The sequence below is a fragment of the Tamandua tetradactyla genome, chromosome 21 (assembly GCF_023851605.1).
Source record: "Tamandua tetradactyla isolate mTamTet1 chromosome 21, mTamTet1.pri, whole genome shotgun sequence".
NCBI lineage: Eukaryota > Metazoa > Chordata > Mammalia > Pilosa > Myrmecophagidae > Tamandua > Tamandua tetradactyla.
Genome location: NC_135347.1, coordinates 2374452 through 2446540, shown reverse-complemented (window position 1 = coordinate 2446540; position 72089 = coordinate 2374452). Strand labels below are relative to the sequence as shown.

Here is a 72089-nt window from a genome sequence, read left to right as displayed (position 1 = left end):
AACGGGGAAGCTCAGAATAGAAAGAAAATCTTAATCTTTCTTTCTCCGTTGTGCTTGTTTTTCCTGTCTACCAATCTATACGCTCTATAATCTAAACTCAAGTGGTTAATTTTTCAGAAGCAGTTAACTAGATCAAAGATAGGACAATGTGAATGGAAAAAAACCCCGCGCATTTCAGAAAAGCTATTTCTGTAACATTTCATGGTTGTTTTAAACTGTGGTTTTTACAACATTTGTTTCAGTGTCTGTGTGTGTGTATTTCTTTACTGATAGACACAGTTAAAAAGTTCAAAAGCCCTGCACCGTAAAGTATCAATATTAAATTTTAGAGGAAAAATAAAACTAAAAAGTTCCAGCTTTATAAATATAACTTCCAAAGCTCCCAAATGAATTCGTTTCCATAGAGTTTTTAATGGCACCTGAGATGTTATTGTTGCATGTTGCTTCCTTTCTCTCTCATGGTTTGCATGTACTTTAGCTGCACTTAGCGTGGAGGCAGCCTTCACACAGGGTGAGTAAATCCCCTCAGATCAGGCCATCTGGGCCACTGAGTAAGTGAGATACTTCAAATAAATAAGTGAATGAATTCTGTTCCACACTGTCCCATAAAATTATAATAAAAATAATAATGAAGTGCTCTCTAATAAAAAGAAAGTCGTTACAAATACTATGCTATTGATTTCAAAGGGCAGTAATTTTAGAGGGGTTCTTTCATCTGTGTTATAAATCCAGGCAAGCAGTGGAGAAAATGTCAGGATTTTAAAAGCAAACAAATAGAAAAAAATTGCCTCCCTGCTCATCTTTCATGCTGTTTTGAGTAAAACTAAGGTAGCACAAATATTTAAACAGATGGCTCAACGATATGCTTTTTTTTTCTTTACTAATCATAGTTATTAAAGCGCTCATTTTAGTTTTATTGTGTTTTAAACGGGCAGAGAAAATCTGAGGCTGATAATGACCTTTGTACATCATGCTGCAAATTGATTTTGATGACCTTTCACTCTTCGATAATTAGGCTGGCTTCATGCACATCCATCTCACTCTCTCTACTCTCAAAGTGTGTGGTGCAGGGCTTTTTTTCCTGCCTGCTGCTTCTCAAAATCCTATTCCCCTCCTCCTCGCCCCAGCTTTGTCTCTGCCATTGCTGGACTGTGTTTCTATCTCCTTTCTGAAAGCCACAGATTTTTGAATAAAGAATGAATAGAGGTATTTAGAGGCTAACAAAAAAGAAGAGTTTTTTTAACTGATGTTTTGAATGATCTTGTATCTGAATTGTCATGTAATTATGAGCATTACAATGATGTCATTGCCGTAGTCATTTGGAGATTGTGTACATTATACTGAGGACTTATTGCCACGTTGAATTATAACTTGGCTGTTTAATGAATTTTACAAGGGAGTTTCTTGGTGGCTAATGTGAACAGATGGTTGAAATGGAAAAGAAATAAACTATGCTTCAGTGTCCTTTGAATTTTCTTTGTTATTATGCTCTTAAATTAAGAACAGCACACTAACATACATTGATACCTACATATTTTAAAACCATAATGTTTGAAAATACAATTTATCTGATATTTCCAAACTCCATTTTTTCTGCTTTCTTGACATATTTTTAGGCAATTACATTTTTAGTTCCATTAGAAACTCCTCTCTTCCTTATATGAGATTTAATAAATCATCTTTTTAACATGTATCAACCCTAAACCTGAGATTAATTTTAAATGCATTTTCTTCCAGATGACACAATTCCAGAGAAGTTTATCAAAGAATACTATTATAAGCAGCTTTACAGATGCTAATAATAACTAACATTCATTGAGCTTTTATTCTGAGCAAAGCACTAAGCTAATTACTCTTACATGTTAAGTGGGAAAATTAGATAATAAAAGGTAGTTTAAAACATTCCTTTAAAAAAGTGCAGTGTTTCTATTTTAATCGATTGAAAAGTTTTGGTAATGGATGGTAGTGATGGTAGTGCAACACTGTGGTGTAATTGACAGCACTGAATCATATATTTCAATGTGATTAAAGGGGGGAATTTTACATTATATAACTATTACTAGAATAAAAATTTAAAATAAAAATCCATGGGACTGCATAACACAGACAGTGAACCCTAAGTTAAACTATGAGCTGTACTTAATAGTACAATTTATAAAAACGTGCTTTCATCAGTTGTAACAAATGTACCCACAGCGATGCAAGGTGTTAATAATACAGTGATATATAAGAAGTCTGTATTTAATACATGATTTTTTTCTACCCAGAACTTCTTCAATAAAAACAAATAACCATTCCTTTAGCCAAAATTGATATTATTATTAAATTGACCTTTCCTACAAGTATTTAATGGTTGACTTTTTCATGTGAATGTTCACCAACCCATAACAAAATCATGAGTAAACTGGCCCTATCTTAAGAGTCTGCAGGTCCCAGTGTTTCCCTACTCCTTGAGTATTAGTCAGGCTATAACCAGAAAAACAGATGCCATTCTGTCATTTTAAAACAGAAAAAACTTAATATAGAGTATCGAGCACACAAGTGACATCGCAAGTGAGCCTGCAAGGCAATCCAACCATTAGGCACAAAAGGAAGACACTAGTAGGCTGGAGGACCAAAGTAGGGTTGCAGAATTACAGAGCTCGGGGTGGAAGTAATCTATGGAAGATGGAGTTAAGAAGGGGCAGAGCCACTATTGGAGAGATTCTTCAAGGAAGAGAGAAGAGAACAAATGTCCTGGTTTCTCTCTTCCTTAGATGCTTTAATCTCTCTACAGTTTCTCCCATTGGCCAAACCCAGCCAGTGATCATCTGACAAGGAAGTCTGGAAAACAGCCTGGAAGGATGAGCAAGTCTTGTTCTTCTACTGCAAATAAAGAGCAGAGCAGGGGAAGGGTAAGGAATGAACTAAAGGACAATTGGGTCAAGCAGAAAATACCGAGCCCTGTCTAAAAAGTTAAATGGAAAAAACATGGAAACATCTATGGATGAACTAAAAAATGAAGAGCCGTGCTTTGAGAAAGTTTCCCAATGAAGAGGATAACTCCCACCTCTATAATCCTTGGCAGCTTTTCTCCTCTAATTCATAAATTGGGCCTATCTCTACACTCCAAAATATGTCTCGCATCCGTCTTCTTTCACCAACTCTATTGGTATCACCATTTATTTCCAACCTGGATTTTAGCAATAGCCACCTATTTGATTTTACTCTTTTAATTATTTTTCTCATTTTACAAAAGTGAGGTAAAATTTACATGCAATGAAAGTCACAGATCTTAAGTAAGTTTTGTAACTGACTGCCATTGAGATAGAGAAATTTCACCTCAGAAATTTCCCTCATGTCCAGTCCCGTTAAACCTACCTGTCACAGGCAACCACCATTCCAATTTCTAATACTATGGATTCGTCTGCCTATTATTAAACTTCATATAGATAGACTTATGCAGGATTTTTTCTTTTCTGTCTGGCTTTCTTTTTTTTAATCTTTAGAATGTTTTTTTGAGATTCATCCATGTTGCCTCATGTATCATTAGTTCATTATTTTATTAATTTTTGAGTAGCATTCCATTTTATGTATATGCTGCCATATGCTTATCCATTCTCCTGTTGATAGACATCTGTACAGTTTTCAGGAATTTGCTATTATGAGTGCAGCTGCTATGAATTTTCAAGTACAAGTCGTTTTGTGGACATATGTTTCCATTTCTCTAGAGAGACAAGCAGGCAAAGGTGGGAAAGCACTATATTGGAAAGAAAGATTGATTTGGGGCATGCCCTGATTGGAATCTGTTGCTGTGGGGAATTTAGGGGCAGGCTAACTAGAAGCAGGGCATCCTATGTGATTGGATAGGGGAGCATATTTGGCTTTCTCTGGATGGTCCTAAGTTGGAAATCGGGGTAAAATTAGGGAAGCTGCCAGTTATCAGTCAAGTCCTGGCTGCTCTGGGCTGTTTGTTACATGGATTTGTAATTTGACTTCCTGGAATGTTTGCTATAGATAATGGCCAGCTTCCTAAACTGATAGTAATGGACCAGACTTCCTTGATATAGTCATTGCTGAGAGTGGGTTGGAGTTTCATGGTCACTGGCCATTTGTATATTCAATCTTTCAACAATAATAAAATGCAAAACTGTATTGTGTTTTGCTATTCATTTGATATTGCCATCAGCATTTGAAAATTCGTGTTCCACTATCTTGACAACATTGGTATTGCCAGTATTTACTAAATTTAGCCATTCGTAGTTTATGCCAGTATTTTAAATTTAGTCATATACTATTATGGTTTTAATTTGCATTTCCCTGACAATTAATGATTTTTGTATTTTCATGTGCTTATTGGCCATTCATATGTTACCTTCTGTGATAAGTCTGTTCAAGTCTTTTGTTCATTTTTAAATGTATTCGTCATTCAAAATAGATTTTCAGTAGTCCTACACATATTCTGAGTGCAGGTCCTTAGTCATTTGTACGTATAGCAAATATTTTCTATAAGCCTAAAGTTTGTATTTTTCCACTGATTTTTTTACTGATGTGTAATCATCTAAAGTATATAATCATTGGTTCACAGTATCATCATAAAGCTGTGCATTCATTATTGCAATCAGTTTTAACGTTTTCATTATTCCAAAAACAATAAAAATAAAAGTAGGGTGGGCCATGGTGGCTCAGCAGGTAAGAATGCTTGCCTGCCAAGCCCGAGGACCCGGGTTCGATTCCCGGTGCCTGCCCATGTAAAAAAAAAATAAAAATAAAAATAAAAGTAAAAAAGAACACATAAAATATCCTATAACACCCATACTCCCTATTGTTTATTTGTATTTATTATTTTGTCTTTTTTTCTTACTCATCTGTCCATGCACTGGATAGACGGAGTGTCAGTCGCAAGGTTTTCATAACTACACGATCACATTATAAAAGCTCCATAGTTATACCATCATCTTCAAGAAAATCAAGGCTATTGGGTTACAGTTCAACAGTTTCAGGTATTTCCCTTTGGCTACTCCAATACATGAAAAATTGAAAAGGAGTGCCTTTATACTGCGTAAGAATAACCTCTCGACTGTATTTGAAATCTCTCTGTCACTGAAACTTTATTTTTTCATTTCTCTTCCCCTTTTTAGTTAAGAAGCCTTTCTCATTCCCACAATGTGAGGGCCAGGCTCATCCTGGGAGTCATATCCCATGTTGCCAGGAAGATTTATACCCTTGAAAGTCATGTCCCATGTATAGGGGAGGGCAGTGAATTCCCCTGTGGAGTTGGCTTAGAGAGAGAGGCTACATTGGGCAACAAAAGAGATTCGCTGGGGGTGATTTTTAGGCATAACCATAGTTTGGCTTAGCTTCTCCTTTGCAGGAATAAGTTTCATAAGGGCAATCCCCAAGATTGAGGGGCTGTCTCATCAAATTGGCAGTGTCTAATGCTTGTGAGAATATCAGGTCTTTACCAGGCGGGGAAGTTTAATGTTCTCACCTTTTCCTCAGTCCCTCAAGGAATTTTGCAAATTCTTTTTTTATCTTCTGCCCAGCTTACTCTGGGATGTGTCTGGCATCACACTAACCTGTACAAACCAACAAGATCTCTCTCCTTATTCATGTTTCATCCAATTATGGTGTTTGAATAAGCTGACCATACAAGTTAATTTAGTGTGCTACCAAAAATACAAATTTTACACCAAATAAACATCCCTTCCTTTGGTCTCATGCAGAAGTTGAAGTTTTAAAATACAGTCAGTATCATCCTTTACCCTTTAGTCTGATTTACATTAACTAAGGATTATATTTTTTAGTTTCTTAAATCTCTGTTGTTTGGTTTAAAATTTGGTTAATTTAAATTTCTTTTTTGAGGCTTAGTGCTTTTTATGTCCTCTCCAAGAATCATTGTCTCTTACAAAGCCATAATGATATTTTGCTGTTTTACTCCAGAAATTTTATGTTTTAGCTTTTATATTTAGTTCATCTGATTTAATTTTTGTGCATCACATGAGAAGGTAGTCAGAATTCAGTTTTCTTTTGTATGTATACCCAGTTGTTCCAAATTAGGTCCTGAAAGACTTTTTACCCATTAAATTGCCTTGGCCCTTTGTTGATTTGTTAATGTATATGTATATGGCTATTTTTGGACTCTCTACTCTGTTTCATTGAACTATTTCTCTATTCTTATTTGTCTATCATTTTCTCAATTACTGTAGTTTTGGAGTAATTCCTGAAATCAGACAGTTATATCCTCCATCTTCTTTTTTTAAAGGATAAATTTCTATATAACAGCCTGATTAGTTTTTTATTTTTTGCATGCACAGGCACCGGGAGTCAAACTGCAGTCCTCGACATGGCAGGTGAGAACTCTGCCACAGCACCACCATAACCTGGCCCGGATTAGATTTTGATTGAACTTGTACCATAGATCAATTTGGGAGAACTGATAGTTACATGTTGAGCCTTCTTCCAATCCATTAACATAGCATATCTTTCCATTTATTTAGGAATTCCTTAGTTTCTCTGAGCAATTTTTTGTAGTTTGTGACATAAAGTCTTGCATGCGTTTTGCTAAGTTCATTCCTTTTTTCATGCTTTTTGATGCTATAGTAGATAGCATTTGTGTAGCAAGCTATCCAAAACATTTGCTTCTTGGTATGTGTGCTCTTGTGTATCACCTCCTCTTAGAATAGTACTGGACCTGTAACCAATAGCACACTGTGGAATTGACTGAGTGGCTACCAAAGCTAGGTCATAGAAGGAACTGTCTTTTCTGCCTTGATTTCTTTTGGATCACTCACTAGGGGAGAAGCTACTGCCATGTTGTAAGGGTGTTCAAGAAGTCCTATGGAGAGAGCTCCTGATGAGGAAATGTGGCAAAGGCCAGTACAAATTTGCCAATCATGTGAGTGAACGTTCTCGAAAGTAGAGCCTTCTGCTCTAATCAAGTTTCAGATGACTACAACCCCAGGTGCTGGGCCAGAATCGCTCACCCCAATTCCTAAATCACACTCAAATTCCTGATCCATAGAACTCTGTGAGATAATAAATATTTTATTGTAGTTTTAAACCACTAAGTTTGTGGTGGTTTATTATGCAGCAATATATAACTAATACTATATTTTTTATTTTAATTTTATTTTTCAACTGTTTTATATAGAAATAAAATTGATTTCTATATATTGACAGTTTCCTGTGACCTTGATAAGTTCACTTGTTAGTGCTAGTAGTTCATTTTATGGATTTGATAGCATATTTTTTATGTAAACAATCATGCTATCTGCAAATAAATAGTATTTTTCTTCTTCCTTCCCAATCCTTATGTCTTCCACTTATTTTTCTCCCAATAGCAATGGAGAGGACTTGAGTACAATATTGAATAGAAATGTTTTGGGCAGATATCCTTGTCTTGTTGCTGATTATGGGGGAACATCTTCAGTCTCACCTTTAAGTTGGTTTTAGTTGTAAATTTTAGATGGATACCTTTTACGAGATTGATGAAATTATCATCTGCATTTTGCTGAAATTTTCTTTGATAAATGGGTGATCACATTACAGCCTTTTGAAGAAATTATAATGAAAAAAGATGCATTTTTATGGATATCCATGTAGTTATGATTTCCAGGTTCCTCATTGTTTTTGTTTTTGTTTAGCTTTGTTTCATCTGGATTCTTTCCCTTTATCGCATAGAGCTTTCTTTATGATTTCTCATAGGCAGGTCTTCTGGCAACAGATTCTTTCAACTTTTGTTTATCTAAAATATGTCTGGTTTGTGTCACTTTAAAGAAAGATTTTCTTCAGAGCACTTTACATTAGCAATACTTATTCGATTTACTTACGTTTTCTCACAATAAAATGCAAGCTTTGTGAGGTCAGGAGCCTTATCTTTTTTGCTTTTGGATTCATATCATCTGGATGGTGTCTCGCACATAATGTTGGCCAATGTGTTGAAAATCAGGAAGGAAAAAAACCTGAAAAATGGAAAGATGGAAAGAAGGAAGGAAGGAAGGAAAGGAGCAAAGAAAATGAATTGGCACTACTGTTTCTATCTCTATGAAAATGTTCAGCTTTCACAGTGTTTTTTGAAACATCAGTTGCATTCATTTGGTGTTCGGGTGGCACAAATTTGTTTGCTTACAACTAGCAATAAAAAATAACTGGCAAAGGTGGGCCAAGGTGGCTCAGCAGGCAGGAATGCTTGTCTGTGATGCCAGAGGACCTGGGTTCGATTCCCGGTGCCTCCCCATGTTAAAAAAAAAAAAAAAGCTAGCAAGAAGGAGGTAAAATAAATTGCCAAATTATATATAGGCCTCCAAAAAGTTCTAATACATTTTAAGGTTCAAAATGACAGCTTATTATGATCATGAAACAGAAATAGTATTTTTATATCAACATAGTTTAACATCTCATCTATTTTTCAAGCTACTCTTTAAAAATTATTCTTCTGGGAAAGTTTTCTCGATTCAGTGAGTTATCAGAAACTTTTCCTTGTCAGATTCCCATAGTTCTTTACTTTCCTTACTTTTTCAACACTTACCACACTGTTTTGTATATACACGTTTACCTACATATCACATAATTCCTGTTTGAATGTTACTCTCTGTTTCTTCTTCTTTTTTTTTCTTATGACACTTAGTGTAGGAAACCATTATTATTATTATAAGCACATTTATAAAAGACACTCTTCTGGATGCTTTAATTTATTCATTATAATCCTTAAAGGAACTCTGCAAGGTGAGTAGCAGTATATCCATTTTGGGAGTTATGTAACTTGAGGCTCAGTAAGTTTTAAAACTTTTACACACATCTAGTAGTAGCTAAGCAGTAAGTGGTGGAAATTAATTCCATATCTGCCAGAAATAGTTTCATTGATCCACAAAGATCAAAGAAATTTTTATCAGACACACCCGACTGAATTGATTTGTTGTGGTTCTTTGTGGATCTGTGTTGGGAAGGATTTTGGGGCTTTTTCCTATATAAATAGGAAGAGCTGCATGAGAAAGGTCTTCTTGGAACCAGGAAGATGGGACTGCGGCAGTATGCGTGCCACATATTTATCCTATTTATTCTCCTCTGGACTTTGATGTTTTATACACATACACACATGAGTGCATGATATAGAATATATTATTTGAAAACTTGTAAGTGTAAAAAAGTGCATAATTAGTATCATAAGTATTGAAATAGTTCTAATTTGCACACATTTCTTCTTTTTTTTGACACATTTATTCGTGAAATGAGATTTTGAAGTTACTGGCATTTTTCCAGAAAGCCTAGAGAGTGCCTCTGTATCTAATGCCGAGATAATGTGCACAGGACCAGGGAGGAAAAAATTTGGTGAGAAGAAACAAGGATACAGATGAGTGGCTTCACATAAGAAAGGAGAAAAATACCCGAAGTATAGTCAATTTACACATAAATCTTTGTTGAGAAATATATTGAAAACATTCATAATTCTAACCAACTTGTTTAAGCTAACAATGATTTCTTAGCCTACAAGAGGAAGATAATTTTGAAGTATCGTTAACTATGATGTTTATAAAGTTGATTGTAAATCAACCAAGAATCCGCAGCTAGAAAAGATCAGGTGATTCACTCGATTTGAAAAATGGCAAGATATATTTTCTAGGAAAGAAAAGCTGTGGAATCCAAATTCTGAAGTTACAGGCTCTAATATTCTGTAGAACAATATTCCAGAAGACAGGAAATGCTGAAGTTTGGGTCATTTAAAATGAGCCTCTAAAATAAGCTTTACATATCAATTCTGTGGATGGACATGTCAGCCAGGGGGACTAACAGTTTGTTCATACCTAATTTTGATGTCTAGATCATGTTTTGAGAGGTCTTGATAAGACTTTAAAAGAAAAAGCTCAGTATGGGTCAATGTGTGTTTTGGAGATAGGATTAGGTTTAAGTAGAGACTGACCTTTCACCTTTATTTGCTAAAACAGACGTGGTTTAATCTTGTTAGACACTTTCACAATCAAAAGTCCCAATGTATACAATAAATTATATGGTTACTCTATTAAAATGTCAAATCTCTCACTTGCTGTGAGACCTTAGATAAATAATTTAATTTTTTCAAGCCTCAATTCCTTACTCTTAAAAAGAAAAAATAATGATATCTAATTCTTAGGCATATTGAGAAGTTTAAATTTGAAAATTCAGGAAAGAACCTATTTTTGGTGGCTGTTCTGTTCAGAGCAAATGGTTTTTCCTTATTTTCTGCAACTTCTTCAGTAAGGTGATTAAAGCTCTCGGAGATGGAATTCCAGCACACCTTTCGCTTTCCCCTAGCATTGTCAAGTCAGCCCAAACTCATTTGTTAGCCAGAAACTTTCAATCTTTCCCAACTTGCAGCTTTTTGGCATTGTATTTCCTTATCTTGAAATGCAGTCCCCTTTTTTTACTCTCTCATTATCTTTAAATCATCTTTACCTGTAAAGGCTCATCATTTCTAAATGTTTATATCTAGAAGTAATCTCTCCTACCCATAAGCACCCCTTTTATTTTACCCATACTTCAGAGCTCTTATAATTTTTTAAAGAAATTTAAATATGTGATTAAGTGATATAATATTTTATATTATTTGGATCCAGCCACAAGTTTTTCTTATTGGCTGAGCTATTTAGATATACAATAATTTATTTAACAAATCCCTTATTGCATGGTATTTCTTCCTATTTTTTGTTGATATTAAATTTTTATATAATTATACATCATTATATTTTAAATCAATAGTATAGAAAGCATATATATACATATGTTATTTCTCATTGCTTTAATTTGAAGTTGATTCAAGGCCAGGAAGGTTGAGACTTTTACATGTGCTAATAAGTTATTTTTTCACAGAAGTGCCTCCTCCCTGTTCTTTGGCTATGGCAGGTTTTTTGGCTATTTTTGTTAGATGGAGTTTTATTAGGTTAGTCTCTGCTTTAAAAATCAATTTCTTAGAAAAAAATAATTTTTTCTAAATTAAGGGAATTAGTTTTTCGTCACACGTCCCTTGTTTAAGTGTCTTCTCTTTTCATAATATTTCTGGCCTTGTCAGTATTTGCGTGTGTTTTGTCAAAATTATCAAAATATATGGTTTCTGAGTTTTATATCTTCTCAAAAAGACCTTGCCCACCCCAAAGTTATAAATAAAACTCAGTACTTCTATGGCTTCGTTGTTTACTTTAAATCTTTGATCCATCTGGAGTTTTTTTTCATGTAAGTAGTGATTTGGCTATGTGGTTTAATTTCTTTCAAATGACCATATAGTTATCACAGATTTATTGAAAAATTCATCTTTCCCCCATTGATTTCCTTATGCTAATTCCCATGTATACTTAGGTCTCTTTCTGAAGTCGTTCTCTTCCATTGAAATTTCAGTGTATTCCTGGGGCAATATTAAAGTTATATGAACTAGAACTATGGCGTATGTTTTATCATCTGTTAAGTCTCCTTTCTTACACTTCCTCAGAATAACTCTAGCTAGTTTTATGTGTTATTTTTCAGGCAAAGGTAGTAGTATGGTTTCATTTTGTGGACTTTAGAGGTTTGTTTTTTTGTTTTTTATTTTTAAGGAAGAGTTTATATCTTTATCATATTGAGTCTTTATTTTCAAGAACATAGTAGGTTACTATTAGGAGCTTTATTTTATGTTTCAGTAGATTTTGAAAAGTTTTCATTGTATAATATTGTATATGATCCTTATTAACTTAAGAAAATCTTTCTGAGACTATGAATGAGATCTTAACTTCTATTATATTTTTAACTGGTTATTATTTGTATATGAGACTTTATATATCATTAGTTAACTGTGATGTTACCTTATTTTCTTCCTTTTTAGTGGTGCTCCAGTTCATTCTCTTTTATTCACATTTGCAATCATATTATCTGCAAGTTATGACATTTTACCTTTTATTTTCAGACATTGATAATCTGTTTTAGATTACTGTAATTGTTGATAGTATTGGTTATCAAATTTCCTGGGTTCAAGTTTGAACGCCGTCAAGTTCATTACACGATCTAAATCTCAGTGTCCTCAGGCGTATCATGTAGAGAATGGTATTGCCGACTCCTTGGGGGTAAGGTAAAGATCCAGTTAGACAATGTACATAAAACAATTAGCAGAATGCCTAGAATCTAATAAATGCTCAAGAATGTTAACTATTATTCTATTTTTCCTCATAAGTAATTGCATAGTCAGTCTTTTTACGTTAATAAATAACATTAATAGCAATTTTTATGACATTCATTGTTCACACATAGAAGGACCTAATGATCTACTGTGTAGTGTATATGTTATGATGTAGTCAAAATATAGCCTAGATTTTCCAATATAATGTAATTTTAGTATATGTAATAAAGGTAATCAATTATTGTGAAACTAAATGGCACTTTGTTTTATCTTTTGGTGAGATATAATTCACAGAGTGGTGACAGTGGGAAGCCTTAACTCTAGTGGAATTATCACTTTTTATTTGTATCATAAGTACTTATTAACATGTTCTGGCTTTCCTGATAGAAAAGGTAGGTGCCATACTCAGTTGATTCATCTGTGTGGTCAATTGGGGCAATTGACAGAATTTTCTGTGATGTATTACCTACAGTAGTCATTCCATAAATATCCTTTTATGAAAAGCCCAAATAAACAAACCTCACTATGAAGAAATAAGTGGACTTACATACTGTATATTTTTCCAGGAGCCACAGGGTCCAGATATATGTGATGGAAACATTGCAATTCTTCCATCCTCAGAAAACAGGAGAGTTCCATACTTCATCTCCCTCTAATGCCTGTAACATTCTTCAATAAGAGAAAGATAATTAATCAGGAGCCGGTATATGCAAAACATTGAGTAAAGCTTTAAAACGTTAAATGCTCTTTCATCAAGGAAGCTTTTTCCCCTGAATGCACGTGTTAAATCTTCCTCTAATCAGCTGGATTTTTTTTTTCTTTTTACTCACAGTGAAAATTGCAGATATCTTGTTTTTCACTGTAAAACCTGATTTATATGCTTCAGTTAAATGCAGAGATTTCATTTATGAATGCTATTTAGTGATTTCTTTCATTGTTTTCCTTTTTGGACAAGTCACTGAGAAAATTTTTTCCCAAGCAAAATTGCATTAACCTTTTCTAACTGCAAATCTCCTCCCCTGGCAGCATCAATGCTACTCTGTCATCTATGTCAGTGATTTTATTACGTTTGATAAACAAATAAATACAGCCAAAAACTTAAATGACTAGTTCGGAGATTAGCCCTTTGATAATCATCTACAACAGACTATGCAGCTTCTGTAATATTTCAAAGAATTGGCCTTTTTACCATTGGATGCTGATATTGGGATTTCAGTTAATTGCCGATGCATCTCAAACAACAGAGCAGGTGCTGGTAGAAAGAACATTCTCTGTATTTTCTTTGTTATTTATAGCCAGAGCTCTTCCCCACTAAACCCTTGAGCTGGCTTTTTAGAGCCCACTGTATAACAATTTCATTCACTTTCATGTCAACAAAGTTTGGCTTGATAAATTAAAACAGAAAAATGCTGGCTAAAGCACTGCAACCCTACATGATTCATTTTGCTGCAGGTTTCTGGCAGCTACCCAAGAATGACCTGATATCTTTCTAGTGTTCTTATCATTTTACCATCTGGAAAGGGCTGAACCTTAGTGCACACTGGGGATTAAAGGCCTATGCAGGCTGCATTCAAAGGCTATTAACAATCATAACTTTAAAAATCATCACCCTCTTTCAGGCAAGGTTAACAGTAGTCTGTGAAATAAATAGGAAGGTCAATACTTTACTTTCATTCAAACAGATACAAGGCAAATGGCCTGGTGTCTTTAATTATATAGACTGTGTACTACCCTGAGCCATTTTAATATTGATACTCTGTGATTTTTCTTAAAATCATACAAAAAGAATCATTTCAGCTTAAGCATCTTCTTAACTTAGTTGTATGCATACTAGTAAATAAAGTAATTCATTCATTTATTGTTCCTTAGACACCTGGATTTCTCTTAAGGGGTCCTAGGCAGGATGATTATTTTATTAATTATTTTAGCAATTAACTACCAGGGTGCAGAACTTATTAAGGAAAAGAATTAAACGTATTATTGAAGAGAGACGCTAAACGATAGCAGAATCAGTGACGTGCCAACGCTACTACTTAATGATAACACATTTTTGAACTTTGTAAGCATATTTTCTTAATTAAGACTGTATATTAAAAGTAAATTAAGTTTAAAACCTGATACTGAGTGAGCATTTCTCACCCAGGAAATTATCAGAGCCTGATTTTAACATTGTGAATTCTAAACAATTATGATTTTTAAAAATTGAAAGCTTCCTTATCACTAGATATTTAAACTAAAACTTTAAATGTTTTACAGTTAATATGATACATGTTAGTGACTGTTAGTCCTGTGTCCAAGGGAGAGAGAGAGATACAGAAATGCCCAGAATCCTCGCCCGACGGCCATTGCTAGGGGACTGTGTAAGATCTCGACACAGTTCACGAAACCAGGAGAAACGTCCCCTCTTTAATAAAAGAGAAACAATACGGAAATAAGTCATATTGTTTAGGAAATACCAGCACTTGCAGAGACTGCTGGCTGGCTAAAGAAGCCCAGGTTCTTTGGCCTTGAACCCAGCCTGCAAACTGAAATATTGGCAAACTGAGGAGGGAGGGAAGAAGCGATAATTTCATGATTGCTGGAGTTAAAAACTTCGATTTTGCTTAGGAAGATGCTTATTTTCGGGGGTGGGTGGGGGGAGCTCCCTACAAAACTCTAATGGGGTTTTGTCTGCATAAAAGTAAAGCCAGGATCTTATTCTGGAATGGAAACTGAGAGTTAAACTGATAGAGTAATAATGAAAGAGGTTGTTTTTACTGTGGTTGGGTTTAAGCCACTGGGGATAATATTCAACACAGAGATAATATTACTGGTTTATGAGAATTGCCCATGAGTCTCTCTATGAAGCTTTTTGGGGGGAGGCATTAACTCGAGGTTAGGGAAGTCATAGTGAAAGACCCTCCTTCTGCAAGGCTAATGGCCTAGGTCTGCAACTTCCATTCAGTCCTTCAACTGACGTTCGTTGGACACTTACCCTGTGCCCGACATCATATACTGAGGTAACGGGTCCTTTGAGAATCCCTTGGGATGGAAATGACCCGGGACCTGTAAGAGCAGGAATTCTTAATTAAGTTGCTTCTTTCTTCCCTTCTCTTCTCTTTCCTTCCTTTTATCTCTTTTTTTCTTTTTGCTTTCTAAGTTCCTTCTCTGTCCTGAGGCCATGACTACAGTTTTATTAAACTCATGCTCTCACCTTAGATTGTGACTTGAGCTGCATAAAATACCTGACAATTGAGTGAAGAGAATCATATGTGATAGCAACAGCTGTCCGAGAAGAATGAGACAAGATGCTTAGCTGGCTAGACTAACTAACAATCACAGAAAAAAGTTGTGGGACTTATTAGCCTTTCTCAAAAAGGTCTCAGAAATGTCTCCAGAGGAGTGTCCACTGCTGTCCATAGACCCAGCCAGGACGGTCCCTGTGCTTGGCCATTTTTGCTTCCTAGACCCGACAGGACAGAAGTACTGCGGGTGTGGATGCTTTGAGTCCCAACTAGAACTGCATGGGCCCTAGTCACTGCTTCTTTCTTGCTGGAAGGTTTCCAACTATCCTCACTTCCATCCCAACCTTTAGCAAGGGCAGACAAAATGCTCCACGGAACTTCAGGCCCCTCTCTATGGGGACATCTGAGGCCCTGTTCCAGGAAGGTGGCCTGGAGAGCAGATTGTTCCTTCATGGGATCACACAAAATTTGGCCTTGAGAATGGTGTTGACATGCTGGCATGTCCTTCTTCACATGAGACACAAGGTGATGTCAGGACTCCAGGCCACTGATTGTCCACCCTGACCCGTGAGCTTGAATTGCACGTAAAGGCCCCTGTGTTGGCTCACTGTGTTCCCACCAGAGAGCCACTTCAGGTTGACAGCACCCAAGGGCAATGTGGGGGTTCGTGGGTATAATTCATCCTGTGTGCCCCTGTTGCTAGCACCCAGGACTGCAGCCTCCTGAGCACGTATCAGGCAGTCCTGGAGAAGCCTGCCCGTCTCCTCTCTGGACAGACCAGCATGCACAGAGCCAGTGGGCCCTTTTGATCAATGTCTTGTCTTATTTCTGATGGACGTGATAAAGTTGTGCTCCCCCTGTTCTGTCCTAAGCTATGCCAAACGAGAGAAGGACTTCCCTTGTGAGAACAGGTCTGTTCCTTCCACTCCATCTACAGGCCTTTAGCCTACCATCTCCACTAGTGGTAGCCCATGGAAGACGAGGGGCAGTCACCATTGACAGATCTCATTATGAGAATACGGTGCTTATGGGCTAAAGAGCGTTGTTGGTAGATATTTTGTTCTGTAATTTTACGCTGTGAGATTCTCTATGGTAAATTTAACATGACCCCAAAACAAAGTCTTGCTCACATTTTCCTTCATACCTTGGATAGACTTGCATTGTATCATCCTCAAGGAACGTCAGCAGGGTGGGTCGTAGTGGCTCAGTGGCAGAGTTCTTGCCTGCAATGCCGGAGACCCGGGTTCGATTCCCAGTGCCTACCCATGCAAAAAAAAAAAAAAAAGAAACATCAGCAACAATTCTGGAGAGGATCACTGGAAGCCAGTATTTATAGGCTGGATGATGCAGAATCTTGACAGAACCAACAGTAAATAATAGTATTAGGGAATTACAGAAGCCAGGTGTGCTGGTTTGAAAGGAAGCATGTCCCCTAAGAAAAGCCATGTTTTAATATAAATTCCATTTCATAAAGGTAGAATAATCTCTATTCAATACTGTATGTTTGAAACTGTAATGAGATCATCTCCCTGGTTGATGTGATTTAGTCAAGAATGGTTGTTAAACTGGATTAGGGGATGACATGTCTCCACCCATTTGAGTGGGTCTTGATTAGTTTCTGAAGTCCTATAAAAGAGGAAACATTTTGGAGAATGAGAGATTCGGAGAGACTCAGAGAGGGCAGAGAATGCTGCAGCACCACGAAGCAGAGAGTCCACCAGCCAGTGACCTTTGGAGATGAAAAAGGAAAATGCCTCCTGGGAAGCTTCATGAAACAGGAAACCAGGAGAGAAAGCTAGCAGATGACGCCGTATTTGCCATGTGCCCTTCCAGCTGAGAGAGAAGCCCTGACTGTGTTTACCATGTGCCATCTCACTTGAGAGAGAAACCCTGAACTTCATTGGCCTTCTTGAACCAAGGTATCTTTCCCTGGATGCCTTTGATTGGACATTACTATAGCCTTGTTGTAATTGGGACATTTTCTCGGCCTTAGAACTGTAAACTAGCAACTCATTAAATCACCCCTTTTAAAAGCCATTTTGTTTCTGGTATATTGCATTCCAGCAGGTAGCAAACTAGAACACCAGGTCTGTATTGTTTCAATACCAACAGGTTCTGAAGAGCATGGCATTGTCCGTGATAAGTGTTGCCACTTCTTTTCTCACAGTAGGAGATGTATGTGAAAGCAGATAGGGATGGTGCATTTGATAATAAAGGACACAATTTGTACCTGAATAGGAAGAAATGATGCCTGGACATTATGAAGAATGCTTTTATGTAACCACTGGGCAAAAGGCAAATAATATCTGTTTTCTGTCTGTTATTCTAAATTTTCATTGATAAATCACACAGGTCCATGAATTTGGTGATGCATGTTTAAATCAAATTATTTATATAGGTAAAAGTCTCCCCCTAAATATTTTCCCTGGGTCCCACACACTATACAGGCAGCCTCACTGATAAGCATAAACAATAGGGATTTGGGTTATTACTATTTGGCTGTTAAAAAGAAGTGTTCCTGCCTCTCTCCACTACCATCTGGGTGATACAAAACATTATGTGACCTACCTCATCTTGCTCAGTTGGGCTAGCTGAGAATTCTTTTAGTGTAGCTTGAACAGATCTATAATCTTTGGACTACAGTCAGTCTCATTTGCATTTTCTCCTCACAACCAGTTCTTCAGGATCATGGCTTGTGAGGTTATCCTTGTGCCAGCAGACATAAAAAGAAGGTGAAGGAGAATAGGAAGAAAGGAAAAGAATATCAAGGGAAAGAATGGTTCTTCATTAGGCAGGGTGCTTAAGAAGTGCCTGTAAGGTCTTTAGTGGGTCAGGGAATGAATGCAGCTTGTGGGGACTCTAAAGCGTGCAAGTCCTGTCTATGTGATGTCATCATGCTCAGCTTCAGGCTGTTACTGCCATGAAAGAAGCTGGGTCCGATTTTGCCAGATCTTCCAGTTTTTCAAGAGAAACAAAAAATCAAGGCTTTATGTGAAACCTTATTTTAAATGTTAGAAGTTCTGTGCAAACAGTAGGAAGTGCCTGGCTCCCTTATAGGCAGTTTACCAGATCAGCTCCAAGACCTGGAAGCCAGCACTGATTGGCAAGCTGGTGACCTAAGTGTCCCATAAGGTCCCTAACGAGCAGGAGGTACTCCTCTTACCACACCAACTTTTGAAAGAGGAGAGAGGAAATGATGTAGAAGAGCTAGAGTCCAAAGAACATTGGTAATAAGTGGTCTTTGTTCACTTCCTTTCCTCCCTTCCAAATCTCTGCTTTCCAGCTTTGTAGCCTTGATCCATGGCATCTTTGCTTCTTCTTGGAAGTGAAGTTAGAAGAAGGTGTACAGGGTTTGGCTGCTTCCTGGGATCGTGATGGACTGCTTTGGGCATTCAAGATGTTTCCTTAGAGATAGGGATTGAATCCAATTACAAAGATATCCTTTTTGGAATTACTGGGGGAAAGGCTCCAAGGCAACAGGCCTAATGAAGAGAGAAATTCAAGAATCAGTCCTCTCCAAGCATATGCCCTTGGGAGGCAGGGTCAGCCATGGTTGGGGGTGAATCATGAGATTAATTGCCTGGACTAATTTGGTTGGCCTGACTACACATGCTAATAGTTGTCTCTGTGTACACACACACACACACACACACACACATTTTGTTTTTCTTTTTCTTTCTATGAAAATTAACTATGAAATAGGATTAATGGAGACCCTTATAATTGTAACCAATATTTATAAAGCATTTTTTTTGTGTTCTAAGTAATTTTACATATGCTAACTCAATTCATTCTCACCACAACCCTAAGTGTTAGGTGCTATTTTTATATGCCTTTTTCAGGTGAGGAAACTGAGGAAGAGAGAAATTATTCACTTGCCCACCATCACATAGTCAATAAACAGAGAACCTCAGGGGCCCTGCAGTCCAATTGCAAAACCTGGGACATTAAGTAGATGATTTCTCTGTAGAAGTATATTTATTCTTCCACCTTAGATTTATTTAAATTGTAAAATAAAATTAACTGCTAATCAAGGATGAAAAATCTTGACTGAGCAATGGATAACCAGAAGGAAAATGAGGTCCACAAATTCTCATTCTCTTGGGTTCAGATGCTTTTTAACCAGTTGGGAGAGATACTCTGTAGGAGCTAAGAGTTCAAGGACAGGTATAATTCTTGCTGTGGGAAATAATGCAGTCTTTCCTGTGCTGAGGGAGCCATTCAGAGAAACTCTTAGTCGCCGTGGAGGTGTTAAATTGGCATAGAAAACTAAGCTTTTCCCTTTTTTAAACAGGGAAGAATAAACGAGCAGATTTGAGCTGGGAAAAAGTTGGGGACAATAATGAAGGATGGAGAAAATTAGTATTACATAAGCAGATTTGTATTGGTTTGCTATTACCCTTTTGAATTCTTCTCTCACTTTCATATTATACCATGTTAGAGACTAAACAACCAAAAAAGTTTCTTGGACACCAAACATCTGCCAATCTTTGCACTGTCTTTTCAAGGATATTGCTAATCCTTATATATACTATTATCAATTTTACTGATGAGGGAGCTGAGACTCAAGTGACTTGCTGAAGAACATATTGTTAATAATAAACTGACTCAAAATGTATCGCTCCTTCTTGCTACGAAATTTTCACTGAATTAATATGATGCATTCAACCCTGATCTGTATGAAAAGCTTGAGTGATTATGTGCGCTGTGGTTGTTTTCCAGTTTCTGCATCTTATGCCTAAGCTACTGGGCTCATGTGTTTGCACTGCATGACCCTAAACTTTCTAAGGGACAAGGATTGTCCCCCATCAAAGTAAACAGGTTTATTGATAAGAAATGGGGTCCACAGTGTAATCATCAAAACTTTATAAGACTAAGTATCTTCTATTTAACTAGCATGCATAAGATTTTTCATAGTGGAAAATGATAATAGATTAGAAAATATTCCCTTAAAATTGTGATTTCTCTGCTCCTCTCTCTAGAAACTGGTAACTGACAGCAAAACGAATCGCTAAACATTATGGCACTCAGATTCTTCCATCTTTAGACACTGACCACAGTCCAAAGCATTAAGTCAGTAATGTTTTTCTGACACATGACAGAATGCATATTTTAAATGGAACACAAGGAACTTGATGTAGACAAGTAAATGATTGGATTAACATCTCATTTATAGTCCGGCAGTGAGTAGTGTTATTCATAGGATGTCTTTTACCATTTCATGATATGACAGTGTTTTATACAATGTCTTTTTAGTGATTTTTCCAAGTGCATCAGTCTGGTTGCTAAGTTTATAGCTGGGGGTGTTCACGGAACCCCCTAGAAATTCTCTGGCTGAGCATACTTGAAGATCTAGTGTAGCCTCTCCATAGACAAACATTTTGGACACCAAGGTTGGGAGTGAAAGACAGGAGGAGCTGCAGGTGACCGAGGCCTTAATGCTGCCAGTTATTCCTTTATTTCAATTCAGCCTCATAACAGTTAAAGGAAATAAAAATTTAAAACAAAGAAGAAGAAGAAGAAAGAAAAACAGGAGTCACAAAAATGAGAAGTATCTGTTTTTCCTCGTAGTTCTCCCTCAGCTGTCAGCATCCCGTTTGTTTCTTAGTAAACCAACACATCAGAACAACCTCATAGATGCGAGCTATAAGCTCCTAGGGGCAAATCATGTGTCTTTAATTTTTTAAGGCGAAAGGATGCTGCCCTGTAATTATTATCGTCTGTCAGCTTTGTTAGGAAGGAGCATGAACCATCTTGCTTCATCCTCAGAAGATAAAGGTCCTTAGACACGAGGGACTTGGGCAGAGAGAAGAAAGCATCAGTCTACAGACTTGAAACAAAGTAGAGACATCCTGATTTGTTATCTGTGCATCAGTGAGATTTACAGTTCTTAAAATATGCAAGCAAAACGTTTGTGATGTAGATAAAAAAGACTATAAAACATCAAAAGAGATTGCTAATATTAACATATAAAAGAAATATCACACTGAAGCATGTTTGCGCTAATGATTTAAAATACTCCTCACAAGTAGCTGTCCTATGAGCACGTATTTTCTCAAAACCAGGAACAATTGCTAGAGATTTTAAAAGAGCCTTTGTTAAACAAACAGTGTCAAGGGTTATGAAAACAGTGCTGTGAAGTTAATATCCTGCATACATTTAAGGATCTAAATAGAAAATATTTGGTGTTTGAGGTGAGGCTAATAAAACATGAGGCTTAGGAAAAGCGAGTGTGAATGCAAGGACCAAAATAAAGCCAATGGAGATATAAAAATTCCAGGACACAGGAAAAATAAAACCAAGTGGGAGAACTGTGCCACAACCAACATACTGTCTCCTGTACTACTTGGCAGCTGCATAATTGGCATTACATTTTTTTTTGGTAGGCCAAAATACGGATATTTTGATTTCAAACCAAAGCAGATATTGATAGAGTGACTAGAAGCATGAAAATAAATTTAGATACTTTACCATCTCTGTAAAACCTTACTGAAATCTATAATACTATTTTTAAAGGATTTAATCAACTTCCGATGGTTCTTGTGCCTAGTCTACCTAAACATCTAATCAATGGCTTTGGGAGAAATTCCTTTGAGGAGGTATATTTTGCAGATCTGTGACAGAAGACAAACTTTGCCCTTCTTTCTCATTGTCTCCTGTTTTTTCTCATGTGTTAGAGGCGTCTGCAATTGTCCAAGAGACAGAACAACGAATTTGGCAGTATTGCAGCTGGCAGCATTTGGCAATGGCGACATATGGAGAAGATAAATGCAAACTGTTCTTAATTTAGATTCTCTACTGGGGCTGAGTTTCCAAAACAAAGTTATCCGTAAGAATGTTCAACTTTGGGGATATTATTTATCCAGGTTTTCAGAGATTCAACATGATCGTCCAGGTTCAGGTTTTCAAGATCAGGACACTTCTCTTTTACTGTGAATACCACCTTACAGTCAGGCAATGCTTGAAGAAGCCATCGGCAGGTGTTGTTTTTAAGGAGAAGGGCTCATGTATTAGAAGCCAGGCATGGTGCCAAGAACTTGAAATGTTGCAGCAGTCAGGATCCTAGAAAGAAGCAGATGGCACACTCAAACAAGGGTAATTGAGAATTTAATAAAGGGGCTGCTAAAAAGGTGTGTGTGGGGTTCCTTGGGGAAGCCAACAAGGGATGTTTCAGTAGATGATGGGGATGTACCACCCCTAGGTTCCGAAGGTCGTGGAAGGGAGCAGCTAGCAGAATGCAAAGAAAGAGCTGCTTGAATGATACGGTTCACACCTGGAGACCCAGGGGGAGATGACCCCTGCCTTCCCAATTTCCTGTTGACCTCTTCCATTGGCCAACAAGAGCCGGAAGTCAATGGGCAAGTTTGCCCATTGAGTTAGTCAAAAGTGCAGCCACTCAGGGCACAGAGGGAATGGAAGGTGGGAGAATGGATACGGAGGGGCAAATGGAGACTATTCAACACAAATAACATCTCACTCTCTCTTTTCTGTCCCTAATGAGAGAGCTACTAGTAACATCTTCACTGTGTGGTTAGGGAAACAAGTTCAGAGGCTCAAGGAAGACACAGGTAATGAATGATAGCACCAAGATTTAGGAAACTATATCTTCTCATTCCCAAACTTTTCTTTTTTTTATTTTTCCATAAATCCAATCTAGAAAGTTTTTCATAGGAAAGTGAGAAAGTGTTGTGGTGGGGATCGAGGGATGTGGGACAGAAAGAAAGGCACAAGGAATAGGAGAAAAACGAGCATAGAAAAATAAATAGTTGATATATATCAAGTATTGGCAATGTCCCAGGCACTATTCTAAGCTTTTATATGCGTAATCTCATTAATCCTCTCCTGAGTTGTGTGTATTATGTTCTATTTTACCCACTTTACAGAGGGAAAAGTGGAGCCTTGGGAAGGCTTAGTAAATTCAGGGTCACACAGCCAGCAAGTGATATATTGAATAGGATCTGAACCTATATAGGTTGATTCGAGGCCTCACAGTCTTAACAATTAAATTATAGAGAGTTTGATGTTTAAAAAAAATAAACAAGATGAAGGAAGTTTGAGCATCTGGCACAATTGCCTTAAATCTCTTAGTTGTCCTAAGTAAGAGCCAATCATTTTTTGCTTGATACAAGCAAATCATTATTTTCTTTTTGTTTCTTTTCTGTTTGTTTTGCTATTCATATGTTTAAAGATGGTGGTGACAATTGTGGCAGAAAAAAAGATGTGAAACTTAGTTCAGGCCACTTTATTATTTTGGGGACAGCTTTGTAAATCTGAGAGGTATATGCAAAGCTAAATGCATTGTAGTCCCTCTGAAGTCTGCTGCTTCTCTTCAATGTTCTCTCAATTAATGGTACAGTCTATTTTCCATCTTCTCCAAAACCCTGGTAATTCCCACACTATTATCATTATTATTATTTTCTAGATTTTTCTCTGAATGAGTCTTTAAAAATCCTCTATACTGGGGGTGCAGCAGTAGTTCAGTGGCAGAATTCTCACCTGACATGGTGGAGACCAAGGTTCCATTCCTGACCATGCATTAACACCTGCCCCTCAAAAAAATAATTCAGTGAATGCTGCTGTGATAACGCAATACTCACATGGAAGTGACACCTACCATACAGCACACAAAAATCATCTATACTGTTCTATAAGCATTTCATACTTTTTAAAGATATTTATCATAGTCCTTTGAAATCATGTGCGTGTGTGTGTGTGTGTGTGCATGTGTGTGTGTGCATGTCTATTTTCAGGCACTGTGTCTTATGTAGTTGCTAACCCCATCCCAGCACGGAGCCAGAAATATAGTAGTTCCTCAGTAAATGCTTTTTGAATGAGCAAAAAGAAATGGGACCACTGTAACTTCTCTGTGTAAATGAAAGCATTTGACTTTCTATGAACCTATTGAGAAATAGATGCCTTAGATTTTTTAGCCTTTCTTCCCCAGCAAAGGCCAGGTAAGGCTGCTATTGCCTGACTGCCTTTTTTGTTTCCTTTGATATCTCACCTGATGTTAGCCCTGCTGTTCTTCAAATGTCAGACTGACTTGGAGCCAATCCTTTGATATGCTGTTTCATGGGGTTTGCAGATACTCTTTGTTTCTATTTCCAGGAACTCCTCTGGACCTTAGGGTTAACTGACATCTAAATGACATTTCTCAATCCAGGAGACAATGTTTCTAAACTTTCAAATGCTTTGGACACTTAGTCAAACGCATTGGCACTTGTTCCCATCATTAATGATAATTTGAAACCAGAGAAGTTGGCAAAGAATTCTTGAATCAAAGGTACCAAAGTAGAGTTTCTTTAAGGTCACTGAACATAAAGCAAAATCCTTCAGCTTGTAAAATAGGTGTACGCAGCTTGCTCTTAAGAAACACTCATGTCAGCTATACATGAGGCTCAGGATGTCAAGTATAAGATCTCTTCTGTCACCAAGGCCCATGCATTCTAAATCTCTCTCTTTCGTGTGCTCTCTCTCTCTCTGTCTCTATAACGACAATTTTCATTGGGTGCTTGGTTTATCTTTCAGTCAGTTATCTTGCTGAGAGAAGGACCTGAGACACTGTGCAGCACCTGAGTGACATGGCATTCTCATTTAGTGGATAGCTGCCTCTGTATGGCAGCCTCCGGTCTTGCACTGACATTCCACCCTGTTCACTGTTCCCGGTGTCCTCTGTTATATCAGCATCTGTAGCAGCTGCTGTTTCCTCTGGTTGAAACGTCTCAATGTTTGCCTTTAAAATGCCATTCCTTCACCTCTCTCAGTACTCAGGCCCGCTCATCAGTTCGTTCCCAGTTGCCCTTAAATGTGTTCAGAATAAATGATGCCCAAAGGACAGTCTAAACACAGCAAAGCAGTTGTAGGCAAGGCATCTCCAGTTCACTGCCCTTCCTTAACAACAAGAGTTGCATTGTCATTTAAATGCGTTTCTGGCACAGAGAGGCTGGCTGTGATTCTGCTTTGGAGACAACAGAATGTTTAGTGGTTGCCAGGCAAAGAAGAGAAAAGAGTAGATGAAGAAAGTATAGAATGATCAGTTAATGTGGGGTTGCCTTTCCTTTGTTTTTCATTCTCACGGTCCCCATTACCGAGCTGGGCTTTACCAAGGCAAAAAGCTAGTCGTTTATCTCTTCCCTGCCCACAAGAGCATCACCTTTTTTTCTCCCTGGCATCGTGGCACCCTGACCATGTTAAGTCCTGCTCAGGGTTTGTAAGCTTGATATTTTATCATCTTGGAAATGAGACTATAATACAGCCATTGGAAAAGCTTCTGGTGAAATATGAATTTACTATTCAAATATGAAGTATTTCCATGCTGTCAGCACGGCAGTATATAATCCAGAATGTACAATCCAGGTGCAGCCTCATCTACAGACGTAAGAACAATGCAGCTCAATTTATAATTTTTAAAGCACTAAATTCCCTTGTTAGGATGACATCACTGTCTCATTGCCATTAGGGCATGAGCTCTGAGCTCTGAGTCTTGCAGACAGAGTTCTACTCTGTGGTCGTTGGCCCCCTTCATGATGCATTTGCCTCATGTTTGGCCGGAGTGGAGGTTCAGTCTGTGGGCAGAGGGCAGGGTGAAGCCACATGACCCATTTGGACATTAAACCCATCACTTCAACCTCATTAGAATTAATTAACCACAAAAATAATCATCAAAAAGTGACGTGTCCATCTGGTAAATTCTGTCGTAAGCTTTGAGATCAAAGGAGTTGAACAATGATATTTTTTTAAAGGCTAAACCACTCCTTAAAAATTGCCCTGCCTACTTCATTAGTATGCTCCAAATAAGAAAATTACTGGCAAGCTTTTATTGCTCTAGTCGCAACAAACATTATATACCTTTTGTTATTCACTAAATGAGTTCCTTAAGAAGCACTGTGTTAAAATAGTTCTTCCTTAGGGAATTCTGTGAGATAGCTATTATTCCAGTATTAAGGTGGAGAAAGCGAGGCTCATAGAAGTTAAGTAACTTGCTCAGAGACACACAGTACTAGCGGTCAGAGTCAGGCAGGGGCTGGCTGACTGCATGGACCGTGCTCTCGAAGCTATGCTAGCCTGCGCCTAACCCCACTGATTTTTTAACTGTCACCATCAGCAACCACAAGCCACTGGACCAATACATACTTTCTCTTTCTACTTTTTTTCCCTTTATTAGAGAAGTTGTGGGTCTGCAAGACAGTCATGCATAAAACGCAGGATTCACACATACCACCTATGATTAACAACCTGCATCAGTGTGGAGCATTTGTTACAACTGATGATAGCACATTTAAAAATTGTGCTATTAATTATAATCCAACGTTAACGTAAGGTTCAATTGTGACTCTGCGTGCTCATGGTCCCCTCAGATATCTGCTTTTTTTAGAAGCTTTGCCTGAAACCCTCATCTGAATAGCAATGACTTATTTATCGGTATTCTCAGCACTCTTTATCCATTCCTTTCCTGTGATACCATATATGAATATAGGTATTTATTTAGCGCTCTTGCTTTCCTACTAGGCTGGGACTATGTAGTGTTTAAATCTGTATTCCCAGAAGCTACAGTGTCTGGTCTATAGTAAGAACTCAAATACTGATTTATCAAATTGGATTAAATAAAACAGTTGATACTGAGCTTTGCAATGAATCTGAAAAAAAAAGAAGGAATTTATATAGCTGGATATAAAATATTTGTTTGGTTTATTTAATATACATTTAGCACCAAGAGTTGAGCAGGTGTGACAATTAAGGAGAAAAATGCAAAAAGTTCAATTCTTGATCTAAAAAGATGCTCGGGGGAAAGTAAGTTTTAACATCTGGTAAAGGTAGACTTTGTACCTTGAGATTTTAAAAGCTATTCCTTTCAATTTTGCCAAATGCCAGTCTGGGGTTACAAGCTAACACAGCTAAACCATATCAGTTTAAAGCTTTGGGATACAGGTAAAATGGTTTTCTTTGCTCTCTTTGGTTGCCTGACAGTACTGACTGCAGTGGGAATAGATGATTTTATGTTTTTCTGCTGGTCTCTCTGCTGCCTCCAGTGTGTATAGAATGGGTCACACTTTTTTCTTCTCAGTGGGGCTGGTATGCTTTGGGTATGTACAACATCAAAAGTAGCATCTATCATTCTAGCTACCATCATTATCTCCTCACATCTAGACACAAATACATCCTCCAAAGGAAATAAGCAATGAAGGAAAGTAGCAATCCTTTCTCCTTAAAGAGAAGATTGAATTTATGTTTGGGAATGTAGTTGACAGCTGACTCCTAATGGTCAATGATGGACAATCCGCCCCCTCTCTTTCCCTCATTTTTCACATTCATTCTATCAGGAAGTCGTGTCAGCAAAACTTGACAAAATGTACCCTAAACTTGACCACTTTTTCAAGACTCGTAGTGTTACCACCTTAGTCCAACACAGTCTGATAATCATCTCTAGTGTGGGCTTATATTGAGCTACAGAATAACTTTTCTAATTTGCACTTTTGCTTTCACTTTTGATTTCTATTCTACATCTGCAGCCAGAGTGGTGATTTGAGATTGTAAATCAGACCATGTCACTCCTCTGTTTTCAATGTGCAATTGCATTCTCTCACACTTAGACTCCATTCCAAAGTCATTCCCTTAGGCTTACATAGCCCTGCCTCTTCCTCTGTACTCACTTTCTACCCACCCACCACTTGCTCAAACCACTAAAGAAACCACTGGCTCCTTTGATGTTCCCTGAATATGTTCATTCTTGTTCCAGAGCCTTTCCATTTGATCTCCAGGCCCTCTAATGCTCTCGTCCCACTTATTCACAGTTTGCTACCACTGTGCCACTGTGTCAGAAGCTACCTTCTTCAAAAATTCTCCTTTCCTGTCACACCCTCTTACCTTATCTTCCTTCATCTTCTTTCATGGTCATTGTGTACTGGTTTGTTTATTGTTTTTCTCCGAGACTATAAACTCTGTGCTATCAAAGGTGGTCTTGTTTAGCGTTTTATCCTAAGTACATAGAACTGAATCTGGCTTAGATAGTAGTCAATAAATATTTGTTGAATGAATTTAAACTAGTTCTAGACCTAAGGTATGGGTTTTAGGTAGCATTGCTGCTTAATGCTATGAAATCTGGGTGGACCAGCTTCAACAACTACTAGCAAGCTTTTAGGAAAATTCAAGGAAATAGTCATGATTTTAATCTCCGACCCAATTTTCTGACAGAGAAGGAGAATAAAAAATGATTTGGGGGCGGGCAACAGTGGCTGAGTGGCAGAGTTCTCGTCTGCCATGTAAGAGATCTGGGTTTGAGCCTGCCCATCCAAAAAACAACAAAAAGAAGATTTGGATGTAGATGGAGGGACATAGCAATGGAGATAGAGCAGTTGAGGAGAAAGGAAACTCAAAAAGATAGGGTCTTTATTGCTGTCAGCACATTGGAAATGTGTATGCTGAACAGATCCCTTTCCTATGCCGAGATCCATCTAATGACGTTATTAGTAAGCCCCATAAGAGGGAGAAGATTAGGTGGTTAGTTAATTTTTAGGCTTTATTTGAAAGTTAGTAGATTTCAGGTGATGCTTTAGACTTCGGGCTCTGACAAGGTTTGCTAAATTTCCAATCCTTTGGAAACTCCTCTTTGATCCTTGGCTAGGGAGAGTTTATGGAAGGAGTCGGGTACCAATAGGATGAGTTCATTGCATTTTTTGTGGGTCTCACTCCAGGTATCCTGGAAATTAGAGGCCCTCTATGTCTTTCACTTTAAAAACTTGGTTGCATTTAAATTCCATGTTAAATGATGTGCGCAAAAGTAATGTCAGCTGGTTACAGGCCAGGTTCATACAGCTCTAACCTTTATTTTGGATGATTCCGTTGTGTGCATACTTGGCGATATCCTGAAGGAAACTGTTTGCTATGCTTATCATATCATATTCTACCAATGTCATCTGCTTCAAAAGCACAGCTCAAACAAAAGCTGGCAGAATCCCACTGCTCTGACCCCAGTTGATGGTGCTGACAGTAACTCAGCCTGTGGCTGAGAAACCACAAGACAGATTTTGCACTACAGATTTTTGATAATGGGTTGTAATCTTTCACTATTGGAAAACTGATTTGCATAATTTTGGAGCAGTGGGAAACTATGTGGCATCTAGTCAGATTCTTTCATTTTACAATTCTGCAAAACTAGTCCCAGAGCCGAGTATAAACAAAAAACTTGGCACTAGTGGTGAAATTGGAACTTGGCCTTCTGTCTTCTGTATGCTAGACCACATATATATTTGGGGGGCTGGGGGAGGGGAGAAATTTTATTTCAAGATTCACCAATGTGGTAGGCAGATTCCGCTGCCCCCCTTGACCTTCATCTTGTTTTTACACCTTCAAAGAGTCTACCTTTCATAGCAAAAGGGCACTTTGCAGATATAGTTAACATTGTTAATGTGCTAATCTTAAAACAGGAAGAATATTCTGGATTGTACAGGGTGCCCAATACATTCATATGAGCTCTTAAAAGGAGGAGGGGCTATAAAAGTGAATGAAGTTCTCATACCTATGTGAAAACATGGATGAACCTTGACACTATCATGTTGAGTGAAATAAGCCAGACACAAAAAGGCAAATACTATATGACCGCACTGAGATGAAATCATTAGGCTAAGCAAACTCATAGAGTCAGAATCTAGAACAAAGATGACCATGGACTGGGTGGGGTAGGCAATAGGGAGATAATAGAGAAAAAAAGGAGAAGGGAGAGACAAAGAGATTAGAAGTATGAGAAGGATGAGTTTGCCAGTGGCCACTGCTGGCTTGAAGATGGAGGGGGCTGTGAGCCAGGGATGTGGGCACCACTAGAAACTTTGGCTAATAGTCAGCAAGGAAACAGGACTTCAGTCCCATGGCTCCATTAAAAAGAATTCTGCCAACAACCTGAATGAGCCTAGAAGTGGATTTTTCCTCAGAAGAACACTTTGGTTTCAACCTCATGAGACTCAGGACAGAGAACCCAGCTGGGCTACACTGCACGCAGACTTTTGACATATGGAGATAAGTGGGTGCTGTCTTAAGTCACTTAGTCGGTGGGAATTTGTTACAGCAGCAACAGCAAATTGATGCAACCAGGTTTTCAAAACACTTCCCCCACCTTTTCTCAGTCCTGCATTATAGTTTAATGGTTGTCCTACATCCACATCTCATTTTCTAAAAAGGGAAATACTGGTGGTGCAAATGTTAATTTGCGTGATCACCTCTACCCGTTCACAGACAGGGCTTCACCCACAATAAAGTGTCTTTACAACCTTTTTGGAGGTCTCCAGTGAGATGGGTCTCTGGTGCACTCACTCCAGTGGCCTCCATCGATCCTCTTCTGTTCCCACTTGCCCATTTCCACTGCTCGGATAATGCCTCAGTCCCATCCAAGAAAAGGGAATGCTGCAGGATGCTCCCAGAGCTTCAGATTTCAGCGGGCCGGAGTTGTGCTGACTCTTCACAGGGGTAGGGAGAAAGGCCTCCTCGGCCTGTTGACCACACTTGTGGCAATCTGGGCTCCAATTCAGCTCTCCTTGTTGGGGTCCCATGAGTTTCTTTCTATTTTCTGTGAAGAGCCTCAGGAAATCCTTTCATTGTCTTCTCTTTTGTTCCTAGAAGGAGAATGAAGACAATTCATGGGTTGTGGTGTGAGAATATGGCCATCCACTTCCTTTCTTTCCTTCCCTTCTCATTCTCTTGGCTTCTCACCCAGTGAAGCATCTTTTATTTCAGTTACAAAACAAAAACTCCAAACAACGCTAATGGGGAAAAGCCCATGTTTGTGTGTGTATGTGTGTGTGTGTGTGTGTGTGTGCGCGTGTGAGTATAATTAATAATGGTGGCCAGCACACATATCCCTTATAAACTTATAAGTCATATGGTTTTGATTAAAATAAATCAATCTTACAACTTTTGGAATATTTTGATAATAGATGCTGTCATGGGCAGGAAGGTGTACCTCCAAAAACATATTCTCACATCCTTATCCTTGTGACCTCTGAATATCGCCTTATATGGCAAAAGACTTGGTTAAGGATCTTGAGAGGAGCTGTTTATCTTGTTTATTCTGGTCCCTAAATCCAGTGACAAGTGTCCTTATAAAGGTGGAGCAGAGGGAAATTTGACAGACTGAAGAGAAGGTGCATAGAAGAAGAGGCAAAGACGGAAGTGATGTGGCCATGAGCCAATAAGCACCTGGAACCAGCAGAAACTGGAAGAGTCAAGGAACAGATAGATTCTCCCCTGAAGGCTTCACCTCGATTTTGAACTTCTGACCTCTAGAAGCACTAGAGAATACATTTCTGCCATTTTAAGGCAAGGTTGTGGTCATTTGTTGTAGCAGTCATAAAGCAACTGAGGCATACAGAGAGCAGAGCCTTACATTCTAGAAGTATGTAAAACCCCATCCATCTTAGACCCTTGCTGTGCTTTTCTACTGCATGAAAAACAGTGTTCACTGTCACCTTATTAGAAGTTATATTTATCAAAGCATTTGGTGCCGGAGAAAGTATTTGCCAATGACCTAGTTCTCCTCAGAAGCCTGTAACATTGCATTGCACATTGTTAATCAATTGGTATTTATTAAAATATTAGTCTGAAGAAATCAAATTAATACACCAGAAACTCTGAGGGAAGGAGAAGCAATGAAGAAAATTAAACAGTTGTAATAATAACAATGATTGATACCTACCTATGCTGTATTTTCTATTTGCCAGGCACTGTCCTATTACATGGAATATACTCAACCTTCACAACACCCCTATGAGTTGGGAACTTTCATTATCCCACTGCGCAGAGGAAACTGGGCATTGAGAGGTTAGTTGACTTGTCCAAGAGTACATTCAAGGTCTGTACTCAGTTGACTGCCACTAAACCTGTTGTAAGAATGTGTGATGGACAGACTTACAATCAGGAGGAATGATTGACTTGAGAAGCTTTTAATTGCTATTGAACCCAGCTGCAAATAAATTCAGCAAAAATTGCTGCCATCTGATTCTTTACTTCCATCCAGGACAGTTTTTGAAGGGTTCTTCTAGATTATGAGCAACCTTGTAACACTATCTTGAACTGAGCATCCATTCTTTTTCTCAGCACTGGATTCATTAGTGGATGTCCCACAAAAGACAGTAGACAACACAGGCTGTAAGTGTTATTATTAATTTTCTTTCTTTCAAAATATGTATGCCCTGGTCCCCAAATTCTCTGCCTGACCTAGCTTTTGTCCCTGTCAGTCAGGGCTCTGTTTCTGCAAATGGCTTGTGTGAAAGAATCATACCCAAAACAAGATCTTTTTTACCGGAATGATCCCTTGCCAGGAGAGCAGGGTAAGAACTCTTTGTTTTACTTCTCCTGGCCTCTTATATGGAGCAGTTTAGAATTTCCTGGTTCTCCTGCACCATCCTGGGCAGATGTTTGAGGACCTCAGGCTCAGCGGTGGTGAAATTAGCAAACGACCTCTGTGGAGGCGTCTCTTTTTCACCAAAGTGATGGACAAGCAGCTGTGAACTTTGCTATACCAAAGAGTCGTGCTTGTGAGAGTTGAAACTGCGCCAAACAGCTGCCTCCTTTACTGGTGGTGAGAAGCCGTGAGAGGAGAAGGCCTTGTCAGCAAGAGCTGAGGCTCAACGAGAAGGTGTGCCAAAACAGTAAACAGAAATTACAAGGAAATTTCGATTTATGTTGTTGCAAAAAGAGGAGGGAACAGAGGAAATTGAACTTTCAGTGAAATCTGATAATTAAACTCAGGAGTACTGACAGGGGAGCTGAGCACAACAGATAAATAACTACTTTCTGGTAATTATAAGCCAGGATAGTAACATATTAGACCAGCTGGTTCACTCTGTATTTTCAAGTCTGACTTTTTAGATTCCAGGGGACATTTGGTTCTGTGCTAATAGATTTCTTTTCCTGCACTCATTTTCTCTTTCACACCCTCTACTGCTTGCAGAAGATGAAATGTGATTTTTAGGCACTGCTTTTCAGCCTGTTCAATATGAACGCATTACATCACACAGCAGTCAGCAAAGCCTTCTGCCTGCCGTGCACATGACTGAGATGGTGTCTGCTTTTCTATACATTCTAAACAGTACTAAAAAGGTCCAGGTGTCCCTTAGCACAAATAACATGGTGCAAATTACCTACTCTAATTACAATCTTTCATGATGGCCTGCTAAAGCTTTTAACAAATTATCTCGTAGTACAAAACTTTCACTGTACACACGGGAAACTGAGGCAAAGAGCCCATTTCTAAGTGGTATGGTTTTCAACAGGAATAAAACAGACACCGAAGGTGAGGGAGCAAAACCATTTACTTTGATGTATCTCATTGAGATACCCGATTTCCTTCCTCCTTTTGAGAATGATGTTAGAGTTAAAAGCTAGATTTAAGTAACAGAATAAAGATTTTGCTCTTTTCTTTGAGGTGTGTAGATTGGGCAGGAGCCTCGGACCTTAGGCAAAACTAAAAATGAATGCTTTCTACATCACCCTAGAGGAGCCAGGAGGGATACCTGTGGACCCCTAGCTCCAGAGAGCTGAACTGCCCGTCCTCAATTCCAGAAGGTTTAGCTTTTACTTTGTGGATCCCCAAACCCGTGTTTTCTTTCCTTTCTTTTTTTTTTTTTAAATTCAAAAAAGCAGGACAATGACTTATTAATTACTGTTGGGGGATTAACTCCTAAAGCCCAGCCTGTGTCCTGGCAGGGAGAAATTTCCCAGCTCTGTTTGAGATGACTGTCTACACCACTTGGCACGTGAATAGCCTGAGACGGAATGCCTTTTGTTGTAAACACCTAATTTGTTCATTTTGAACTGTCTGAGTAACTAGATCAAAGACCAGTGTCAAATGCCCAAAGCAGTGTTTGTCAGCAGTGGACTTTTTTAGTCTTCTTGTTCTGAAGCAACAAAAAGGGAAAAAAGACTCATACTGTATTTCCACAAACGCATGGGAAAGCTGGCATTGACAGCCTCTTGTGACAGAATGAATGCATGCTACTGAGCACAGACCATTTGTCTTCTGATTGCAGCAGACCCCAGGGGAACTGGTTTTTGGCTTTGGATTCCACCTCTTTCTCTGAGAGCCTCTTCGCTGTGGTAGCTCCAACCCTGAGTCCTCACAGAGCACAGTACAGGAGTCCATTCTCCTCTCTGCTGTGAGTTGTCATCTCTTTCATAAACTAAAAGGGGGCTTTTGTGCCGGTTTGAATCTGTGGTGGACCTCAGAAAAGCCACGCCCTTTAATCTTCATTCACTATTGTTGGGTGGGAGCATTTTGATTGTTCCCATGGAGATGTGACCCACCCAATCGTGGGTGGTAACTTTTGAGTAGATGATATTCATGGAGGTGTGTCTCCACCCATCAAAGGTGAAGTTGCTTACTGGAATCCTTTAAAAGAGGAAAGGTTTTGGAGAGAGAGCCTTTTTGTAGAGCCACGAGAAAGCCAGCAGATACCACCATGTTTACCATGTGCCCTTCCAGCTGAGAGAGAAACATTGAATGTCATCAGCCTTTTTGAACCAAGGTATCTTTCCATGGATGCCTTAGATTGGACATTTCTATAGACTTGTTTTAACTGAGACATTTTCTCAGTTTTAGAACTGTAAACTAGCAACTTATTAAATTCCCTTTTTAAAAAGCCGTTCCATTTCTGGTATCTTGCATTCAGCCAGCTAGCAAACTAGTACAGCTTTCTTGTTTGAAATGTGTTCACTTGTTTTGAATAATAATATATACTTTTAAGCCATCATCATTTGGAATTCAGTGGTGACCATAAATATATGCATTTAGCATTCGTGTGACTATCAGGTGTATGGTAACGAGTGCTGCAATGCTGGAGAAGGGCCTAGAAAAGTCATCGGGGCCCTAAAATTGAAAATGGCAGTAGCAAGTACCATGTATTTGGACCATTGGACCAACTTGTGTTTTTGTGCATTGATTTATAAAGGTCACATTATGTTTTCACCCCTATAGGATTATTTTGCAATGTGGTAGAATGTGTCTTTATTATGCTAAAAGTGCAGTTTTGTTATTAGGCAGTATTGAAAGGGGCTGTAATGTATCCTCCTCAATTGCACCTATTTTCACTAATATTCCATAAGAATGGCTCATACCACATTCATTAGACTGAAAGCTTCCTTTCATACTTAGCAACAATTTAAGTCATTAACATTTTTGCTGTTGAGTTGTGTTTTGTTGTTCCTTTCGTTTAAGGAAAGTAAACTATCGCATATTCTTGAAGATTTTAGATTATCTAAACTCATTGTCTCTGTCTTTTTAAAATTCTTACATTTTTTTCCTTCACAATTACTTTTCGTATATTAAGAAAATGGAAATAGTGAGTTCTCATCTCGCAGTTTCTTTTCCATTATGTTTTCACTGCCGGGAAATATTGGAACAAAGACATTCAAACTGTTACAGAAGGGGGTTTCCATCCAGCCCTGCCAGTGAGGCGGTAATCAGCCTGTCTAGGATGAGAATGTATGCTTTTAGCAGTGGTTTGAGATTTTCGTACTTCTCTTTGTAATGTGTGCTTAGCTCGTGCAGTCATGGGATGTTTAATTCTATGTCCTTATGTAGCCCACCACTTCCCTCAGTAGAAAACAAATGAAATGTGACCTGTCAACCCTCCCCAGTAGGAAGCATCTAACAGAGGCTTTTAAAACACAGAGTCCTGACTCAAGTGGATGTCAATTTATAAGACATATTTTGTTTTGCTTTTAATCAGGAATTTAGTTCCAGTACTGTTCTGACTAGATGTGTAGGCGGGAAAGAAGTCCCACCTCTTCTTCTGACATGTTATACTAGTGTACAGTTTGGGGGTTCAGGTAGCAGGAATGAGATGAACTGAACAGGCAATGGAGTCCTCAAGACTGGATAAGGCATGGGGTAGGAGAGTGGCAGAGTGGGTTACTTCGTCACGAGCTAACTCCCTATGGAATCCATTCCTCCATCTAAGGGAGATCATTTCCATCGCCCTAGAAAACTCTCTTGTCAATCCCCTCCCCACCTAAGAGGGAACCCAAGAGGGAACCATTCCTTTGATTTCTATCTGTGTAGATTAGTTTTCCTGCTGTCTGAGTTTCCTAGAGCTGCTCTAACAAAGGACCACACATTTGGCAACTTAATGTAAACAGCAGAAACGCATATTGTCTTGTAGTTCTGGAGGCTTGACATCTGAAATCCAGGGCCATGTTCTCTCTGAAGCCTGTGGGGGAGACTCCTTCCTCGTGTCTCCTCATTGCTGGTGGATTACTGGCAACCCTTCATGTTCCCTGGCCTGTAGCTGCAGTACTTCATCTCCGCTTTGTCGTTACTTGTCACTCTCACCTCATCTGTCCTCTTCTTACAAGAACATCGTTGTATTCAATTAGTCCCCACCCAACCCAGGATGACCTCATCATAATTTGAATACATCTGCAAAGGTGATCTTTCTAAATAAAGTCACATTCAAAGGTACTGGGGTTTAGGACTTCGACATGCCTTCTGGGGCCACAATTCAACCATAACACCTGTGAGCACATTTGTTTTTAATTGCCAAGCAATATAGAGTAGTAGAGCATAATAGAAAAACAAATAATACTACTTTTGGTGTAAAACTGTAGGTCTAATTTATATCATACTTGGATACATCTGACAATATAAAATGTAATCTATGTGTATTGAAATTTTTTCAATAATTTTTCATTAATTTTCCCTGTATTGGTTTGCAAGTTGCCAGAATGTAATATTCCAGAACTGGAATGGCTTTTTAAAAAGAGGAATTTAATAAATTGTAAATTTAAAGTTCTAAGGAAGTGAAAGTATTCAAATTAAAGCCCCAACAAGAGGTTACCTTCATTCAAGAAAGGCCGATGGGTCAGGAACCCCTCTGTCAGCTGGGTAGCTACATGGCTGGCATCTGCTGGTCCCTTGCCCCTGGCCTCTGTTGCTTTCAGTCTCTGTTCCTGTGGGGGTACCTCACTTTGCCTCTCTGGGACAGGCTTTCATCTCTAGCCTCCCCTTGGCTCTCTCCACGTTCTGGCTTGTTGAACATCTCATGGCGATGTCTGCTGGGCTCCAGGCATCTGCAAACATCTGTGCCTCTCTTCTTCACATGTCCGTATCTGTGTCAGCTCTGCTCTGAAACTTCTCTTGGCTTGGAGGCTTCTGTTGTAGCTGAGGTTTCTCCATAATGTTTCCTCTTTTCAAGGATTCTAGTAACCTAATCAGGACCTACCTGGAATGGGTGGAGTCCATGACTCCATCTACTCCAAAATTATACCCACAATTGTGCGTATCATATCTCTGGGGAGATAATTTTCTCAAAAGTTTCCAACCTACAGTATTAAATTAAAATTAAAAGAAATGGCTGCCTCTGTAAGATTAGATCAGGATTAAAACATGGCTTATCTGGGTACATAATACTTTCAAACTGGCACATCCCCCTAAACTATTTAATACTAATGATACAACCTAAAAAACAAGGAGATTCAGTGTAGATTATAAATATTTGGTTTATCAACTATTAAACATATTCCCTCAAGTTAAAATTTGAAACAGCACAAGAGCTCCAAGTGTTTTGAAGATGGTAGCTTCATGGCACGTTAACAATTGTCTCAACCTCATTGAATTAACCAAAGCTCTCCATTCTCTTCATAAAACACAGTGACTAAGCTCATTGTATTCTTCAAGCACCTACTTAGTGGAGCCTTCATGATGGGTCTTTGCATTTCCTCCCCATTCTTTGAATTGCTCTTACCAAGTGTTTATAAGTGTTGTGAGGCTGTGGAAAAATAGGAAACTTAAACCATGCTGGTGGCACCACAGTATAGTGCAGTCACTGTGGAAATCAGTTTGGAGCTCTTCAGAAAGTAAAAATAGAGTTTCCATATGACTTGCCAATCCCACTTCTTGTTATATACCCAAAAGAACTGAAAGCAGGGACTTGAACAGATATTTGCACATGCGAATGTTTAAAGCAGTATTCTAAATAGCTAAAAAGTAGAAGCAACTCAAGTGTCCATCGACACATAAATGGATAAATAAAAAATATCCTATATACCCACAATAAAATACTACTCAGTCATAGGAGGAATGAAATTCTGATGTATGCTACAACATGGATGACCCTCCAAGACATCATATTGAGTGAAATAAGCCAGATCCAAAAAGATAAATATTGTATGAGCTCCCTTATATGAGAGATCTAGAAGAAGCAAACTTCATAGAGATAGAGAGTAGTTAGGTTACCAGTGGCAAGGGGTTGGGGTGGCATGGGAGGGAAGCTTAATGGTGAAAGATTTCTGTTTGAAGGGATAAAAAAAGTAGGGGTAATGGTTATTGTTGATGGTAGGGTATTATTGTGAATGCAAATGACACTATTACATTGCACACTAGAAAATGGTTAAAATGGGAAATTTTGAGTTGCATATTTGTTACTGCAATAAAAAGTTTAAAATATTAAAAATGGGTAAAAGATATGAACAGACACCTCATAAAGAAAAGATAAAGATAAGAAATAAGTAACATCATAAATCATTAGGGACTTGTAAAATTAACAACAATCAAAAACACACTCATTGGAATGACCAAAACGCAGATAGTACCAAACGCAGGCTGGGATGTGGAGACCCAGGAGCTCTCATTCATTTTGCTGTTGGGAATGTAAAATGGTTGTGGTATACTGATTTATGTACCCCGCATAAAAGTATGTTCTCATTCATAAAGTATTCCCTTGGATGTGAACCCACTGTAAATAGGACTTCTGTAAGAGGTTGGACCTTAGTTCTCTTACTGTAAACTTTATGAAGAGAAAGCTTTGAAGAACAGAAAGCTGGAAAATGACAAACCCAGGGTAGAAAGGAGAGGACATCACTATGTGACAGGAAAGCCAAGGAACCCAAGGATTGCTGGCCAGTCTGAGTGTTACTTACCCTGGGAGGAAGTAAGCCTTATAGCCTCTTAAACTGGGGGCTATTAAATTCCTGTTGCAAAGCCAATCCATTGTGTGGCATTTGTGATAGCAGCTGGGAGACAAAGACAGTGGTATGGACATTTGAGACAGTCTGGCAGTTTCTTACAAAACAAAATAATAAGCTTACCATATAATGTAGCAGTCACACTGGATCATTTTTACCATCAGTTGAAAACTTATGTGCACTTGAATACTTATGTCCTGCATGAAAGTGTTTATAGCAGCTCTATTCATAATTGCCCAAAATTGGAAGCTACCAAGATGTTCTTCAGTAAGTAAAGGGATAAACAAACAGTAGTCCATTCATACACCGGGATATTATTCTGAATGGAAAAAAAAAAGAATTGAGCTATCAAGCCATGAAAAGACATGGAGGAATTTTAAATACATATTTCCAGTCTAAAAAGGCTGTCTACTGTCTGTTTGATTCCAACTATTTGAAGTTCTGGAAAAGGCAAAACTGAAATGATGGTAAAGAGATGAGTGATTGCCAGGGGTTCAGGGAGAGAGAAGAGAAGGAATGGAAAGCACAGGACATTTTTAGGGCAGAGAAACTGTTGTATACGATAGTGTAGAGATAGATGCACGAAATCCACATTTGTCAGAACTCACAGAATTGTGCAACACAAATATAAACCATGGCTCTTAGTCAATAATAGTATATTAATATTGGTTCATCGATTGTTACTATACTAATGTGAGATGTTAATAACAGAGGAACTGTAGTGGAGAGAGAGAGGCTATGTGGGAACTCTGTACAATTTTCCTGTAAATATAAAAATGCTCTAAAAATGAAGTCTATAAAAATCTCCATCAAATTAGGTAAGGTAGGGTACTGTGAAAAAAGAGAAACAAAGTGCCTTTAAATTCTGAGTCATCTTAAGAAAGTAAACCGGAGTTGAAGATGGTACATACTGGGAGTTTATTTGTATTTATTCAATAAACACAAGGCACTTTGAGTGGGCTAGTCACTGTTCTAATGCTTTAGAAATATGAACCCACTTAATCCTCATCGTAGCTCTGTGGGGTAGATAATATTAACCCATATGACATATGAGGAAACTGAGGCACAGAGAGGCTGTGGAATTTCCCGAATGTCACACAGCTAGCAAATAGCAGAGCTGAGATTCAGAGCCAGGCAGCTTTATCCCAAGTCCCAGCTCTTTCTGCTGCATCATACTCCTCTTCAGTCATGACAATCTGTGCAGCTCTCCAATCAGGAGACCCACTAGAAGAGGGGGGGAAAAGGCTGTTACGCTTCATCAGAAGACTGAAGAATGAATATTTAGGTCTACTCCATATTTTAGTTAAACTGTAGTGATTATATTGTCTACGTGTCTCTCTTCTTTTTATTACTTTTTTTTAACTTTTTAATTTTATTTTTTTGCATGGGCAGGCACCAGGAATCGAACCTGGGTCTCTGGCATGGCAGGTGAGATCTCTGCCTCCTGAACCCACCCCTTCTTTTTAAATACCAGCTTTAACCTTTTTTTTTTTCACTAACCTGATCTCATTGTGTAAATGGGCCACTACTCTACAAACAATGGCTCAACATATTCATTTGCCACCAGATTTTAAGAGAACACAGTTGTTTATTGGCTTTGTTAGCAAGGCCGAAAAATGAAAAAGATTGGATTAGATGATTTATCAGGCTCTTTCCAACACTAACGTTCTGTGATTCAGTATGTCTAGCCCTCTGAGTGGTTCTGTTAGCTTTACTTTGTTTTATGACCAAAAATGTACACACTTTTGACCTCACCCACCCATTTCATAATTGAAAAATTGAAAAAGACAGGAGTTATATAAACCCAAGCCACCTCCACTTGTCAAGCAACTGTTGACAGGTTATTTCCTTATGTGAATGAACTAAATTTCTCTTACATAGTCTTCTTATGGTTATTATTGTTTTAATTAAAGAATGATTTGCATATAATGAAATGCTCAGATTTTAAAAATAGTTCAATGAGTTTTAATGAATATATAAGCCTATGTAACTCACGTCCTAATCAAGATATAGATCATTTCTACCATTCTAGAAAGTTCGTTTGTGCCCCTTTCCAGTCAATCCCCTCCCCACCTCAGAGGTAACCCCACTTCTGATTTCCATGCCCATATATTAGATTGCCTCTAAACAATTTGTTTTTAAATTATCAAGCAATATAGTGTCATTCAGCATGTTAGAAAAAAAAATAGTGCTGGTTTTGGGGTTGAAATCTTAGATCAAATTTATATAATACTTGGATTCACCTGACATTGTAAAATGTAATCTAATAGTCAAATAATACTATGCCGATTTCATCATCTGCTGAAATATTGGTTTTTAAAATATCCTCTGAGAGAGGAAAAATGAGTCTAGAGACCTGGAGTTTCCAGGTTTTGTTTCTAAGTTTCTGTGGATTTTGGAATCTCTCATGTTTTCCCTCTCCTCATGTGCAAATTGAGAAATTGGACCAATAGTCTCTAAGGAAGGTCCCTTCCAGGTTTAACACTCTCTGATGCCAGATTGTTTTCTCTGAGTACTGTACTTAAAACACATTATAAATCCACAAGAAAAATCATGTTTTTCTTTTTAATTGTCCTTTGGATTATGTGGAAATCTTTGTAGATATTGTAGAATGAGATACTTATGAAAGAAAAAAATTATACCATTATTAGTTTGATCAGTATCCATTTATTTGTAATAATTTCTTTTCCATCAACATGTCTTCTGAAAAGAATGAATGCTTTGGTTATCTATTGCTATTTAATAAATTTTCCCCAAACTTGATGCTTTCAAGCAATAATTTAGGAATATCTCCCACAGTTCTGTGGGTTCATAGGTTTCAGTTGAGCAGTTCTTGCTCAGAGCTTTCTCACATACTTGCAGTCCAGCTGTAGGTGGCTGGATATGGTCATAGAGGCTTCTTCACCCACCTTTTATGCCAGGGCTGGTGTCGCTGAAACAGCAGGAAGTGGTTGTGTATATCCCTCCATGCCGCTTTTCCAGTTGGCTTGTCTGGTCTCCCTCACAGAATGATGGACTCAGGATACTTCTACGATGGCTGGCTTTCCCAGAGCAAGTGATCCAAAAGGCAAAGGTAGAAGCTGCTTGACTTCAGGAGACCTAGCCTAGAATGTCATAAAGAATTACTTTTGAAAAAAAAATATTTTTATTGAAGTATGTTCACACATCATACAGTCCTTCCAAAGTATATAATCAGTGGCTCACAATATCATCACATAGTTGGGTATGCATCAGTGTGATCATTTTTAGAACATTTGCATCACTCCAGAAGAAGAAACAAAAAGAAAAAAGAAAAACCCCATACATCCCATCACTTTACCTTTCCCTCTCATTGACTACTAGTTTTACAATGTACCCAATTTTTTTTACCCTTTATCACCCCTCCTATTTATTCATATTTTATCCTTATTTTTTTTTACTCATCTGTCCATACCCTGGATAAAGGGAGTCTCAGCCACAAGGTTTCCATAATCACACGGTCACAGTATAAAAAGATATATAGGTAAACAGTCATCTTCAAGAATCAAGGCTACTGGAATACAGTTCAACAGTTGCAGGTATTTTCTTCTAGCAATTCTAATACACTAAAAACTAAAAAAGGATATCTGTATAAGGCATAAGAATAACTTCCAGAATAATCTTTTGACTGTGTTTGAAATCTCTCAGTCACTGACGCTTTATTTTGTCTCATTTCTCTCTTGCTCCTTTTGGTCAAGAAGGTTTTCTCAATCCCATGGTACTTGGTCTCGACTCATCCCTGGGATTTCTGTCCCACATTGCCAAGGAGATTTACACCACTGGGAATCATGTGCCAAGTATGGGGGAGGGCAGTGGGTTCACCTGCTGAGTTGGTTTAGAGAGAGAGAGGTGACATCTGAGCAACAAAAGAGGTTCTCTGAGGATAACCCTTAGGCATAATTACAAGTAGGGTTAGCTTCCCCTTTGCAGGAATAAGTCTCTAAGAGTTAGCCCCAAAGTTGAGGCTTAGCCTATTAAATTGGTTGCCCACAATGTTTGAAGAATATCAGGAATTCCTTAGGTGGAGAAGTTTATTATTTCCTCCTTTCTCCCCAGTTCCTCCATAAGAGGTTGCAAATACTTTTTATTCTCTGCACAGATCACTCTGGGATGTATCCAAGGCATCACAATAACCTGTACAAACCAACAAAATGTCATGCCCTATGCAAGATTCCACGTAATTATGGTGTTCCGATAAACTGACCATACAAATTAGATTAGATGATATGCTACCAAAAATACATATTTTGCACCAAATAGACATTTCTCCCTTTGGTCTCACACAGAAGTTGAAGTTTTAAAATATCATCCTTTACCCTGTATTCTGATTTATCTTAGTGCTACTCAGACCAGCTTCATTCATAAATAAAGTCTGATCATTTTTTCAACTTTGTAAACAATTGCTTTATGGGATAACGCTGACCTTTATAGCTTCAGAGCTCTAATTCAAGGTCTCAGGTGTCACACAAATACTCAAAGTTCCAGAGAGCAGCCAGGTTATATACAAATAGCTCAGCATCTTAGAAATAACAGTTATAAATCCAGAATAGATATGTCTGCTATAAGAGTTTACAGTCTAGGAAGCTTTACAATAGACCTTGACTTGATAACCCATGCTCTTGATTTCAATTCTCTGAATTTGTATATTATAGTTAGTCCATATGAGTGAGACATGGTAATATTTGTCTTTTCATTTCTGACATTTCATTCAAATAGTGTCATCAAGTTTCATGCACCTAGTTGCATGCCTCACAATTTCATTCCTTCTTGCAGCCACTCAGTGCTCTGTTGTATGCATACACCACAGGAACTATATACCCTTAGGCCGCCTCCATCCATTGTGGATCATGTACACTGCTGCCGTTAACACCACTGTGCAAATATCCATCCCAGTCTCTACACTCAGTTCCTCCAGGTAAATGCTGAGCAACAGGGCTTCAGGATCATACGGCAACCCCACCCCTAAGCCCCTGTGGAACCACCACACTGCCCTCCAAAGGGCTGCACCACTCTGATAAATATCATTTTTGCCACTTTCTGCTGGTAATCAAGTTCTTACACCTATCCAGAATCAAGGGAAGGGGAACAAGACTTCACCTATCAGTGACAGGAGTAGCAAACAACTTGTAGCCATCTTTAATTTGCCACCGTGAGGTTGATATTTTTGGGTCTGTAGCCTGAAGCTCTCATTTTTATGTGCATTAAAAACTTGAATGCATATTTTATGATTTGATAGCTAATTCATGTACGTCAAAAGAGATTAATGTCTATATAATGTGATCTTGACCAAGTCATTCTACCTACTTGAAATTTTGATTCTTCATTGGTTAAACCTGTCTTCTTTCCTGTTTAGGATTGTAAGAATCATTTCAAATGTGGAAAACAATTCAAATGTAAGATGTTATCTTGGTTATTGGTAAAATGATGATTGAGTTTTTTCTGAAAAATGATAAAACAAAATAAATGTCTTCTTAAAGGTTGTTGAAATCCCAAAGATAGTTCTAGATGCTTCACCTTTTCCTTTTGTTATAAATGTCATGTTTTACAAAGACCCCTTCCCTGACCTTCCCTCATCCCTACAGTAGCCTCTGATGAGCTGCAAGACTGCCATATATTTTTTGTAGCACTCTCTCCACCTGAAATTATATTCAGATTCATTCATTAACCTATTTTCTTTCTTTTGTAGAGTATGAGTTCTTGTGGGTTAGGACTCAAGGGTTCTTCAATGCTTATAAGTAATTGACATTTATGGAAAACAGACATTTAACAAATATTTGTTGAATAAATTAATGATTGAGTGAGTAAATGACTGACGTTACCACTATTGAGCCCTCCTACATTCTAGTTTTGCAGTTTCTTTACCTTTGTAGTTCTGATAACTTTTATCCATATTTTACTTCAACAATAGGGGTCATCTTGAAACCAGCCATTTCTTAGAGCTGTTCTTTTACTGAGTGTCCCCTCTAATTAGGATCTCTTATGGCTGGGATCGAATGCCAGTAGTCTTTTCTGAGACATGTCTCTGGAGTGTGTTTTCTTTCTTTCTATTCCTATGACCATTATCTCTAACCAGGTATGTTGGTTTGAAAGTATTATATACCCCAGAAAAGCCATCTTTTAATCCTGAGCTTATCTTGTGGGGGCAGCTATTTCTTTTAACACTGATTGATAGCATAGGTTGGAAACTTTTGATTAGATTATCTCCACAGATATGTGACATGCCCAATTGTGAGTGTGATCTTTGATTAGATGGAGATGCGACTCCACCCATTCCAGGTCGGTCTTTTTTAGTTTATTGGCATACTGTAAAAGCAGAAACATTTTGGGGAGAGCCAGAAATGATAGAAGCCTCAGAGTCGACATAAGGAGCATATGTACTTGGAGAGCAGTTGTTTCAGAGAATGGAGACATGGATGTTTGAGATGCTTGGAGACCAGCAGACATTGCCATGAGATGTTAAGCAACCAAAGCTAAAGAGAGTCAAGGGAAGCCAAGAGATGAAACCCAGCCCTGGAGAAATAAAGTGAGGAACCCCCACAGGGACGGAGGCTGAAAAAGCAATGGAGTCCAAGAGCAAAGGACCAGCAGATGCCAGCCATGTGACTACCCAGCTGAGAGAGGTGTTCCTGACCCATCAGCCTTTCTTTTTTTTTTTACATGGGCAGGCACCAGGTTCGAACCCTGGTCCTCTGGCATGACAGACAAGCATTCTTGCCTGCTGAGCCACGGTGGCCTGTCCCGGCCTTTCTTGGGTGAAGGTAACCTCTTGTTGGTGCCTTAATTTGGACAATTTCACTTCCTTACTGTAAACTTGTAACTTATTAAATTCTCGTTTTTAAAAGTCATTTCAGTTCTGGTATATCACATTCTGGCAGGTGAACACACCAGGGATTCATGATCTCTTACCTAAACCAATAAAAAAGTACCCTAACTAGTTAGTTTCTTCACCAGTCTTCACAAGCATTAGCACCCTAACACTGATTTTTGTTGTTACTCGTCTTCAGACAACTTTGGGTGGCTCATGAGTGCCTTTGGAGGATATGGAGCCTCCTAGATACTGCAGTTTAGGGGTGTCCCTGTCTCTGTTCTGTCCACTTTTTTCAGCAGCATGGACTTTCAAGACATTCCAACACTTTGAGCTGTCTACACTAGTGCATTGGAACCTTTAGTGGGCATACAAATCACCCGTGCATACTGTTAAGCTTTAGATTCTGACTCAGAAGATCAAGGATGGAGCTTGAGACAGCATTTCTAGCAAGCGCCCGGTGGAAGCATACGCCATTACTCAGACTTCACTGGAGTAGAGGTGTGCCGTTGAGTGTGTCCTTACACACAGCTGTGCTCTTTCTGTTCCCCTTGCCTGAATGTTCTTTCCCCACCTGTCTGTCTACTGAATCCCTATATTCCAAAGACCCAGATCAAATGCCATCTTCTTGAAGCCCTCTCTATGCCCTTTCCAATGAGAATTAATTGAATCTTAATCTGTCCTCTCATGTGTTCTGTTAATGCTTATTTGGTTGTCTATGTACTTTTTTTCATAAGTTATGAGTTTTGTGGAGGAAGCGACAGTACCATTGCAGTTTTGTTGGGAATAAAATCTCATACCCAAGCTAATTATTATGTAACGTGACAGTATAATGGTGTAACATATTCACAACATCCTAGGATTTTGAAGAATGATCTTAAGTTCAAAATGTACTAGGGGAAATACATTTTTACTCTGTGTTAGAGAATTTGTTGGATCATAAATTATCTTCCTGAAAAATGTGTAATATTTACTATCTTATTTAATGATCCAAAAATCTGTGCTGAATCAGAAGTAAAAATGTTAAAGTAATTACATTGAGAAGTCAAGCTAATGAATGCCCAATATGTGAAAACATTATTTCTGTAATCCTTTTTATTGCCCAATTTATCATTTTTATTGTTCATTTACTAATGTTATATAGTTCTACAATGAATTATGATCACTGTCCCTCCCCCATTTTTAAGTATGATATAGAAAGACACAAAAAGCTTTTATTTGAGGAGTTTTTATTCTTGTTAAAGTGAATCTATTTGATCCCTGTGTGTTTCAGATAATTTCCCCGGAGTCTTCCCTTAATTATATCATACATGTGTTTAAACAAGCATTTGCTTTACCACAGACTAAATTCTTTTCAACTTGTTCTTCCAGGGTGGCCACAAGATTCAGATCGTACTGTTTACAATCACTTAATGACTTTGTCTTCCAAGCACAGAATTCTGAGTTAAGAAGACAAAGTCCTTGCGTGGTTTATAAATGTTTGTATTGTCTATATAGCAGGGGGAATATGCAACGTGGACAAACACAGGTCATTACATCACTTTGGCCAACCTCACCCAGCATTAAAATCAAGAGGTAACGTATCATTTGTTACCATCAGTGGAGGGGTTCCCTAGGCAGAATGTAGAAGAGAAAAATCATGGTAAGAATGGAGTACCTGGTTCATAAATCTGATTCTGCTTCAGCTTCAGGCTCTGTTAAGAACTTCTTACATGATTTTGGCCTAAATTTTAGTGTAATCTATACTTGTTGTAAAAACCTTTAACTGAAACTTTGTAGAATACTTGTAAAGTGTTCATAGGCCATCTAACAAATCATAGCTGCCGACAGAATAATTCCTAGCTCCAAGTTTATTGTGATACAAAATTTTAAGAATCAAATGAATATAAATTTATAGATATTGACAATTTTCTACTTTGAGTGTGAGCCAAATAATTTGAAAATAAATATAATAGTAATCCAAACATTGCTCATGGTAAGAATGACTGATGATGTTGAAGAAAAGAAGGCTTTTATAGTAATCTCTAGAGAAGAGTGAAACTTCAAAAAATCAATCAATCCTTTGAATTATTTGAGGTTTTTGTTTTCCCATTTTGGTTGACATTAATATAAAATTTTCTTCAGAAAATTAATATTATAATAATAAAAATAATGCCTGCCATGCTATTTTATCTTTAACTTGTAGGCAGGAGATGGCGCAAGGTGGCTTAAAAAGCTTTTACGGTAGGAGAAGATCCTCTTGAAGGCTCTAGTTTCTAAACATTTTAATTCAAAAGAATTGTAAGTGCATCTTAGCTGATGACAGTGCCACTCACTATATAAACTTCTAATAGTAATTTGATTAGAATAGATTTAGGTATTTTAAGCAAACTTGACTTGATAAACTTAATAGCCTACATTGCGTCATGGTGGTAACTGCAATTTATAAACTAGACAGACTGGTGTTTCCATAGGTGAAATTTTTTTTTAAATTATTTTTGCCCATACAGTTCCTTGCACTAATAGTTCTTGCACAGTAAATATAGCTTATGTTGAAAAGCTAGTTTCAAGGCTGGTGCTTTGCATGTCCCAGGAGCCAAATACCATTCACTGTCACGTAAGGTATTTCATAAATGTGAACAATGCCGACCAGAGTCAATTTGGTCCTGTCCGTGAAGAGGTAGCTCAGTTTATTGCAACATTATTCTCTAGTGACCACTGAGATGGTTACACAGGCTGTTTGGTAGCTGGCATTGGTTATTTTCACAGTGATTGAATATCCCGTCTGAGAACTACTATCCTAAAATTGTTCACATTTGTTCTTAATAAGGAACTGGAAAAGAGAAATGTGAGCTAATTAGCATAACCCATCTTCTGTCACTTAAGAATAAAAGCATGTGTCCTAATGATGGTGGGTTTGAGACTCTATCTTTTCATGTAATGGAAGGATGATAGGGAAAATTATTAGTAACTTAAATGGAATCATTGCTTCCCATGTTGAGATACCTATTTGGGTAATAAATCACATTGGGGGGAAAGGACCCCAAAGCAAAGACGATTGTGTATTCACTTTATCCCAAGTTTTTAAAAAACAAAACAAAACAAAAAACTAATGTAGAGCAGATCTCAAGGTCTAAAACCAAAATAATGTATAGAACAACAGTTTTACCTGCAATTGTACGTGATGACTGCTAGAGGTGACTAGTAACAAAAGAAAGATGAAGAAAAAAATGCCCTTCCTGGGAGTGGTTATCTTTTTTTTTTTATTCATTCATTTATTAAAATAGTCATGGTATAGGAGAAAACACCTTGTTTCTTCTGCAAAGATGAAAAGTTCTGAATGGAATTACTGAAACTGTCTAAGAAACTAAGAGAAGGGTATAAAAAAGAAGTGACCGCATGGCGATCAGTGAGGCACAGAGAGCATTTCAACAAGAAGATAGGGGAAGGCCAGGCAGCAGACCACAGTACCAGTGTGAGGAGAAGTATGTTCTCACTCTCTTCTAGTCATTTAGAGACCCCAAAGATAGAGACGTTGTGAGACACATGCTAGGCATTTTTTGGACTACATTGTCAATGCTTGCTGTTTTCTGTTAAGTACTTTTCATCTTAAAGTACTGTCTTATCCCTTTCAAATGAGAAGCTTTGAGCAATCCAGTAGGAAGGTTTTGTAGTTCCTGAGTGGGGCTTCATGTGAAATGAGAATCAAAGTTCCTTTAAAAAGGAACTGAAATCCTTTGGGCCAGGGTCATCTTAATGCTAGAATTAAATTATGCCAAAATGAATTGAGATTCAAGATGATTGCCCTACATAATCTACTCATCGTTCCACTTCATTTTGCCTGCAGAAACAGTCAGACAGTAGCTTTTGTTATGCAACCACCTCCAATGTAGGATTCACTGTGTAATAAACCAACTGGATTACAGGATAGGTCCGTGACTAATATAAACGATTTGGTCTTAGAATTTGTTTCATTATAGAGGTGCTGCAGTCAGACTCCATTGAGATAGAATTTTGTCAGATTTATTTTTGTTAATTCTAATGTCCAATAAACATTAGAAGCATCCATTTTGGGCGATTTTTAAAATTATTTTTGCCCATACAGTTCCTTGCACTAATAGTTCTTGCGCAGTAAATATAGCTTACGTTGAAAAGCTAGTTTCAAGGCTGGTGCTTTGCAAGTCCCGAGAGCCAAATACCATTCACTGTCACATAAGGGCAATTGTTATAACAGACCAAAAGCAAATTCTGCATAAATCAAATGTAAATTCAGCACGGTTTAAGAGGAGATTTGACACGTTCATAGTTTGAATGCTCGATGCAACCTATTTGCTTGCTTAATTGCAAGCTGCCAACACAACCAATATGCGATAACCAGGTCAAGGGCATGCAACACATTTAAAGGTAGCGGACATCAGAGGGCCTGCAGTTCATCAGCTGGCGGGCTGACATAAGGCAGACCTTCGTGGAGAGGTCTCTGGAGCCAGGTCCAGTGTAGTGTCGGTGGAGGGGCCAAAGTGAACAGTAGGAGGCACTGATCACAATGTGTGGGAGCCTCGTGGCCCAGCTCAGGTACTGGAGCCAGAAGTGGGAGCAACCTGGTGTTCGTCTGTCTCCACCTGGCAGCCCTCGGGGTGGTGTCTGCATGGGGTTTTTCTGCCTCCGAGATCTGGTTGCCAATATTCTTATGGAGAGTGTCCCTCTGACAGGCATCAAGCCAGTCCATAGCATATCCTCACAGGAAAGTGTGGTTATTGCTTGTCACCAAACCCGCTTCTTCTCAATCTGTTTGCATTCTATCTGTGGTCATCATGTTTACAATATTCTGGGGATTCAAAGTCATTTATTATCATTTTAACACAAAACACTGATGGCCCCTGTTGGGGTGCAGTGGACTCTGCATTTTGCTTTATCCCAAAAGCTCTACCATTGCTAGTCAAAGTAATGATTGCACACAAAAGGCTAATAACTTCTAGATTAGGTTTTTGTTTTGGGGTGTATTGGAAGGAGAGGCATGAGAATATTTTTTCTCTGCCTGATCTCTTCCTAGAGCCTGAAATAATTGGAGGCACTGCCTACAACTATTGAGTTGAAAAAACAAGGTAACACATAACCTCAGTGATGTTTTATGAGTCAAGCAGTAGGAATTTTCCTTGTCAGTCACAGGATGATGAGCTTTGTCCTCTTCAAGTCCGCAAAATCCATTAGGTTTTTTTGTTTTTTCCACCTCAGTTCAAAAAAGATAACTCAAAAACAGACCCTGCCTGTTTAGACCCTACCAGTAATGATTTAAAGTGGCCATTACTGCCCACAGTGGAGAAGGATTCATTTTACACTTAGTTGGGAGGAGGACCGGCTTGGCAGGGATTGGTTTACAATCCTGGGGAACTCCTGTAGACCCAAGTTCAAAACTACTACTTGGATAGAAACCTATGATAATTGTATGTTACGTATTTTGTATCCATTGCATAGTCTCAAGTCTAAAAATAAAAAATGCATCAGGGCCTAGGCTTCCCTTTATGATATCAAATTGGATCAGATTGGATGCCTGGTTGTGTGTCATGCAGATCAGATCCATTTGTAGAAAGCTGTGGAGTGACTGAACTGGTTCAGCTGAATGAATAGCTTTCTCATTACTTCACTCTAAATTCTGCTGTCTCTTTTCCTGTCCTTTGTATTATAATGGAGGACAGCTGTGGCAGTGAAGTGAATATTAACTAACCCCAGAGCCTCAGCATATTGTGACTTTAATCCCTGCAAATACCACTAAAATCAAAATTTAATTACACTCAGAGTAGCTCTGTTAATGCCTGAAAAATATTTAACAATTAGTGGTTGGCTTAATTAAGCAAACTGCCTTTCACAAAGCAACCTGAAGTCTTCCCCAACCCTTCCCCCATCCTTTTTTTTTTTTTTTTTTTTATCCCTTAGACTAATTAGTCTGATGTAAGCTCACAGCACTTCATTTACTGTTAGCTGATCTGGGCTCTGAGCTTAACAGCCTGTAATAGAAGGGGACGTTGTAAAAAGAAAGAAATTAGGTTCACTGCACACAGCTACTTAATAAAAAATAAATAATCCTTTTTAATAAACCAGTAATCGTTGTTAGCCATAATGACTATGTCTCAGCTACAGTATTAGTTATGGGAGACTCAGGAAAAAAGAAACAAAATAAATAATAAATAAGCATGGAATGACTGCTATCAGAAGAATTATTCTCTGTCCATACAGATTGGAAAACACTATTGACAGTTGATTTAGGAAGAAAGGGACAGTTCATTCTGTTGTTTCAAACTATTAACAAAAACAAAGGGAGAATGTTGGGAAAGCTGTTGATTTTAAATCCTCTTCTCTAATTCATGGTACTGCCTGATGTACTTAGTTATGTGTTCATTCACTCATCTGGATCTCCAGTGTGTATTGATGATTAATGTGGATTGCTGCGGGAATGCAAAGATGTTAGTGTAAATCTTTGCTTCGACACCTGTGGCATGCTTTAAAATGCCACGAAAGGATGACTTATTTGTTGAGCTTCATTTTCTACTTGAATCGCCAGAAATGATCTTACCACTGAATACTTGGGAGGATAAAATACAGAAGTGCTTTAAAAGAAACAAGAATCAGAAATAACTGAAGGAAAACGATGGCCTTGGAGAACCAAAATATGCCCCTGAGCTATCGAGGAGACTAGAGACCCTTAAATCCAACCCCATATTTTATAGAAGATGAAGCTGAAATTTAGAATTTAAGTGACCATACAAAGAACTATCAACACATTCACCAGAACTACAGCTGAGCCCATCTAGGGCTCTGGCCCAGATCTAGTCTCTTTTATCTGACATCAGACATGATTATAGAAGATGTGTAATGTGATTTCCCAAATCACAGCAGATTAGAAGCCACAAATTAGGGGCTGAAGGAGGGTTTATAAAGGCTTAGTGTTCAGATGCTGTGAAATATTAGAATACATGATGAAATGTGGAACCTGTTAAGTAAAAATTAATATAATCTGGATAAAGATGGCCTGTTGGTAATACTCAAATACAGTGGACAAGCAATTCTTTATTTGACGACGCATATCTGTACTACCTTGGCTCACTTCTTTATTGTGTATGTGGGTGTGCATGCGTGTGCATCTGCATGTGTGACTTCCTTCTTTGGGGCTTTTAAGATATTAATGTAAAATATTACCATCAAAAGCCGAGTTAGTTATTTTCTTTTCATGAATATCAAAAGAAAAACTATTGTTCTCTGATTCTACTGAGTTCTCACTGAGACTTTTATTGTATATGATGGGATATTTTCATTATGTGCAGTTCTTCCTGTAAGTCTTTCCTTTTAATCCTTGTTTAAGACTAGATATTCTTGAGTATGTTGGTTGTTGTTTAATTCAATAAATAAGGGAGGAAAAAAGATGACAGCAAGTATTGTTCATGTGCGTTTGAAAGGTTGTGCTGTACACACCCACCTCTAACTCCAGCAGCACTTTCCAACCCCATACAAATTTGTACATTTCCATGCAATTGGCATGCTATGTGTCAAGTCTCATGGTTGGGTGAGGATGGAGATGAAACCACAGTTCATAATACAGAAGAGGGAGTGCCCACGGATTGTGATCAAGACACACTCGTATTTTGACTGAAGAACTGTGTAGCATCTGGCAGGTGAATAAATCCTTCAGTGGCAGCAGTCTAACTTTTTACTAGAGAGGAACGAGAATATTATATTTCAAAATTGATATCTTTCCAGAATGCTTAAAAACATGAGGACATGAAGTGAAGCAAAATCTTCTTATGAGTTTTTCAGGAATAACTGTGTTTTAATGGTATAGGCAACTTGTGTTTCAGATTCTTTTGTTTATTAGTCATATGCACATATCTTTATTTCTTCTTGAATCCATGCTGCATAGCTATTAACCAAATGTTCATTCACCATGGAATTCTGCTTCTTCAGTGTGTTTTCTCATTCAAAAGCACATAACGATTCTCCTTAATGATACAAATAATCCACTTCTAATGGACTATTATACCTCTTTTCCATTCTTGAAAAGCATTATTGCTTTTAGATTTTTAGTTAAATGCTATATAATTTCAAAATAGTATAATATACTTAAATGATCTTTAAGATTTTTTTGTAGAAAAGTAGCAAGTATTAAAAGTCGAACAGAAAAATTATCAGTCAATTCACTTCAATTTAACCATCAAAACTTTTTGTGTGAAAAATGAATGGGAAAGCTCTTGTACTTCAAGCAAAGCAGGTTTGTGGGTATAGCATTCTTTAACTCTGAAAATCATATGAAAACACAAAAGCTTGTCCACACCTGTTTTCAATTTGCAAAATACCAGAATCATCATCTTGGTTAATAGGGAAAGGAACTGCCCTATCTTGGAAGGTTTATTAAATCTTTTGTTTTGAAAGTATCACTTCGTGTTTTTCAGAAAGAATTCATCTAATATTGTACTGGTGATACAAACATATAAGAAGACCCCTCCCTTGCAGTGCCTACACATGCACTCCCATACACACCTGTGCACACAGTCACACTTATATACACGGTGCATACAACAGCCCTCTCCTACTCTCCACCACTGATGTCCTAAGAGAAGAGAATGATACTCTTAACCAAATTCAATATTTGTTATCATTTAAATTGCAAGACAATTCATGTTGAACTTCTATGGATTTATTTCTTATTTAATCATTGCACGGCAGAAACAGCTCAAGTCTGTAGAGAAAAGTAAACAAGACCAGACTTTTTTACAAAGATACATAGAATAATAGCTTTGAAAGGGGCAAAGAACCCTTTAGACAGGTGGACAAGTAACTTTCAACCTTCTGTTAAACATCTTTAGGGCTGGGAGATTCTAAAGATTCCTTGCACTCTATCACCCTGATTCTTAGTCATTTGTTTCGGACATTTGAAATCACTTTTGCTTACTTCTGTCTAATTTTCCATAGTGATCAAGAATAATTGCTTAGGATACTCCATATGCAATAGTGACTGTATTACCCCTGTCAGAACTTGAAATCTGAGATGTTGAGTTCCTTCTAAATCTGAGGTGTTCCTGATGGTTCTGCCGTGTAATGAACAGCCAAATAGTCTTTTGAGTTTCCATTTCGTGGGACGCAGGAATTACAGTCTCTTAATAAGTCTCTTTAACCACTGAGTTTCTATATCTCTTTGAGAAATGGCTCTTTTAAATCAGCCGTGTGATCACTTGTAAATCTAAGAGCTGCCTGGCTTCAGGCCGCTGGAGCACAACATACCAGCACTCACAGGCTGCTAGTCTTCACCCAATGGCCCTTCAACCCCAAAATAGAATTCAGGTTATGTTTCTGAGTTCCTGATGGATAATAAGTTTCAGGATTCTGGCATTTGAAGTTAGATGCCTGGTAATTCTCAGACAGTTGTGAAATAATAGGTTATTCTATATTTTTCTTAACTTTTTTTGTAATAGTAAGTGATAATAAACTGTGAATCATTTTTTTTGTACTAAAAGGTCCAGAGATTTTCTGTAAAAAATGATATAATAATAATAAAAGCATGGTGTGTTATTATTACTATGAAACAATTTACTGTGGCAAGATTATATATTTCAATAACATGTACAAATGATCTCTACCTCATATAGACATTTGATGATATAAGGTATTAAAGAAGGTAACATTCAAAGAAAATAAATGAGAAATTAAAGTAATATAAACAATCAAATGATAATACCATAAGTATTTAATAATTAAAAGTTATCTCTCTCTAAATGAAATTTTAAATTTCATGAAACATTAGTTGCCCTATTTGATAGTCTTGATGCTTTTTCATGAGCAATATTCTATTTTCTTTTTTTCATGAGTAATATTCTAGAACAGAAAAATTTCTTTTATTTCTATAATGTTGGTTGAATTGTTAAGAATTTGTCCAACAGTTCCTTCATGTTAAACATTAGGGTACACTTCCTTTTTTAATGATGAAAATATTCCTAAATCTGTGAATCCATCATCAAGCTTTAAAATATATGAATATACGGCCAATCTTCTTTAACTTAAAACTCCACCTGCTCCTAATACCCTATCTTTTGAATCATTTTGAAGCAAATTCTAGATATTGTTTCATTTTTACTCTTTATACTTCAGTGAATAATTCTAAAAGATAAAGACTTTAAAAACACAAAACCCAGTGTGGTAAAATTTTTAAAAGCCATAAAAAGACTACTAATTGTTAGATTGGTTATTAGGACATAGCCACGGTCTACATAATATATAAAATAAATATATGTTTATTCATCTACATTTCTGACCTACTTCTAGCCACGGTCTACACAATATATAAAATAAATATATCTTTATTCATCTACATTTCTAACCTACTTCTTAGATTTAAAAGTAGCTTATCATATATACTCTTCCACCTAACTACATTTTCAGACATTTTATTGACTTTTAAGGCTGTCACTTTTATAAGGCTTTTCTGAAGATCTGTGGATTAATGAAGTACAGTATAAATATAGATTGCTACTGCATTAAAAGCTGCTGCTGCTGGGTCCTCCCAACTCTCAGTGGCATGAGCCGGAGGCCTACCAACAGGAATAGATAAAGTACCATTTATCTATTCAGTGCCAAATATCTAGTAAAAAAGGGAAATTCAGTGCCAAATATCTAGTAAAAAAGGAAGATTCACCCTTACCTCCCTCCAAGTCTACAGTATTTCCTGCCTCAGGATGATTGACAGGGAGAGTCTCCAATTTTCTTCAGCAGAATGTACGGCCTCCACCTACCAAGTCTGGTCTGTCCCTTATGAACTGAACAAGGAAATATCAACGTTTTACAGCTGGTTTCCCAAAGTCTGGTGTGTGAAATAGTACTGCATGTAGGGTTTGAGCAAAACACTCAATGGGGATTGTGGTGGTTTGGGCTGTCTATACCCCAGGAAAGCCTGTTCTTAAACTTAATCCATTCCTGTGGATTCAGATACACTGTACGTAGGATCTTTTCTTGAGGTTACTTCGGATAAGTTGTGGTCCACTTCAATCAGGACGGGTTTTAGTCCTGTTACTGGGGTCCTTTATAAGAAGAATACAATTCAGTAAGAAGGAGAGAAAGCCTCAGGAAGTAAGAAGCTGAAATTCAACAGAACCCAGATAAGAATGGGGAGGCCAGGGAGGCTGCCATGTACATTACTATGTGCACAGGAGCCAAGGACTAAGGATGGCCAACAGCCAGCTCCAGAATGCCTGTCTTCAGAAAAAGTCATTGCCTTAATGATGCCTTGATTTGGACATTCTCTGAGGCTCAAAAATGTGAGTTAATAAATTCCCATTGTTTAAGCCAACCCATTGCATGGTATTTGCTTGAGCAGCTTAGGAAACTAAAACGGAGGTCTTTGATGTTTCCTGTCGGCTGGCTCCTATTAAGGGCTTCACTGCCAGTATAAGCTGAATATTTTGTCAGCATAGTCACTGCTCCTAATCTGCTATGGATATGTCTTGGTTGGATCTTCCTCTACCCCCCCCCCCCCCCCCCAGTTCTCCTAAGAACAAAGCTTAACAAAAGAGAAAACGCAATGCTTCAAGAAACCACTAATGCCAGTTGTGTAGGGATTGTCCTCTTGTTTGTTGTAGGCAGCCTCTAAGGTGGCTCCCAATTATACCCACCTCCTGGTAGTCCCACCCTTGAGTGTGGGCTGGACTTAATGACTCATTTAATAAACAGAACAAAGCAGAAATAATGGATGTATGACATAAGGCTTTAAAAAGAAAGTGGCTTATTTCCCACTCTCACTCACTTTTGCTCTCTCTTGGATTTCTCTGGGAAAAGCCATCTGATCTGAGGCAGACCCATGTAACACCCATGTCGTGAGGAGCTGATGCATCCTGCCAACAGCCACATGAATGAGCTTAGAAGCATATCGCCCCCATTCAGACCTTTAGATGTGTTTGCAACCTAGCTGATAGCTCAACTGCAATCCCATGAAAGGCTTTGAACAAAAGACACTTAGCAAACTTCACCTGGATATATGACCTACTGAAATAATTTGTTACACAGCAATACCTAGCTAATACACATCCTTATACCATCTTTTTTTTTTCATTAGCACCAGCTAATACCTGATTTATGTTAATAAGCTGAAATTTTAATCTCACAGACAGAGGCAAACCTTCCTAAGAATGTTGGATAGATATCTATCAGATTTCTTGGCTGATGCTATGAAAGAAGGGTGTCAAATCAGAATTCATCAGGATAGAATGAAGGTCAAATGTCAAAAATATATTTCAATTTCAATTCTAGATTGCAAAAACTCCTTTCAGCCTCTAAATGGAAGCTTGTAGTCTCAATAATTTTAAGAATGAGTATCCACCGCATGGTTTATTATACTTCATTTTAAGTATTCTGTGGCTCTTCCCTGTGTTTTTTTGCTCGACTAACATAAATATGATGACCCCTTGTGATGGTTAATTTTATGTGTCTACTTGGCTAGACTATGGTATCCAGTTGTTTGTTCAAATACTGACTTACTTGTTAACTGTAAGGGGATTTCATAAGTGGAATTTGCATCTGTGTTGGTTTGAATCTGTGGTGTACCCCAGAAGAACCATGTTCTTTAATCCTCATTCAAAATTGCTGGGTGGATTCTTTTTCAATGTTCCCATGGAGATGTGGCCAATCCAATTATGGGTGGTAATTTTTGATTAGATGGTTTCCATGGAGATGTGTCGCCATCCATTCAAGGTGGAGTTGCTTACTGGAGCCCTTTAAAAGGGAACCATTCTGGAAAAAGGTTCAGAGCCATGAGAGTTACCAGAAATGACAAAGCTAACAGAACGGACAGAGCCCTGGGGAAGATATTTAAGAAGCCTTATGAAATGAGGAGAGAAAGCACAAAGCCATCACTATGTGCCTTTCCACCTAAGAGAGAAACACGGAATTTCATCAGCTTTCTTGGACCAAATTATGTTTCCCTGGATGACTTAGATTGAATATTTTTATAGCCTTGTTTTAATTTGGACATTTTCACGGCCTTAGAACTGTAAACTTGCAACCTAACACATTCTCTTTTTAGAAGCCTTTCTATTTCTGGTATATTGCATTCTGGCAGCTTTCAAACTAGAACAGCATTTAAAATCAGTTGTTTGCTTCCATAATTAGCCAAGGAGATTGCATTCAGCAATGTAGGTAATCTTCCCATCTAACCAGTTGAAGGTCCTAAAAGGGAGAACTGAGAGTTTTGGAAGTCAGAAGAATTTCTGCCTCAAATTCAACATTGACTCTAGCTAAAATTGTCAGCCAGCCATTTTCCCCTGGGGAATTCAGTTTAAGGACTTAACCAGAAATCTTTGGCTCTCTGTAGAATTTGAACTTGCCAGCCCCCATGGTCATGTAAGCCTATTCCTTGTAATCTCTTTGTGTATACACACACACATCCACACACACACACACACACACATATGTATGCACACATATGTATCCTATTGGTTCTTTTTCTCTGGAGAGTCCCAATTACTCCCTCATATATTATTAAATGTAAAAACAACAATTTGTGAAGCCATCTGTGCAGTATCATTTAAAATACCTATATGTAAATGGGCATGTGCTTATTACTAGAGAGAAAGAATAAAAATGCAAATATAAATAACATTTACTTTTGGTTAGGAGAATTAGAGATTTTTAAAAATTTCATGTTTTTGTTTATTTGTGTTTCCTAAATTTTATACACTGGGAGTTATTTTTTTAAAAACCATACAATTAAAATACATTAAACATAGACACTATATATATAAATGCATATATACATGTGGTTAATATGCTATTAACAAGCATCTAAAAATCTGACATACAAAAGAAACATGCTTCTTGGGCGGGCCGCGGTGGCTCAGCGGGCAAGAGTGCTTGCCTGCTGTGCCGGAGGACCCCGGTTCGATTCCCGGCCCCAGCCCATGTAAAAAAAAAAACAAACAAACAAACAAAATATAATAAAACAAGAAAATGTTTAAAAATGTTTCCCTTTCTTCCTCCCTTCCTTCCTTCTCTGTCTTTCCTTCCTTTCCTCCCTCTCTCTTTAAAAAAAAAAAAAAAAAAAAAGAAACATGCTTCTTTTAGTATACCTAATACTCTGGCAGCTTTCTTCATACCGCTCTTTATTGTTGTATCTATTTCTTCTAAAATAACATCTGCTCAGTCTTTTTCTGTTTTCTGTTGTATTTGGACTCTTCCGATCTCAAAAATTTTCTTTATATTTTCACTCTGTTGTACTAGATTTTTGAGAGTTAAAGTCAATTTGTGGCTTCCTCATCTTATACAGTATTGAAAACTACACCAAATTTATTATCAGCTAAAGGTTCGATTGATGCACATATGCATATATATAGTTTCTCATCTTTTCTGTTCATTTCTTTATTCAAACAAATTAATTAAATAAATATGGCTTTGGGTGCTATATTGGTATGCACATTGGTATTTGAACCTAGAATGTATGGCTAAAGATGAGGCCATGAGCTTCAATTTTATGGGAGTACAAGTTCGTCAGAAGAACCCATCATAAAGGTCTGTACTTCATAAGATCAGTATGTCACCACTGAATAAATGATAGCAGCATCTGAGAACCCACTTTCCTGTGTCAACACAAAGTTAGGTGTGGCTGTCACCATGACATCTTGGGCACAACGCTATTGGCTACTGACAAAGCTAAGTTATTGGCAAAATCACTTTGTGATAGGCAGGTACTCTTCTGTCTCTGAGTCAATTCATTTCATGTTTAACCACTTTCAAGTTGAGTTTGCATTTATTCAGAATTGGTAGACAAAATTGAATATTATTATGGTGTTTCCTCTGTCATACATATCACATGCAGTTCATTTGTCATGATTTTGAAATCTCAAGATAAGACTTTCCAATAGTAATAGTGCCGACATTGGCAGGGAGAGAGATTCAGTTGTTGCCTAATCTCTGATATTTTCTCAAAAATCACACAGATTTACTTCTGATGTTGGCACCATAGGGCATTAATACCATTTTATAACAATGACTACAAGAAAATATTGGAAGCTCGAATACTACCCAACTGTCTCAAATCCCTGGAGTTAAACTGCCTTTATTCAATACTTACCTCAACTACTTTTTTGCTTGTAACCTCTTCCAAGTTACTAAACTTCTTTGTATCTCAGCTTCTTCACTTATAAAATAAAAATAATTATAAAATCAAGTTCATAAAGGGTGTTGGGAGGATTAAATAAGTTAAAGTTGGAATATTCAAAAGTTGAAATAGTGTCTTGCATATAGTAAGCTATAGTAAGTGCACAATAAATGTTAGTTTTATTACATTCCTTTTGTTTTGATTTAGGGGTTAATGTGATGTCTTTCTCATCAAAAGGCTTTATTCACTCTGCTGACATATTTAAGACACTTTGACACTTATTTCATTTAAAAAATGAAAATAAAATCTTTTTAGTGAATGAAAGAAATAGAAACACTGCATTTCTTTGTCAAAAATGATTTTTGAAATCACAAAGATTTATGCAGAGAAAATTCAGTACAAGTAGGAGTGTTAAAAATATGATGTTTGATTTGGAGCTGATCAAAATATAAAGATGAATTTATTTTATATATTCCAAAAGTGTGCCTTCTTTTATTAGCCTCTAAATATTATATGGGGAATGATTAAGTTTAAGAAATCTAAAAAGAAGAGTAAGACAAAATAAGCTGAAAGCAATTTATCTTTAAAGTTAATTTTAGTAAGTCAATAGGAAAACAGCAGTGGTTTGGTTATCACTTGATGCATGTTTCAGGCGATGTTCCAAGTACTTCACATGAGTTAATTTTATTTAATCATCAGAATTTGCCTTTGAAATAAATACCATAAACCCCTATTATGCACAAGATTTGACTCAGTCTTGGACTCTGGTTCTTGCTCTCTAAAGCACTATGCTATACTGCCCTGGCACATTTTTTCACCAGCTGTTATAGTTCAAATCCATCCATTTTTTTTCCTCTATAGCTTTTGTGTCTTGTTTACTAAGACAATATAATCCTAAGATTATGCATGTATTCATTTCTCTTCTCTTAAAAAACTAATTCTTATTTTATATTTTGGTCAAAAACCCATCAAGAATTCAATTGTTATCCCCAAGTGGAGAAGCACTTACCCCAACATTATTTATTGAATTGTCCATTCGTTTGTCAGATTCATTTGGATTGCTACATTTATCATAAGCTAAGTATGTGTGTGTAAGTGCATATATACAGATATAAAAGATAAGTTTCTGGAATTACTTTATTCCATTAATCTAGTTATCTATTGGTGTGCATTAACCATACTCTTATTAAGCATAGTTTTGTCATATAATGTGCTATCAAGTAGAATAAATTCTCAACATGGTTCTTACTTTTCAAATTTGCCCAGTCTATTCCTGGACATATTTATGACAAGACATATTTTGAGAATCAACTTCTTGAAGGCAAGAGATGAGTCAGATTCCTCTTTGGATGTATCCACAGTGCTGGTTATTTACTTTTTGTGAAGCTTGGTGATGCTAAATATATTTGCGGTTCTCCCATGTTAGCCAGCTCCCTGTTAGTTTGTGCCATTGGGAGGCACAGGAGGATTATTGGGAGGCAAGAGGGGGAGACAATGAACCCATCTCAATTTTCCTTCTTGGGTCTGCATGTCTTCAGGAGCAGAAGATAGTTGGGGCTCCAGTTTCCAAGGTCTTCTGGTGCCCCCATGCTAACTTGGTCACACCTTTCAGTGGTCTGAGCATTAGCCATCCTATGCCCCTATAGTGGCTAAAATCCCAGCTATAGTTCCCTATGCTTCCAAACACCAGCTGTGCCCCTCACATAGTGTTTTCTCCACCCTGGGATTGAGCATTGAGGGTGAGGCATCTCCCCTCGGAGTCTCCCACTGTAGTTGTGGGACCCTTCCCTCAGAGGTCTGAGCAATATTTATGGCTATTACTCAGAGAATTTCAAGCACCTGTCCCACAGGAATGCTTCCTTAAACTCCTACCTTTTGGTAACACCACCTCTACCATTTAGTTCACCAGTCTGAAAGGTGGTAACTGCTTTCTGTAGTCTATAGCACCTTTTCCTCTCTGCGCTTTCACATTGTTAGCAGCTATGTAATTCTCTATACTAAATGCTCTCTGGAATTCCTAGTGTGTTTTCTTCTTTTCAGTTTAAATTGTGACTTGCATACCAAGTTCATTAATATCAGTACTAAATCTGATACTTTTCAGTTGCATTATAAATCTAATTTTTTTGTGTGTTTTTCCCTTGGTTCAGTATTTTGTCCAATATTTTTAATAATGGAAAATTTATGGTTGATTATTTTTAATGTAATACAACATTTAAAATAATAGAAACCCTTTTCTTTCTTTGTTCTCCTAAATTTTAGTGGTCCCAGATTTATTTTACTGTATTGGGACAAAATTTAAAACTGAAAATACTTGTTATTCAAAACTATTTTTCTAAGTATCAAGTTAATTTTCTCTATGTGTCAGATAAGTTGCAGATAGCTCATTCCTTCCTTTAGATCACAGTTATAAAAACTCACTTTGGTTAGTACCTATCAGCTAGACCAATTAAACTTTGGCTTATTCATTATCTATAAGGCAGGCATTACAAATAGAATATAGTGTCTGCTTTAAGGGGCTCTAAATACCATTACTGAAAATCAGTTTGAAGTTTAAAAGAGGACAGATGGAAGATTCACACAGTATTTTTGGACATAATTCCAAAGTGGAAATGTAAGAACAGAAAAGTGATCCAAACTGAAATGTTAAAAAAAATTGCATTTACTTTGCAAATTCCAGTAGTTCCATAGAGTTAAACAGCTTTTTGTTAAAGGATGCATCTTATCATATAATCTGCCTTTATGTGTCATCTTCATATCTTAAAAGTATGAATACATTATATATTTATATATCCAATCATGTACTCACCTGCTGTATTAGCAGGGTTTTGATGAGTTGTGCAAAACATTAAGAAGTAATTAGGATGGCATCCAAAACTAGTCAGCAGTTTAATAGACCCAGAAAGTTCATATTGGATTTCCTTATATTTGATGGGTACTCTAATTTTCTGGGAATGGGTCAGCTATTTCAACAGTTAAAAATCAGTTAATGTGTCAGATAATAATAGTATTATAAATACCTACAAAGAAAGCACTTGCCTTTCTCTTTTTCTTCTAATTTATAGCTTATTCTGAGTACATTCATTCCATGCCATTTACTATTTTTCATAAATTGGCATATTCAAAAAATGGACAATTAGCCCCTCTTTATTGATTTTTTATTTGACCCTCAACAAATCCAAAATCCTGCACTATTGCTCAAATCCTTCTATGACACTGAATGGGACAAAAACCAGTGGTTTAAGTTAAGTCAGTTAATAAATTGTTTCTACTTGAAATGAAGAAATGCTGCTTTCCATTGGGAAAGGTAGTTATTAATAAAATAACATTAGACTATTTATTATTTATTATAGTAATTTTTATTTGCTCATAGAAGATAACATGGCCTCAAATGGTCCAGGATATTAGCATGCAGCAGAAGGAACAAGACATGGAGAGACTTCTTAAAGATGTCTGGCAGCTTAAAGCATCGCTAGTACAATGGAGTAATTCCTGCTTATGGTTATAGCTGTTAAGTTAACATTTAAAAGTTGACATGGGGAGGTCCAACGGTGGCTCAGTGGCAGAGTTCTCGCCTGTCATATGGAGACCAGGGTTCAATTCCCGGAGCCTGCCCATGACCAAAAAAAAAAAAGAAAGTTGATGTGACATTCAGTTGTTTGAATTCCTGCTTAAAACCTGAACATGGTGAATTTCAAAAATAGGTGAAATGGATGCTATCAAAAATTCTCATACTAATCTCTACATTTGGTAGGAACCTAATGTCAAAAATTTTCTAGCAATATTTAAGGGATCTGGGGGTGCACGGGTAGTTCTGTGGTATAGTTCTCACCTCGTGGGTTCGATTCTTGGCCCATGCATTAGAAAATAAAGGAACAAACCAAAAAAAAACCCACACTCAACAAATGGTGCTGTGATAACAGAATATTTACATTCAAGAAGAATGACATGTGACCCTGCTGCACAGCATACAAAAAAAATATTAAAAGGATTTGGAGCCTTCGTATTCATTGGTACATTCCTACAAAATCATGTCATTCATTAGAGTCATTAGTTAAAATTTAGTGAAGATATGCATTTTCTTGAGGTTTCTTGTACCTGCTTATTACTCAATTGTTCACTAACTATAGAGAGAGAGAGTCGTAATTTGAAGAAACCTGTGGTGTCTACCAGTTGTTTACAGCACTGAGGAGTGAACCGTGGAGCACAAGAAGCAGTGAGATGTGGTGATTATCTGGCTAATTGCATCAATGTAGTCCGCAGACAGTAATTTAGAAGAGGAAAAAACCTTAGGATTTAGAATATTGAGTTTGTCTCTCTATTGATCCAATTAATTGGATGATTTCCAAATCTCCACTTTACTGAGTATTTTATTGACATAACCTTTGACCAAGAAGCATATAGATTTCAAAATATCTTCTTTATAGACAGAACATCAATTCGGTTATTTTAATAAATATAATTGAGCAAAATAGTTGGTTGCACAATTAAAGGATATTTACTATATTATACTGATGGATGTGGGGCAAGGAAGTAGAGTTGAATATGGAGAAAAAAGCGAAGAAACAGATTTCCCCTACGTTTAGTACTATTAGGAAATGATATTAAAGGAGAATGAAAATGATAATTTTGAATTTACATAAGAATGTTGCTTTTTTTTTCCCACAGAGGATAGATTTTAGATATTTATCATATATTTTCTATACAAGTCCATAGCAGATAGGATAAAAATAAATTTTAAACTTCTAATTCAAAGAAATATATGTTTTTAAAGACAATGAATATGTGTCCATAGAAGATGCATTGATTCTATACTGAATCCTTGAAGATGGCAGATTAGTAATCAAGCTCCATACTTCCTGAGTTGAACTCTCTCTTACTGGTCATTTAGCCTCTTCATCTCTCAGTTTCTTCTTTTGTAAAATTAGGAAAATTGTAGCATTTCCCTTAGTTGTTGTTGTGATGATTATAATAAATTAGCACATACAAAATAAAGCAGTAAATGTTCAATAAATTTTAGTGATTATTTTATTTTCATCTTGAAACAAAAAATTATATGTATTTTATTAATTTCCTAATGAATGATCATAATATCTTAATAGAAACTTTATAGGCAATAATTTTAATGAAAACTTTCATTTGATGATTTTAATCATTTTAGTATTAATTTCTTTTAATTGATTAGAAGACTATTATAATGGCTATCCCAATTAATGTTTTGGTTACCCATGAGAAAACTATGCCTAAATGTTGCTACACTACAGCAGAAGACCAAATGCAAAAAATAAAATGAAAAAAATAAAGGAAGCCCTTTAAATTTAACTTACATCATCACAGTCCTTCAAATTGCATTGTACGCAGATAACAACCATTAAGTCTGAATTCATCCAAAGGTCTAACTCTAATTCAAATCTTTAAAGGCTGTTTAAAAAATATTTCATTTTCTTATTACTTCTACTCTTGTAGTGGATGTGATTCGACTATATTCAATTGAAATAAAAAAGAACACTTTACAAGTAATATTTTCAGCAAAATCTGGAAACACTTGCTTTTGAGTACACTCTGAGCATTCCTAAAATCCGCAATCTGAACAATTATATAAATACGAACATTTATTTGAAAGTTTGGCTAAGAGCAGAAACATTAGAACTAAGCCAATGCTTTTAAATTCCACATCTTTTCAAAAATATTAAGCATATTTGTTCCAATAATATTTGTTCTGGGCACCAATAGTTCACATCATCATGTTATTCTTTCAAAATGACTATAGGCAGATATAAAATAAACTGTTTGCAATTTGATAACGTAATTTTTACATAATTAAGTTATCATGACTTTATTATTTCAATAGAGGAATGAAATCACATCCTCACTCTATAACAGATGACCAAACTGTTTCAAATTGTGTCTCCAAATGGGGACAGAAGCATTGGTATGTGTACATTTTTATTAGAGCAGAAGTGAATCCAAAATACAATCTCTTGAGTTCAATTATAAAACTCATATGCTTGAGTGAATGCATGCTAAAAATGTGCAACTTCGTTACATACTACAGCACTACAGATTTCAGTTTTGATTCAAAATACACTCAGCTTGCTAATGTGGCATTGCTGCTAAAAGGCTACTATCATTGCCCTATGGAGTGGTGCAAACGGACAAGTGGAAACATCTGTATTTTCTGTGCTTTAAGAACTTGGCCTTTTAACCCCAGGCCATACCTGTGCTAAGGATAAAGCTGATAACAACAAGGAAGGCTTGTATTATGGTTCCTATGGAAGAATAACGGTGAAGGAAAAGCGAAACAAAACATAGGGACATTAGAGTTAAGTAGCTGGGAGCTCGACCACTAATGTCAATATAAACTTAGTCTTAAGGTCTTGGAGAACTATTTTTACTCCCTTTTATATGTAAAATTAAAGGCAGAAATGGACACGTGGGCCTTTAGAAAACAGAGCTGAGTACCAACTGATGAGTCCCTAGAAAAGAGAAATAAACCAAAGTCCATAAAATCATTGGATTTATCTATATCACAGACTTGGCAATATAGCAGTTTGCCATGTTGAAAATGTATTTTATTTGTACATAAATGGTAACTAGGGGATTGTTTAATTCTCAGTATTCAGTGGTTCTGGTACTTTAAAAACTAACTCAAAGACTAAAGTTTCAACCTTAAAATATGCCCTGAGGAAGTTACCATCACAGAATGATCAACCTGAATATTGAAACATGAGCAGTCCAAATTCTGGCTCAATTAGGTGAATGGAGAATCAGAAAAGATTAACATTCTCTTTGGCCTATGTAGAAAGCAGAACTCACGTTACCTCATGGAATCATTGAGACTTGATGTACACAAACTATTTTCAGCTCATTATAATAATGTGCTTGACATGACATTTATTATTTAATTATATGTGTGTGTGTGTGGTGTGTATATATATATATATATATGTACATATCTGTTTAGAACAGACAGCAGTAGGTCAACCTCATGGTGGCCTCCCTGAGCCTCACCTCCGGTTGCTTATGCCTTGGCTTTATCCCCTACCCTTGAGTGCGGATGGGACCTATGACTTGCTTTCAAGCAATGAAATGTGGTAAAGGTGGTGGAATGGACATGACTACCTGGATGTGATTACAGAGGATGTAATCCTCTGTCGTTCTAGGGTCTCTTTCTCAGCTGCTGGCTTTGAAGAAGCTGAATGCCATGATTCCTACAACCTCAAGGGAAATGAATTTTGCCAACAGCCCGAGGGAGTTTGGAAGTGGGGATTTGCCAGACAAGCCTCTGATGAAAACTCAGTCACTTTGCTTGTAGCCTGTAGAGACTCTAAGCAGACGATGCAGCTGATTTATGCCTGGACTCCTAACCCGTGAAAGCTGTGAGATAATAAATGCACGTTGTTTTAAGCCTCTACGTTTGTGGTAATTTGTTACATAGCAATAGAAAAGGAATAGGCAGACTTTATATATATTTGCATATTGGAATTTGGCACATTTATGTACTCATTTATTTTAGATTAGTGGGATAAATGTATGTAGTTTACACCCCCTTTCCTGTATGGTTACTAATTATCCCAGTGTAGGTATGCCTCTAGGAATGCCTAAAATTCCGGTTATGCTAACTCACCTGGCAGTGTGACTGCACAGGTGACTGTTCAGAGGGTTGATTGTGAGACCTGACACCAGGAGTGGAAGAGAAAAAAGACTTGAAATATATGGAGCCAAATCTAGTATATAAGAAAATTAATTAAAATCTGATCTCTACTACTTTGAGCAAACCTGATAGAAATTTCCCCAAATTGAACAACAATCCTAACAATCATTGATGAGCTGTGAAGCTGAAAGAAATTTTCCTAAAGCTAAAAAAGTAGTAAGAATTTTTTATCAACCATTCCAAAGGAGAAGCTAAATGATCTTTTCACTCTCATTATAAAAAATAGTACTTCAAAATCATTATTATTTTAAGAGGCAATAAAAAGAGTATACAGTCAAAACTTTTTTTTAAACTTTTTTTATTAATTAAAAAAATTAAACATTTAGATATCATTCCATTCTACATATACAATCAGTAATTCTTAATATCATCACATAGTTGTATATTCATCATTTCTTAGTACATTTGCATCGATTTAGAAAAAGAAATAAAAAGACAACAGAAAAAGAAATAAAATGATAATAGAGAAAAAAAAGACTATACATATCATACCCCTTACCCCTCACTTTCATTTACCACTAGCATTTCAAACTGAATTTATTTTAACATTTGTCCCCCCATTATTTATTTTTATTCTATATGTTCTACTCTTCTGTTGATAAAGTAGCTAAAAGGAGCATCAGACATAAGGTTTTCACATTCACAGAGTCTCATTGTGAAAGCTATATCATCGTTCAATCATCATCAAGAAACATGGCTACTGGAACACAGCACTACATTTTCAGGCAATTTCCTCCAGCCTCTCCACTACATCTTGAACAACAAGGTGATATCTACTTAACGCGTAAGAATAACCTCCAGGATAACCTCTCGACTCTGTTTGGAATCTCTCAGCCATTGACACTTTGTCTCATTTTACTCTTCCCCCTTTTGGTCAAGAAGTTTCTCTCAAGCCCTTGATGTTAATTCTCAGTTCATTCTAGGGTTTTTCTCAGTCCCTTGATGCTGACTCTCAGCTCATTCCAAGATCTCTGTCCCATGTTGCCAGGAAGGTCCACACCCCTGGGAGTCATGTCCCACGCAGAGAGGGGGAGGGTGGTGAGACGGCTCGTCCTGTTGGCTGGAGAGAGGGGCCACATCTGAGCAGCAAAAGAGGCTCCCTTGGAGGTGACTCTTAGGACTAAATTTTAAGTAGACTTGACCTATCCTTTGTGGGGTTAAGTTTCATGTGAACAAACCCCAAGCCTGGGGACTCAGCCTATAGCTTTGGTTGTCCACACCACTTGTGAGACTATCGAGAATTCAACTTGGGGAAGTTGAATTTCTCCCCACTCACACCATTCCCCGAAGGGGGCTTGCAAATACTTTTCCAGTCCCTGATCAAATCATTCTGGGATTCATCGGGGGATCACTCTGGACAAACCAACAAAATCTCATGTGTACTGTCAAAACTTTAAGGGAAAAAATTATATAGGAGTTAACTTTATTTTCCGTTTTTCTAATGTTTGTGGTATTTAAGAATTAGTTACTATTTGCAAAATTTTGCAATCTATTTTTCATTTTAAATAAATATTTACTTCATATATCATATTTAGAATTTTTAAATTCTTTTTCTTAAATATGGTGCCCCGAATTCCATAAGTTGCAGGTCTCACAAAAGCTCTGCAAGCAAGCAACCTAAGAGGGGAAAGTGTTAAATAGCTGTGGAAGGGTAAAGCTAGATTAGGGTCCATTTGAATGGGCAACATTAAATCGTTTCTGATTGTGATAATTCTTTTAGTGGAGCAGTATGAACAGAAAACAGAGGAGTGGATTGGAGCATAAATGAGAAGCACTGTGGCATGGTGACAGTGGGTTTCTACAGGTCCTAGATGGAGAGAAATGTGTGGCCAGAGTTTCCTTTTTTGATAGAAGCAATCTTATTGTTAATGGAAATCTCTAATAAGGAGGGAGATATTTACAGTCTAAGGTGCACAACGTAACTGCTAGTGTAACCATCCTCTACGAGGGGCCGCAGTGACCCTGTATCTTGATGTTCACACACTTGGGTAGTTTCCTCCCAAATGTATCAGAGGTCGTCTGTGTGACCAAGAACACACAGAAGTGTTGGGGTGGGTGAAACTGAAATTAGGTTTAGACTACAGCTTCCACTTTTCTCTTTTCCCCTATACCCCCCTTTCTCTCTCTCTCTTCTTTCTCTCTGCACGTATTGAAGGGGGAGCAAGCTGCCATGCTGTGTGTAGCTCAGGGTGGCTAGCTACCATGAACGGCCCTATGGAAAGGTCCAGGTGGTAAGGAATTGAAGCTTCTAGCCAGAAGGCAGTGAGAACTGACCATGTGAATGAACTTGAAAGTGGATCCCCCAGCACCAGTCAGTGACTATGAGATGACCATAGTCCTAGCTGAAAACTTGATCACAAGCTCATGGGAACCTTAACCTGGAACCTCTTCCAGAGAAGCCACTCCTGGGTTCCTGGTCCTCAGAAACTGAATGAGATATTAAATGTTTGTGGTCTTTACATAATAATTTTTTGTGGTTTTTAGCTGCTATGTTTCAGTATAAACTGTTTCATGATAATAGGTATCTAATAAACCAGAGGAGCAAGTCCTTGAGAAGACAGGATCAGAAGTAATAGAGAGCACAAATGGTTAGCTCGACCATTAGTAGAAAGAGGGATGCTTCTTTTTACAGGAGGGAAGTTAGAGCAGATAGGTACAGATGCATACAAGTTTGTAGACATGTTTACTGGACTGTTAGAGAGTTTGTATTTGAATGAGACTTCTTTTTTTTTCAACGAAATATAAGGTGAGATTTAAAGTTGTGAATAAGAAGAGGAGATGCAAAGGATGACACTGTTAAGAACAGTTAAGGAAAATATGAAATAGTTACCTTGGAGAGGAAGAAATAAATGTTAAGGTATAGTGGATAGTGTTGAGCTCTGTTTGTGGTGTGCATGTGGTACTAAAATGTGATATTAGGTCAGCCAATTGTGTGGAACTTTTCTCCATCCACATTTAGTTACTTGGAATCAGCCATAGAAAAAGCAGGTACCTGGTATTAGTGTTTGCCAAGTGAGTGCAATGAAGGGGAGAGACAAGGGGACTGAGGGTATTTGCAAAAGAAGTATTATAATCATGGACTGCAGAAAACTATCCAGGGAAGGGAAGGGTAAGCAAAAGGGTGGTTAACTGAAAGAGTGCTGATGTGGTTAATGAATTTGAGCTTTTGCTAAGAATAGTTGCAT

General features: G+C 37.5%; 1 long non-coding RNA gene across 1 annotated transcript; it reads left to right on the top strand.

Moving 5' to 3' along the window:
• The first annotated feature begins 25269 nt into the window (after positions 1–25269).
• LOC143665246 (uncharacterized) lies at positions 25270–68596 on the top strand. Its single transcript, XR_013166810.1, has 3 exons — positions 25270–25697; positions 32028–32127; positions 68354–68596. It is a non-coding gene; the product is annotated as an uncharacterized LOC143665246 (long non-coding RNA).
• The last annotated feature ends 3493 nt before the right edge of the window (positions 68597–72089 follow it).